The sequence below is a fragment of the Rhinatrema bivittatum genome, chromosome 3 (assembly GCF_901001135.1).
Source record: "Rhinatrema bivittatum chromosome 3, aRhiBiv1.1, whole genome shotgun sequence".
Taxonomy (NCBI): Eukaryota; Metazoa; Chordata; class Amphibia; order Gymnophiona; family Rhinatrematidae; genus Rhinatrema; species Rhinatrema bivittatum.
In genome coordinates, this window is record NC_042617.1 from 593,530,266 (window position 1) to 593,593,838 (window position 63,573).

General features: G+C 43.6%; 1 protein-coding gene across 2 annotated transcripts; it reads right to left on the reverse strand.

Moving 5' to 3' along the window:
- Window positions 1–23,447: 23,447 nt before the first annotated feature.
- On the reverse strand, window positions 23,448–53,019 carry TMEM242 (transmembrane protein 242). 2 transcript variants are annotated; one of them, XR_003855778.1, is made up of 5 exons: window positions 52,818–53,019; window positions 52,294–52,394; window positions 42,429–42,566; window positions 25,612–25,785; window positions 23,448–24,064 (listed from the first exon to the last, which is right to left on the reverse strand). XR_003855778.1 is itself a non-coding variant. In XM_029596718.1 (4 exons), exons 1-4 carry the CDS (start codon window positions 52,921–52,923, stop codon window positions 23,951–23,953), a joined length of 459 nt encoding a protein of 152 aa, XP_029452578.1. In that variant the 5' UTR covers window positions 52,924–53,002; the 3' UTR covers window positions 23,448–23,950. The 2 variants fall into 2 exon arrangements, 1 of the variants encoding a protein (XP_029452578.1); XM_029596718.1 differs by lacking the exon at window positions 25,612–25,785 and having other exon boundaries at window positions 52,818–53,002.
- Between the last annotated feature and the right edge of the window lie 10,554 nt (window positions 53,020–63,573).

Genomic DNA, 63,573 nt, shown 5'->3' on the forward strand with positions numbered 1-63,573 from the left:
CCTTGCTCTGCTGGTCATACAAGTCTGACAGCCAAACCTGCAAAGGTGACAACCAGCCACGAATACAACAGCAACAGCACCTATTAACTTATACGTAGAGTCAGAATATGTTGCCAGTTCTAGCAGCCTGCCTGTGGTGCAATATCACAGACCTCTTGTTCTTTACATCCGACTGCTAAGGATCCGTCCTCCTCCTCCCATGTTTTTGCCTCCACCACCAGCCATGGGAGGATATTTCATACCCCTTTCTGGACAGATATGTTTCTTATTTTACTCCTGAATCTACCTTCTTTGTCCTCCTAGCATGATCTCTTCTTCAGGAACTTGGTCACCAGTGTACACGGAGCCACATGTGACCAGTGCACAAAAGAAGGTGTTCCTGAAAGGAAAGAGATGACTGGCTCCATGATAGAGGGTTGAGTAATAATTCACTCAGAAACATAGAACAATTGAAAGAGTTCACAGGCAAATCCGGTGGAGAGCAGGAAGGTCCAGGAGAGAGGCAGAAGGCTGGAGCAGCAATGGAGCAAGACTAGAACTGAAGGAGCCAGGCATGGAGAAAGAATTAAGGAGGCAGGTGTGGCGTGGTCTTTTCTTAACTCTAAGGCTCCTTTGCAGCTTCCTAGCCTCTACCTTCTATGTCTCATTGAATCTGACACTTCCTTTCAACCTGAAGTTATATGTAGCAATCAATGACTCTGTCCCTATCAAATTAAAAACATCAAACAGGGCATATAGACTAGGCCAAGCCTCAATACAGTGTCTAAGAAGTCTAGTTTATTTAATGTTCAGCTATTACATGACTCATGAGTGCATATGTAGAGTCTTTTTGCCAAAGTCAGGGATGGTGATTGAGTCTATCACTGGAATCTGCGCCTCCTCGTGACTTGCTCCTGGCACCTGATCTCACGGGTTTTAGGAGACACTTCAACACTTGGTTCTTCTTGTGACTTTTAGTTGGGTGTATCTATATTTCCTGCTAATTCTAGTCTTTATAGTTTTCACTGCTTATACGTTGACCACATGTTAGGCTACAATTTTTGTACGTCGTATTTTACTGGATCTTTTTCTAATGATAATTAATAAGTGAAATTGCAGGAGACATTTATATTTGGTATCCCAGAGATTTTAGCTTGACATATAACCATCTGTTGCAGTGGTTCTTAAACCTAGCCAGTCAGGTTACCATGGAATCCACAATTGTATGCACGGTCTCCATAACATACACATTTTATCTATTGATCTATTCCACTCACTTTTTGTACCCAGGATTGTTGTAGGATTTTTATTGTATTTCTTTTTTAATATTTTGTTACCTTGATGATGTCTTATGAAACTGATTACTGTATTTTATATTTTGTAGCCATGATGTCTTATAGGTTTATCTTATTCGATGTTTGATTTATTTTAATGTTTGGTATTATTGTAATCTGCCCTGCGCTTTGGGAAGTTTAGAGTATAAATTGAATGAATGAATGAATGAATGGTACCTTCCAGTCACCCCCTTGAACTGATTGGATGTGAGCTGGCCCATGAAGGGGCTTCAGGGATTAGTGAAGAGTTTATGGTGGTTTCGATTAGAGAGTGAGGAGACTAAGAAGTTCTTTGCCCAGGTAGAGGGAAGAGAGAGAAGCAGTTGGCTTTTCTTTCATCAGAGGTTTTGATACTGATTTGTGGACAGAGCTCAACACAATTCTGAAATGATCTGTTAAGAGATCAGTGAGTAAGCTCCATATGGGAAACTATGTTCCTAACCAACTAAGGGCCAATTTCCAGAGGGTTTAGGGGCCTAAATCTGATTATTGCTGAGCGCCTATAATTTGGTTCCTAAAAAATGGGTGGCTATGGGGATGAAGTTAGGGTGAGGGAAAAGCTGCTCCAAGCAATGGCAGCTCTTCTTCAATTGGTGGGGCCTTGGGATCCCTATGAACCCCACTGTTTCCTCCTCCTCTTAGGCTGGTGGGACCTGGGGAACTCCACTAACACTGCTGCTCCAGCTGCACTTTTAATTTTTGCTGTGTCAGCCTCCCCATCTGGGACATTAGTGTCATAATGTCATAGCCAGCTGGACAGATGGACAAATTGAAAATATAAATGCTTTGTCTTCATAAAATGTGCTAAAAATAAATTATTAACCAAAATCTGTGTAGGTCATATTAGATATTAAAATAGATAGGTTTACTTATTTTATATATATATATATATATCAAAAACTGGTCCCAGTAATGTCTGTACTTATTGGGAGCCCATAGATACTGAGCCCCTGCTCCAAAAGAGGTTATTACAGGATGTGGCAGCCTGCATTCTCTCTGCGTGAGCTACACTGCTTACCAATTAAACGGAGAGCGCAATTTAAGCTGGTAGCTATAATGCAAAAATTGTTGTACGCTGAGAATGTAAGTTCTGTGAGGTCAAAACTGAAATTCTATTTACCAGGACGAATTTTGAGATCTGAGAGACCACACTTGTGATGTCTTCCAGATTTCAGACCACTCAATCTAGAGCTTTATCCAGTGCAGGGCCTGTTCTGTGGAGCAGCCTTCCTGAGGAGTTACATGGGGAAATGTTTAGGAAAAAGCTTAAAGTGTTTTATTTTAATAAGGCATTTGCTTGATTTCAGCAGATATTTGTACTATGTGTATTATATGTTTTGAATTGTGAATAGTTTATTCATGTGGGTCACTGAAAATTGACTCCCTATATGCTAGTTTCAAAGGGTTAGATTTAAGTTGCATAAATCCTCATTTGAAAGAATTCTTCAGTTTCTGGAAGTAAAAATATGTCAATTTACAATGAAAATAAGAACAATTTTTGGCAGACATTCATTTCATTTGAGAAGTAGAAAGACTGCCAAACTGATACTGAAGCCCTCTCTCCGTGTTTGGACTGGAGCAAAGCTAATTAGTAGATTAATTATATGTGAACAAGGACATGCCCTGAAGTAATTAAAAATGTTTCAGCAATTCTGCAAACATTTTTTCCATTTCATAACTTTTTTACAATATTCCTTAATACATATGAGGTCATGTACTCAAGCTACAGGTAAATGCTTTTTAAGCTAGGTCTGTGTAACAGGGCTAGAGAGGAGAAATTTTGTATAGTAAGAAAAAAATGTGCTGTGAAATTACATTACAAAAATAAAAGCATTGTATACGTGCATATATGTATATATCCATATGTACATATAAACTTATATGTGCATATATATACTGTAATCCACTCTGCACATTAACTATGGAAGAGGTGGAATATAAAATGTTTTAAATAAATATATACTGTGTATAAACAGTTGTGCTTATACATTTACCTACCCCCGGCAGAATTGTAAGATGTGTAGCATTTAAAAAAAACATGAGTGATCAGACAAAATACGTCTTTTTTTTAATTATTTTTATTATTTTTTTATTATTATTTTTAATGTGTTTCAAATTAAACTATTATGCATCACAGATAAGCACAATCATTAAACAAACCATAGCAATAAGGGAAATAATAAAATGGTCCTATTCAAAAGTTTGCATACCCTTGAATGTTTGGGCTGATAATATATATTCAAGTTGACACACACAGGTTGAGATGGCAATGTAAAGTATGTATCCACACCTGTGCCTTGTTTGATTGTAATTAGTGACTGTGATTAAATAATCAATGAGTTTCTGAGCTCTTGAGAAACCCTTGTGCATTTCATCCAGGGCTGCACTGACTTTGGTGGTTACTCAAAGTTGGGGAAAGAAAAAGAACTGTCAAAGGATCTGCGAGCAAAGGTAGCTCAACTTTATAAATCAGGAAAAGAATTTAAAAAGATATCCAAAGATTTGAAAATGTCAATGAAAACCATTCAAACTGATCAAGAAGTAGAAAATTCTGTTAATACCAAGATAGAAAAATTTCAGACACAACTGCCATGAAAATTTGCTGGGATGCAAAGAAAAACCAACAAGCAACTTCTACTGAAATACAGGCTTCTCTGAAAGAAAGTTGTGTGGGTGTTTCAGCATGCATAATAAGGAGGTACTTGAACAAAAATGAGCTGCAAGATAGAGTTGCCAGAAAAAAGCCATTGCTACACTAGCGCCTAAAACAGCCCACTTACAATATGTCAAACAGCACCTAGAGAAGCCTAAAACTTCTGGAAGAAAATAATTTGAAGTGATGAGACCAAAATTGAATTTTATGGTCACAACCATTAATGTTATAAAGAGAAGCACATCATCCCTAGCATGAAGCATGGAGGTGGATCTCTGATGTTTTGGGGTGTGTGAGCTGCAGTGACGCAGGGAAATTTGTTAAAATTGATGGCAGGATGAATGCAGCTCCATCTTAATGCTAATCAGATAGTCCATGTAATGAATTAAGAAAGTAAGAGGTAGATTTTAAAAGCGTTGCTCGCGCAAAAACAGCCCCAAACACGTGTATGTGGGCTGCGCGTGAGGAACGTGAATTTTAAGAAGCTAGGAAGTACGCGCATACATAGTTGTGCGTGCGTCAAGAACAAGGAGGCAGAAAAGGGGTGGGGCATGGGTGTTCTGGGGAGGGGCCTAGACTTACACGCATAACTCCTGAATTTTGCAAGGCTGACCTTGGCAACGCGTGCCATGTTACCTGTGTAACGTTACTGCTGGTCCTGATGAGGCACAAGTCTGGAGATTTTGGGCCAGAGGGATTCTCAACAGAGAGAGAGAGAGAGAGAGAGACTCTTTTAAAGAGACAATCTGACACTCAATATATCTCCCTCTGTAAGAAGAGCACTTTCAACTCAAGGTGGGTTTTGGGAGGGGGGCAGTGTTACATTGGTCTGCCTAGGGTGCAAGATTCTGTAGACCCTTGAACACTGCCCCCCAAAACCCACCCTGAGCTAAAAGTGCCCCTCTTGCAGTAGGAGATCTATAGAGTGTCAGATTGGGCCTCATTTTCCAAGCACTTTACCGCGGGCGATAAATTCGCAAATCGCGTTAACAGCTGTTAACGTGATTTGCGAATTAGTCATTTGGTATTCAGGGGGCGGAGTTGGGGCGGAGCATATGTAAAGCGGGAACCTGTGTATTGTGTGCGGCGAAACAGCCGCAGTGTTAGCGCGGCTGCTATCGCGGCTAATAACTACAACTTCGCGTTATGGACTGCGCTACGGGCCAGAAAAGGATTATCGCCATCCACAATAGTTCCGGACAGGCAGAGAGAGAGAGAGAGAGAGAGAGAGAGAGAGAGAGAGAGAGAGAGAGAGAGACTTACTATAGTGCCTATGCCCTACATAGGTATTTGAATCCCTATGGGAGGGCTACCTACTAACTCGGGGTGGGGATTAGGTATGAGCGTCGGGGGTTGGGGGCCACTTTCGCATTCCACATGAGACCTACGGACAGAACAGTGGTCTCTAGTGCAGATTTGCTGGCCGTCGGAGTGAGGACGCTCACTCCAAGAGGAGATTTGGGCAACATTCTCTCCACCTAGCATGTTGTTGCCCAGGTAGAGTGTCCATCAAGCTAGGTAGAGAGAACGTTGCCCAAACCACTTCTTGGAGTGAGCGTCCTCACTCCGACGGCCAGCAAATCTGCACTAGAGACCACTGTTCTGTCCGTAGGTCTCATGTGGAATGCGAAAGTGGCCCCCAACCCCCGACGCTCATACCTAATCCCCACCCCGAGTTAGTAGGTAGCCCTCCCATAGGGATTCAAATACCTATGTAGGGCATAGGCACTATAGTAAGTCTCTCTCTCTCTCTCCCTCCCTCCCTCCCCCGGAGCCGTCTTGTGGCCTGCGATGAGCACCGCGTGCGGCGCTAATGTTTTCGCGAAAACATCGCCGCACGCGATGTTTCCCCACTGCACGAAAGAAGCCTCATTTGCATTGGTAACGTCCCCTAATGCGTTACCAATGCGATATTGGAAAATAAGGCCCATTGTTTCTCTAAAAGAGTCTCTGATATAAAATTGAGCGTAATTTTGCTTGTGGGCCCAATACTCGTGTTTATGGGTGGACACGCGCTCCTTTTAAAATTTACTTGTAAGGACTCTGAAGTTGACATTATCATCAAGAGATAAGGTGTAGGGAAGAAGCATTATGGGCTATTCTAAAAAAAAGATGATGATACTTCCATTTAAATCAGGCTTCCAATTCAGACAGAGAGCTGATCGAAGACATCAAAAAGATGGGGAAGTAGGGAGAAGTGTTGCTCATTGGAGATTTTAATCTGCCGGATGTAGACTGGAGCATCCCTTCTGCAGAATCTATTAGAAGTAGAGAGATAGTGGATGCTTTCCAAGGAGCTCTGCTCAAACAAATGGTAATGGAACCCACAAGAGAGGATGTGCTCACAAATGGGGATAATGTCTCTAATATCTGGACAGGTGCCCACCTGAGTACAAGTGATCATCAGTTGATATGGTTTGATATCACAAATAAGATGCAAAAAGGTTACAAGACCTGAGTTTTGAGTTTCAAAAATACAGACTTTGACAAAAGGGGATATAGAGGAAGAACTAGAAGACCGGGAGAAAATGGGTGAGGTGGAACAACAGGGGGCTAAATTAGAAGGAGCGATTACAAAGGCAACAAATCTTTATGTTAGAAAAGTAAAGAAAAGTAAGAGGAAAAAGAAACAAATCTGGTTTTCAAAGGAGGTGGCTGAAAAAATAAAGGCAAAAAAACAGTGTTCAAAAATACAAAGGATCCCAAAAAGAGGGACAGGGAACACCTGGTGAAACTGAGGGAGACAAAGAAAGAAATCAGAAAAGCAAAAGGTCAAGCGGAAGAAAGGATCACCCATGAGATAAAGAGAGGGGACAAAACATTTTTCAGATTATAAGGCCCAGAGTGGCAAAGTGACACTGAAAGGTGACGAGGAGCAACCTGTCGAAAGTGCCACTGGGATCGGTATTGGGACCAGTTCTGTTCAATATCTTTGTGAGCCCCATTGTGGAAAGGAGAGAAGGTAAAGTTTGCCTTTTCACAGATGATACCAATATCTGCAACAGAGGGCACATGCCTGAAGGAGTCGAGAGAATGAAAAGTAATTTATGAAATCTTGAAGCATGATTGAGGATTTGGCAGCTGGGATTCAATGCCAAGAAGTACAGAGTCCTGCATCTGGGGTGCAGTAGTCCAAAAGAACTGTATGTGATGGGGGGAAAGGCTGATGTGCACAGACCAAGAGCTGGATCTTGGCATGATAGTGTCTGGCGATCTAAAGATGGCGAAGCAATGTGACAAGGCGATAGCTAAAGCCAGAAGAATGCTGGGCTGCATAGAGAGAGGAATATCGAGTAAGAAAAGGGAAGTGATTATTCCCTTGTACAGGTCCTTGGTGAGGCCTCACCTGGAGTATTGTGTTCACTTCTGGAGACCGTATCTCAAAAGGACAGAGACTGGATGGAGGCGGTCCAGAGAAGAGCGACCAAAATTGTGTGGGATCAGTATCAGAAAACCTATGAAGAGAGACTGAAGGATATGAATATGTATACCCTGGAAGAGAGGAGGCACAAGAGTGATAAGATACAGACATCCAGGTAACTAAAAGATTTTAATGATGTGCAAACATCAAACCTTTTCCATTGGAAGGAAATCAGTAGACCTAGGGGTAGAGAAATGACGAAATGCTGGCGTGGCGAGTACTCCCTTAACCATTAAGCCTGATACTTCTGATGCATCTCCATCATTGCTCTCTGCTTCAACGGCAGGGGGGAAAGGGGAATTGGATTTGTACAGCAATCAACAAAGTCCCTGAATTTTATGATCTGGGGAAACAAATAGGCATGGGGGTAACTTGCTGATGCGACGATTACTACCCTCAACCAATAAGGCTATAATTTGATTCAACATTGCTCACTGCTTCAATGGCAAGGTGTAACGGGGAATTGGATTCAAACAGCAACCAATGAGGGCTCTGACTTTATGGTCTGGGAAACTGATAAGCATGGGGTAAGCTACACAGTGCAGCAGATACTGCCATTTGCTGGGCAGACTGGATGGACCATTTGATCCTTTTCTGCCTTCATTTTATTTTTTTATGTTAAATATTGGAGGATAATTTGTATTTATCAGCCAGAAAACTGGCGTCCTGTCTACTCTGACTGTTTTTATACCTACCACGGGCACATCATCCCAGTCTTACCCAGATCAAGGCTACCTCCGGTGCATCTAATTTTGGGCGATTGATTTCTCTTCAGACTAACTGGCCTGTAGTTCCCGGCCTCCTCTTTAAGAACATAAGAAGTTGCCATGCTGGGTCAGACTGAGGGTCCATCAAGCCCAGCATCCTGTTTCCAACAGAGGCCAATCCAGGATACAAGTACCTGGCAAGTATTCAAACATTAAATAGATCCCATGCTAATAATGCCAATAATACCAGTGGCTATTCCCTAAGTCAACTTGGTTAATAGCAGTTAATGGACTTCTCCAATAATTTATCCAAATCTTTTTTAAATCCATCTACAATAAGTCCCCTAACCACATCCTTGGGCAACAAATTCCAGAGCTTAATTATGCATTGAGTGAAAAAGAATTTTCTCCAATTTGTTTTACATGTCCTACTTGCTGACTTCATGGAGTGCCCCTTAGTCCTTCTATTATCTGAGAGTATAAAAACCCAATTCACATGATTTTATAGACCTCTATCATATCCCCCCTCAGCCGTCTCTTCTCCAAGCTGAACAGCCCTAACCTCTTCAGCCTTTCCTCATAGGGGGAGCCATTCCATCCCCTTTATCATTTTGGTTGCCCTACAGTGTAACTATATCTTTTTTGAGATGCGGCTCTTCCACAGTGAACACTGAACAGAAACATTTGAGAAAACATTTTGCTTTTTCCTCATCAGTCTCTACATATTCCTCCCCTTCACCTTTTGAGTCACAATGCAACTTTTGCACTTCCTTCTATCACTAACATATCTAAAACAAAAGTCTTGTCCCCGGGGTTGTGAGGACAAGAGGGAATGAGCAGTCTGTGATGGGGCCAAGTATGCTGTACTGAGGCTCGGAGCGGGAGGTAAGGCTCTGCTGAGGATGGGGGAAGCAGGAGGCAATTCATAGGGGCCTCCGGGGAATTTCCACAGGTGTCAGCTACTTGTTTAATAATACCATTTTGGAAGCCCAGATAAAATGTATTTCATGCATTAAAAAAGACTGAAGGAAAACAAACATCTGCCAGCAGAGTTTAATGCTGAGGTAAAGGAGACAGTTAAAGCTAAAAGGGGCAGCATTCGGAAAATTAAAAGCAGACCCAAATGATGAAAATACACAAGAACATATGCACTGGCAAGTAGGATGCAAAATGGTAATTAGACAGTCCAAGAGAGACTGAGAAAAAGGTTGCCAGTTAGGCAAAAACTACTAATACAATTTTTTTCAAGTACATTTGAAGCAAAAAGCCTGTGAGGGAGTTAGTTGGGCTGCTAGGGGTTGTTAGGGAAGTCAAGAAAGTAGCAGGAAAACTGAATTAATTTTTCACCTTGGTCTTTAGAGAGGAGAATGTTGGAAATATACCCACACCTGAAACATTCTTTAATGGTGGAGATGCTGAGCAACTAAAACAAATATCTATGATAATGGATTAAGTAATAGTTCAGATTGACAAACTAATCACTAGGACCAGACGGCATCCATTCCAGAGTTCTAAAAGAAGTACAACATGAAATTGCCAACCTGTTATTAGTCATCTGTAACCTATCATTTAAAGCAGCTATGATTCCTGAAGATTAGAAGGTGGCCACTATGATGCCAATTTTGTTAAAGGACTTCAGGGGTGATCTGGAAAACTATAGACTGGTGAGCCTGAAGTCAGTGCCAGGGAAAGTGTCAACGTGGTTTTAGTCTTGTCTTAACAATCTTTTAGATTTTTTTTTTGAAGATGTAAATAAACATATAGGGGCGGATTTTAAAAGGCGCGCGAATAGCCTACTTTTGTTTGCGCTCCAGGCGCAAACAAAAGTACGCTGGATTTTAGTAGATACGCGCGGAGCCGCGTGTATCTACTAAAAAACCTGGATCGGCGCGCGCAAGGCTATGGATTTTGTATAGCCGGCGCGTGCCGAGCCGCGCAGCCTACCCCCGTTCCCTCCCAGGCCGCTCCGAAATCGGAGCGGCCTCGGAGGGAATCCTCTAACGCCCTCCCCTCACCTTCCCCTCCCTTCCTCTACCTAACCCACCCGCCCGGCCCTGTCTACACCCCCCCCTTACCTTTGTTGGGGGATTTACGCCTCCCGAAGGGAGGCGTAAATCCCCGCGCGCCAGCGGGCCTCCTGCGCGCCGGGCCGCGACCTGGGGGCGGGTACGGAGGGCGCGGCCACGCCCCCGGACCGCCCCGGGCCACAGCCACGCCCCCGTACCCGCCCCCAAAACGCTGCCAACACGCCCCAAAAACGCCGCGACGACCGGGACCGCCCCCCGACACGCCCCCTCCGAAAACCCCGGGACTTACGCGAGTCCCGGGGCTCTGCGCGCGCCGGTAGGCCTATGTAAAATAGGCTTCCCGGCGCGCAGGGCCCTGCTCGCGTAAATCCGCCCGGTTTTGGGCGGATTTACGAGAGCAGGGCTCTGAAAATCCGCCCCATAGATAATGGTGAGCTGGTTAGTAGAATGTATTTAGATTTTCAGATGGCATTTGACAACGTTGCCCATGAAATTACAAAGTCATGGGATAGGAGGTAGAGCTCTACAGAGGATTGGTAAGTGGTTAAAAGGCTGGACGCAGAGGGTAGGATTAAATGGTCAGTTTTCTAAATGGAGAAAGATCCTTGGTGGAGAACCACAAGGACCTGTGCTGCTTAACATATTCAGAAATGATCGGGGAAAGGGAACAATGAGTGAGCTGATCAAACTTGCTAAGGACACAAAATTATTCAAATTTGTTAGTACAGCATCGGATTGTGAGGACCAGCAGAAGGACTTTGTGAGACTAGATAACTAAATGATGGATAAAATGTTATACTAAAAAGTGCAACGTAATGCTCATAGGGAAAAATAATTAAACTACAGGTACTTGATATGCTCTATTCTGTGCTGGGAGTCATTTCCCAGGAAAAGGACCATGAAGTCCTTGTGGACAATATGTTGAAATATTTTTTTAAAAAAGCAAACAGAACTGTAGGAAGGATTAAAAAAGGAATGGAGAATAAAATGGAAAATACCACATTGTCTGGAGCCATGGAGCGAGTACTGTGTGAAATTCTGGTCACTCCATCTCCAGAACTAGAAAAGGTGCAGAGGAGGGAGACAAAATGATAAAGGGGATGGAGCGTTTCCCTCTGTGATGAGAGGCTGCACAGGGAAAGAGAGGGCTGAGAGGGGACAGGATAGAAGTTTATAAAATCATGAGTGGGGTGGAACGGGGAAATAAAGGATGGTTATTTACCCTTTCAAATGATACTAAAAAAAGGGGTACTTATGAAACTAACAAGCAACAGAGAATAAACAGATCATAGAAGGTCCTTTTCCACTTTGTGTGGAATCTAATGTCAGAGGACGTGATCAAGGCAACTAGCACAGAGGGGTTTTAAAGAGGTTTGGAGAAGTTCCTGGAGGAAAATCCCACGCCACATTATTAGCCAAGAAGACTAAAGAAAGCTATTGCTGTCTCTGGGAGGGAGTGAGAGGAATTAGATCTGCTTTATGAGATCTGCCAGGTACTTGTGAGGGGGGTGCTCAGCTTGATGGACCTTGGTTGGACCCAGCATGGCATTTACTTCTAATTCTACTCCTCCCACACTGGGACACTGCGTGTAAGTTTAGTCACATTGCAGGAAGGTAATTTTCAGTGGCCGATTTACAGATATAAAATGCGGTTTACTGCCGTGAATGCCTTTGAAGATTGTCCTCCCCATGACTAAAATGTATGCCTTAGAATTTTATGCATGGAAAATGACAACAGAAATGTTTTGTTTCTCTAAAACCAAGACTCAATAGTTGTTAATTCTCTCATTTAGGTGGGAGCCTCTCTTTTTTTTTTTGGTCAAGAAAAAGGACCGTTTTCTACCTCTCCGCCCTAAAATCTCTCACAGATGAAAGTGTGAGATCTCCTCAGCTTTTCTCCTACAGATCTGTCTGTTAAGGGCATTCAAAGTGATCCTAATAAAGGGCACTGAGAAATCAGTTTTGGTTTATTTTGTGAATCCTTTCTTTTTTACATTCTTAGAGTGCTCTCTGCTGGACGTTTAATATACTACAGTCAGGTTATTTAAAATGTTTTCTTGGTTGCAGCTTGCAGAGTCCGTCATGAGCCCAAGCCTGATGATCCTGCACAGTTCAATGACATTGTTTGCTTTTTTATTTTTCTATCATTCTATACAGTTTCATATAAGCATGCAACCAAAATGCAATAACATATTACTAATTACTAATACACTGACACTTTCAAATAGTGCATGAACTACCCACTGGGAAAACAAATTGGCATCAAATGAGGTTAAATACTTTTGCTATGTTTTCATAATCCAAAACAACCTATTTGTTTCTTCAGCTATTTTGCCATTTTGACATGTTTTGCAGTCTTGATAGTCACAGATAGCTCAATGAGCTATAAAGAGCAAATATTGGGTTATCCAAGAAGAAAATAAGATTATAAATGATTTATCTCCAAACATTTCCCAGTTTCTAATTCCTTTTCCTATATTTGTTGTAATCCATTAAAAGCTTGCAAAATCTTAAGACAATTTTTCAGGTGTCCATGACTCCACTCATTTTAGACTCTCTTTTGTTAGCTATCTGCAATTTATTTTTCCTGATACCATCTTTTAATTAAGCCACTTAAGAAAATTGTGATGAAAAAAGATTGTTTGGTGAGGAAGATCATAAATGGTAATATCTTATCATCGTCTAATACCTGACCCAGGGGCCATAAACTGTACCTGTAACACATTTTCCACAAGGGATAATTTATACCTGAGTTATTGATGTCTAATTAAAAAAGACAGGCATCGTGCTTAGCATATAAGTCACAATGAGCCCTAATTATAAAGTTACACTAATGCATTTGCACACAGTAAACAATGTTTACCCAATAAAATGCATTAATTTAGTAAATATGGAGCTAAAACGTGCAATGCAAGTTCTATGCATTATTACCTGGCGCAATGCATTACAAATGAACTACTATGCATGCAAGGCATTTTATTACCATGCAAATGTAATACATGTGAAAGGTATTTGCAGGCTGTGCTGTTCCTGAAAAGTTAGCTACACCTCAAGAGGTTTAGCTAATTTTCCCCAAGTGCATCAGCAGGCAAACAAGCTCACAGATACTCCTGGGACAGGGAATTTAAAAGCTACCTCAAAGATCCCCCAACCCCTCTATCTAAAAACCCTGGGAGCCTAATGCCCCCCTGCACCCATACTCACATCCTTCATTTAGTGAAAGGAAATCCCCTCTGATTAAAACCCACCCCCTTTAGGAAAGTTGTGCCCCTGGTAAACACCCCCCCCCCCCCCAAGCATGAAATTCCTGGCTGTGGGGAACGCACCAGAACTTACCATGGGATTCACTACACTGCGATACTCGGTGCCCTCCAAGCATGAAGTTCCTGGCTGTGGGGAACGCACCAGAACTTACCATGGGATTCACTACACTGCGATACTCGGTGCCCTCCAAGCATGAAGTTCCTGGCTGTGGGGAACGCACCAGAACTTACCGTGGGATTCACTACACTGCGATACTCGGTGCCCCCAAGCATGAAGTTCCTGGCTGTGAGGAACGCACCAGAACTTACCGTGGGATTCACTACACTGCGATACTCGGTGCCCCCCAAGCATGAAGTTCCTGACTGTGGGGAACGCACCAGAACTTACCATGGGATTCACTACACCGCGATACTCGGTGCCCCCCAAGCATGAAGTTCCTGGCTGTGAGGAACGCACCAGAACGTACCATGGGATTCACTACACCGCGATACTCGGTGCCCCCCAAGTATGAAGTTCCTGGCTGTGGGGAACGCACCAGAACTTACCGTGGGATTCACTACACCGCGATACTCGTTGCCCCCCAAGCATGAAGTTCCTGGCTGTGGGGAACGCACCAGAACTTACCATGGGATTCACTACACTGCGATACTCGGTGCCCCCCAAGCATGAAGTTCCTGGCTGTGGGGAACGCACCAGAACTTACCATGGGATTCACTACACTGCGATACTCGGTATCCCCCAAGCATGAAGTTCCTGGCTGTGGGGAATGCACCAGAACTTACCATGGGATTCACTACACTGCGATACTCGGTGCCCCCCAAGCATGAAGTTCCTGGCTGTGGGGAACGCACCAGAACTTACCGTGGGATTCACTACACTGCGATACTCGGTGCCCCCCAAGCATGAAGTTCCTGACTGTGGGGAACGCACCAGAACTTACCATGGGATTCACTACACCGCGATACTCGGTGCCCCCCAAGCATGAAGTTCCTGGCTGTGAGGAACGCACCAGAACGTACCATGGGATTCACTACACCGCGATACTCGGTGCCCCCCAAGTATGAAGTTCCTGGCTGTGGGGAACGCACCAGAACTTACCATGGGATTCACTACACCGCGATACTCGGTGCCCCCCAAGCATGAAGTTCCTGGCTGTGGGGAACGCACCAGAACTTCCGTGGGATTCACTACACTGCGATACTCGGTGCCCCCCAAGCATGAAGTTCCTGGCTGTGGGGAACGCACCAGAACTTACCATGGGATTCACTACACCGCGATACTCGGTGCCCCCCAAGCATGAAGTTCCTGGCTGTGAGGAACGCACCAGAACGTACCATGGGATTCACTACACCGCGATACTCGGTGCCCCCCAAGTATGAAGTTCCTGGCTGTGGGGAACGCACCAGAACTTACCATGGGATTCACTACACCGCGATACTAGTTGCCCCCCAAGCATGAAGTTCCTGGCTGTGGGGAACGCACCAGAACTTCCGTGGGATTCACTACACTGCGATACTCGGTGCCCCCCAAGCATGAAGTTCCTGGCTGTGGGGAACGCACCAGAACTTACCATGGGATTCACTACACTGCGATACTCGATATCCCCCAAGCATGAAGTTCCTGGCTGTGGGGAATGCACCAGAACTTACCATGGGATTCACTACACTGCGATACTCGGTGCTCCCCAAGAATGAGGTTCCTGGCTGTGGGGAACGCACCAGAACGTACCATGGGATTCACTACACTGCGATACTCGGTGCTCCCCAAGAATGAGGTTCCTGGCTGTGAGGAACGCACCAGAACTTACCATGGGATTCACTACACCGCGATACTCGGTGCCCCCCAAGTATGAAGTTCCTGGCTGTGGGGAACGCACCACAAAAAAGTAGCCAGAAGCTAGAAATAAGCTAGGAGCAGTATATACCAAAGTAAAAAAGTTGAATAGTTCAGCTCAGTTACTCACCTTGGAAAGGTGTTGAGGTAGTGTGATTAGGTTTGAATAGGGAACAACATTTGTTAATCAAGAGAGCAGTGAGTCACTCAGGCTGACTAACTAAAGTTAGACTGTTTGTATTTCCCAACCCTCCCACCCCTCGCCCACCCACCCCTAGCTCATCCCTTAATTTATAGGCAGGTGCCACTTGCACCAAAAAAAACCCATCAACAAAAACTTTATTGAGAATTCGATCAGACCCCAGTAGGCCACTACCAGACATATAGTGAATTCACTAATACATTTAAAGGAACTTAGACACATTCCTACTCCCATAGCAACCTAAAACTTAACTAGGAACTGATCAAAATTGAGATGAAGGCAGCAGTCCAGCAGCAAGAGGGGGGCTTCCCAGTCTTTTGCATCGAGTGTCACATGTATGATTTTTTACCCACCGGTGAGAAGTTGTACATGTGCATGCGATGCAAAGAGCTCCTGGCTCTCAGAGAACGAGTCCGATCTCTGGAGGCTAGAGTGGCAGACCTGGAGGAGCTGAGGGAGACAGAGAGGTATGTAGATGAGACCTTCAGGGACATAGTAGTCCAGTCCCAACTTCAGACTGGGAGCCCTGGTGCTGCCTTGGAGGAAGAAGGTCTCATAATGGGAGAGCACCAACCAGGTGCAGCAGGAAAGGATCCTGTAGCAAGGACCTGCTCTCTAGGTGATGCATTGTCCTTTCACACCGAGGATATCTCCCCAAGGCCTACTGCCCAGGAGGGAAGGGTTAGGTCGGCCGTCATAGTTGGTGATTCGATTATTAGGAATGTAGATAGCTGGGTGGCTGGTGGGCGTGAGGATCGCCTGGTAACATGCCTACCTGGTGCGAAGGTGGCGGACCTCACGCGTCACCTAGATAGGATTTTAGACAGTGCTGGGGAGGAGCCGGCTGTCGTGGTACATGTGGGCACCAACGACATAGGAAAATGTGGGAGGGAGGTTCTGGAAGCCAAATTTAGGCTCTTAGGTAGAAAGCTTAAATCCAGAACCTCCAGGGTAGCTTTCTCTGAAATGCTCCCTGTTCCATGCGCAGGTCACCAGAGGCAGGCAGAGCTCCGGAGTCTCAATGCGTGGATGAGACGATGGTGCAAGGAAGAGGGATTCAGTTTTGTTAGGAACTGGGGAACCTTTTGGGGAAGGGGGAGCCTCTTCCGAAGGGATGGGCTCCACCTTAACCAGGGTGGAACCAGACTGCTGGCGCTAACCTTTAAAAAGGAGATAGAGCAGCTTTTAAACTAGAACAAAGGGGAAAGCCGACAGTCGCTCAGCAGCGCATGGCTCGGAGAGAGGTATCTTTAAAGGATACTAATGATGCATTAGAATTAGGGCATCCCAACAGTGAGGTTCCAATAATTAGAAAAGTAGTCCAAGTGCCTGTAACTAAAAACTCACCTGAGCTAAAAAATTCTAACTTATCCCTATCAATTAAGCAGAATAAAAATACAAACAAAAAACAAACTTTGAAATGTTTGTATGCTAATGCCAGAAGTCTAAGAAGTAAGATGGGAGAATTAGAATGTATAGCAGTGAATGATGACATAGACTTAATTGGCATCTCAGAGACATGGTGGAAAGAGGATAACCAATGGGACAGTGCTATACCGGGGTACAAATTATATCGCAATGACAAAGAGGAGCACTCGGGAGGAGGTGTGGCACTTTATGTCCGGGATGGCATAGAGTCCAACAGGATAAACATCCTGCATGAGACTAAATACAAAATTGAATCTTTATGGGTAGAAATCCCTTGTGTATCAGGGAAGACTATAGTGATAGGGGTATACTAACGTCCACCTGGTCAAGATGGTGAGATGGACAGTGAAATGCTAAGAGAAATTAGGGAAGCTAACCAAATTGGTAGTGCAGTAATAATGGGAGACTTCAATTACCCACAAAACGCTGGTGCAGGATAAATGTTAAATCACCATTCAGTGATGCTCTTTAATAGATTCCAAGAAAGCTAAGTATGAGGGTTCATAACGGCAACTCCGTAGATTCAAAATCAACCATGTAATAAGAGGTCCCCCGACACGGACCCGTGTTTCGCCAGGCTGCGTCGGGGGGGACCAAGGGTACAGTCAAATCTAAAAGTGTAAACAAAAGTCTATATTAGAATGGTGAAAGAGTGGCTACATAGTACAACCGTAACAAACATGTACATACCTTTAAATAAGTACCCGGAGCGCGCAGGCTCGCTCAGGTGAATGTATCATCGGGTCACGCTAGAGAGATAACGTTCCTGGATGGAATAAATGATAGCTTTATGGAGCAATTGGTTCAGGAACCGACGAGAGAGGGAGCAATTTTAGATCTAATTCTCAGTGGAGCACAGGACTTGGTGAGAGAGGTAACGGTGGTGGGGCCGCTTGGCAATAGTGATCATAATATGATCAAATTTGATTTAATGACTGGAAAAGGAACAGTGTGCAAATCCAAGGCTCTCGTGCTAAACTTTCAAAAGGGAAACTTTGATAAAATGAGAAAAATTGTTAGAAAAAAACTGAAAGGAGCAGCTACAAAAGTAAAAAATGTCCAAGAGGCGTGGTCATTGTTAAAAAATACCATTCTAGAAGCACAGTCCAGATGTATTCCACACATTAAGAAAGGTGGAAAGAAGGCAAAACGATTACCGGCATGGTTAAAAGGGGAGGTGAAAGAAGCTATTTTAGCCAAAAGATCTTCATTCAAAAATTGGAAGAAGGATCCAACAGAAGAAAATAGGATAAAGCATAAACATTGGCAAGTTAAATGTAAGACATTGATAAGACAGGCTAAGAGAGAATTTGAAAAGAAGTTGGCTGTAGAGGCAAAAACTCACAGTAAAAACTTTTTTAAATATATCCGAAGCAGAAAGCCTGTGAGGGAGTCAGTTGGACCGTTAGATGATCGAGGGGTTAAAGGGGCACTTAGAGAAGATAAGGCCATCGCGGAAAGATTAAATGATTTCTTTGCTTCGGTGTTTACTGAAGAGGATGTTGGGGAGGTACCCGTAATGGAGAAGGTTTTCATGGGTAATGATTCAGATGGACTGAATCAAATCACGGTGAACCTAGAAGATGTGGTAGGCCTGATTGACAAACTGAAGAGTAGTAAATCACCTGGACCGGATGGTATACACCCCAGAGTTCTGAAGGAACTAAAAAATGAAATTTCAGACCTATTAGTAAAAATTTGTAACTTATCATTAAAATCATCCATTGTACCTGAAGACTGGAGGATAGCAAATGTAACCCCAATATTTAAAAAGGGCTCCAGGGGCGATCCGGGAAACTACAGACCGGTTAGCCTGACTTCAGTGCCAGGAAAAATAGTGGAAAGTGTTCTAAACATCAAAATCACAGAACATATAGAAAGACATGGTTTAATGGAACAAAGTCAACATGGCTTTACCCAGGGCAAGTCTTGCCTCACAAATCTGCTTCACTTTTTTGAAGGAGTTAATAAACATGTGGATAAAGGTGAACCGGTAGATGTAGTATACTTGGATTTTCAGAAGGCGTTTGACAAAGTTCCTCATGAGAGGCTTCTAGGAAAAGTAAAAAGTCATGAGATAGGTGGCGATGTCCTTTCGTGGATTGCAAACTGGCTAAAAGACAGGAAACAGAGTAGGATTAAATGGGCAATTTTCTCAGTGGAAGGGAGTGGACAGTGGAGTGCCTCAGGGATCTGTATTGGGACCCTTACTGTTCAATATATTTATAAATGATCTGGAAAGAAATACGACGAGTGAGATAATCAAATTTGCAGATGACACAAAATTGTTCAGAGTAGTTAAATCACAAGCAGACTGTGATAAATTGCAGGAAGACCTTGTGAGACTGGAAAATTGGGCATCCAAATGGCAGATGAAATTTAATGTGGATAAGTGCAAGGTGATGCATATAGGGAAAAATAACCCATGCTATAATTTCACAATGTTGGGTTCCATATTAGGTGCTACAACCCAAGAAAGAGATCTAGGTGTCATAGTGGATAACACATTGAAATCGTCGGTGCAGTGTGCTGCGGCAGTCAAAAAAGCAAACAGAATGTTGGGAATTATTAGAAAAGGAATGATGAATAAAACGGAAAATGTCATATGCCTCTGTATCGCTCCATGGTGAGACCGCACCTTGAATACTGTGTACAATTCTGGTCGCCGCATCTCAAAAAAGATATAATTGCGATGGAGAAGGTACAGAGAAGGGCTACCACAATGATAAGGGGAATGGAACAACTCCCCTATGAGGAAAGACTAAAGAGGTTAGGACTTTTCAGCTTGGAGAAGAGACGACTGAGGGGGGATATGATAGAGGTGTTTAAAATCATGAGAGGTCTAGAACGGGTAGATGTGAATCGGTTATTTACTCTTTCGGATAGTAGAAAGACTAGGGGACACTCCATGAAGTTAGCATGCGGCACATTTAAAACTAATCGGAGAAAGTTCTTTTTTACTCAACGCACAATTAAACTCTGGAATTTGTTGCCAGAGAATGTGGTTCGTGCAGTTAGTATAGCTGTGTTTAAAAAAGGATTGGATAAGTTCTTGGAGGAGAAGTCCATTACCTGCTATTAAGTTCACTTAGAGAATAGCCACTGCCATTAGCAATGGTTACATGGAATAGACTTAGTTTTTGGGTACTTGCCAGGTTCTTCTGGCCTGGATTGGCCACTGTTGGAAACCGGATGCTGGGCTTGATGGACCCTTGGTCTGACCCAGTATGGCATTTTCTTATGTTCTTATGTTCTTATACGAAGAATTTCATTTATTAAATCATTAAGTATGTAAGTGAGATAATCCGGGCTGAAGATTTAAAAGATGGGTTTTTAGATGGGATTTGAATAAGGCAAGAGAAGGAACATGATGCAACAGCTCAGGAAGACTAGTGCAAGCATACATACGGTGCAGCCAGATGGAAAGCACGAAGTCGGGAATTGGCAGTAGTGAAGAAGGGCATAGATACGCGTGACTTGCCTGATAAGCAGACTGCACAAGGAGAGGGGTAGGGAGAGAGATGGGGAGCAGCTGCAGAGAGAAGGCTCCTGTAGGTGAGTAAAAGGAGCTTGAACTGTATGTGGGAATGCATAGGGAGCCAATGTAGCGCCTTGAGAAGACGGATTAAATGGGTCATAAGAACATGCCATACTGGGTCAGACCAAGGGTCCATCAAGCCCAGCATCCTGTTTCCAACAGTGGCCAATCCAGGCCATAAGAACCTGGCAAGTACCCAAAAACTAAGTCTATTCCATGTTACCATTGCTAATGGCAGTGGCTATTCTCTAAGTGAACTTAATAGCAGGTAATGGACTTCTCCTCCAAGAACTTATCCAAAACTTATGCAAAAGACTGGAAAGTCCCCCTCTTGCTGCTGAACTGCTGCCTTAATCTTGATTTTATTGAGTTCCTAGTTAAGTTTAGGATACTAAGGGATTTGGAATTAGAGTACTTTAAATTTGCAGGTGTATTTACTAATTAATCATCTAGTGTCCTACAGGGGGATGATTAAACTTTCAATAATGGTTGGTACAATACTATGATTTAGATAAAAGCCTGATAGCTTTTTAATGAGAAAATGTCTCTTGCCTAAAAATCAAGGGTTGAGTGGGTGGGAAAGGCAGACACTAGAATTAACTCTCTCTGGCTTATTACCTCAGACACATACAAACTCTAAAGAATATATCCCACTATTTCACCTTTCAACTTTTATAAGTCCAAAGATTCCTAAAGCTACTTACCAATCCTCTGTAACTACCGTTAAATGATCTTCACTCAAAGAATTGAAGAGTTCGGTCCTCTTCTACTGCAAAGGGTGTGGGGCCTCTGGAAGCTGGGGCTGTGAAATTAAATCCCTGTATTACTTGCGGTGACCTCTGGTCTCCTCTCCCGGGGTATAGTAGGAGAAGCTGCAGATGAGCCTTCCGGTCCTCTTCTACTACAAAGGGTGCGGGGCCTCTGGAAGCTGGGGCTGTGGAATTCAATCCCTGGGTTGCTTGCAGTGACCTCTGGGACTCCTCTCCCGGGGGATGCTGGGAGCAGTATGCAGATGAACCTTCCGTTCCTCTTCTGGAATTCATTGCTGGAGGAATGGTCAAGGCAGTTAACATAGCTGGGTTTAAAAAAGTTTTGGACAAGTTCCCGGAAAAAAAACAGTCCATAAACTACTATTAACCAGGTAGACTTGTAGAAAACCGTTGCTTATCCCAGGGTGTAAGCAACATGGAATCTATGTACTATTTGGAATCCTGCCAGGTACTTATGATCTGGATTGGCCACTGTTGGAAACAGGATACTTGGCTTGGTGGACCCTTGCTCTAACCCAGTATGGCTATTCTCATGTTTTTTTGAGAAAGAAAGTTGGGGAGAGAAGATTAAATGGGAGAGAATGATACAGTGAGAAAATAAGTGCTCTCGGTGTCAGTGATAGACGACAGGCAAGGAAGACAAGACAAAGGAAGGAGGAGAAGGTATGGAGTAAGAAATAAGAACATAAGAAATTGCCATGCTGGGTCAGACCAAGGGTCCTTCAAGCCCAGCATCCTGTTTCCAACAGTGGCCAATCCAGGCCACAAGAACCTGGCAATGGAGGACTATTTAGGGAAGGTGAAAGGAGAAATGTGAATAAATGTGTTCGTTCAATATTTAATTGTCAACTGCCTATGGACTAGTTGGGATTAGGTGGTATATCAAGTTTAATAAATAAAGCAGGGAGAAATGACAGGAAACAGTAAAAGAAGGACAAAACAGAAGAGACAAAGGAAAAGCCAACAAAATAGAGAAAGAGGAGAATGAACAGAGATGGAGAGGAAAAATGTGAGCACCACTCAATAATGATCACTTCCTAAGCAAAATGCTTTTCCCCTTTTCCTCAGTTACTAGTTTACATATCAAAACTTTGTGCCAGGAATAATATGCAGGTACAACATAAGGTTTCCAGAAGGCACAAACAGAAATTGCCATTATAGGGTTGACTTTCAGTAGAATTTCTGCACACAAAACCCAGTTTATGCACATAAATCGGCTTTTGAAATTCAGCTAGAGGCGTGTGTAATTACGAGTATGCACATGATTACTCGTGCACTTTTACACTTATCTGCAAGAGGAGTTCTTGGGGGCAGGGAAAGGATTTATGTGCATACTGATTTTCAAAAATATGTGTACAGATTTACATGCACCAAGGTGCACCTGCTTGAAAGATGGTGTAACTTTGTGTTTGTATGTTAGTACACATCTCGATTTTCAAAGTGGACTTATTTGTGTGCCTTGAAAATTTGGGATCAAGTTTTTAACCCTATGTGAGCTTTTGAAAACTACCCTCCCTAATCTGATTTCTACCACTTTTTTTTTTTTTTTTTTTTGTACTCAAACCTGCCGCTGTCCGGAGTCCTGAGTCTCCTGCTTCTGTTGGGGGTGAGTGAACCGGGCTCCCCGGTGTCACCCCCTACGCTGCTGCCTGTGGTAGGCCGGGTCCTCGACCCTCAGCAGCGGCCTCAACCAGGGGGGGATGGTCCCCTCAGAACCTTCCCACCCCCCTGGGAGGCAGGACGGACAGCTTCCTCTTGTGTCTTCTCACCTTTAAATTTCCTTTTTCTTTCTTTTTTTTTTTTTTTTAAAATGAACAAAACCAATAAACCGAAACCATTAAAACCACAAAGACCCTGACTAACTATCAGTCCTCAGGCCACTCAGAGGCTGTGACTAGACCTACTGGAGACAGACCTACTGGACCTACTGGAGACAGACCTACTGGAGACAGAGTAAGACTGGGGGGCTGTGACTGGCACAGGGGCTTATATGGCTCCGCCCACAAGTTTTAGTCTGTCTCCATCTACTGGTGCGGAGTCACAACCCAGGTGTCCTGGACTGATCCTGGTACGTACAGGGAATCTGATTTCTACCACTGAATGACATGGTCCTTCCCCACTTACATTAGGAAAGATCACCAAGATCAAAGACTGGAATACCTTTACTTGTTAACGCACAAGAAAACCCTTCCCGTGGCTAAGAAACTGCATTGTCCTGTGCTAGATATGCAACTGATGTGTACCACTCATTCTTCATCACAAAAAATAAATTAATCCACAAAACTCAGGTCTACAAAAAAAAGTCACTGATTTATTAAAGTCAGGCCACTGGCTCATGCCAGCCTGGCATAAGCAATAACAATAAATATACATCAAACACGGATAGAAAAGAAAAATAATTTATTGAAAATGCATCTCTAATACCCTGTGTTTCAGTCTTACAGATGAAACCGACATAAAAATATGACACAGCTCCTCTATAGTCTATGGGATGTAGTGATTCCACTTCAGTTAGAAACTAGATACACACTCCCATTTTTAACTAAATGTTTTCCCATTTTTGTCATTTTTTTCATCCAGTCTTTTCAGTAATAGGATTAAAAAAGAAAAGAGGAAACCATGAGCAAAATATTTAACTTGAACCATTATGCACATTTTACTTTGAGCTTTGTTTTTTGCACAGTGAAGCAATTACCACTGATTCTTTCACTTCTATACATATTTACATATTTCCATCAAGAGACGGTTTCCAGGTCCTTGTAAGGCAGCATTGTGGAATTCTTTATATAGTCCCTCACTTGGATTTGAGTAGTTTCTCCCAGCTAAAGGTCTCAGAGTCTGCCGACTGCTCTGGTGGCCTTGGAATGGCTGGAAACAGTGACTGCATTTTCTCTCGAAAGTCTTTCAGCTGAAAGAGGTGAAAGGAAAGAAAACCAAATAAGACAGATTTATATGCAATATTCAGCCATACTAGTCCCACATATCTGAGGAGGTGACTGATGTCCTATCGCACAATTTGTAGTCTACCAGGACCCATTCCTCAAATCATGTTATATGTTTGTTTACATGCCGCTATCCTAGGTGGCTGACAAAGGAACATACATGACGATATAATGGACAAACAATGTCATCAGGCAATAATTAAAAAAAAAATAAAAGTCTGACCTTTGGCCTTCTTTGCCTCCTACCTTAGGAAGTACGCTCTTCTGTGAGTCAGGTTATAAAATACACCTCATTCTTTGCATATTTACTGGCATTAGCTCATACCATTGCCTAGATTTGATATATTTATCACAATCCACTTGAGATTTAACCACTCTGCCTAACTGTGTGTCATCCGCAAATCTGATCACCTCATGTGTCGTATCCTTTTCCAGATCATTTATAAATATATTAAAACGCACCGGTCCAAGTACAGTTTTTCAAAGGGCAAAAACTATGCATAATATTGCCTGTCCCAGTTTCCACGATTTTTTCCCGGCACTGAAGTCAGGCTCACTGGTGTATAGTTTCCCGGATCACCCCTGGAGCCCTTTTTAAATATCAGGGTCAGATTGGCCACCTTCCAGTCTTCGGTTACAATGGATGATTTTAATGATAGGTTACAAATTAATTGAAATAGGACTGAAATTTCATTTCTTAATTCTTTCAGAACCTTGGGGTACATACCAACCGGTCCAGGTGGTTTACTATTGTTCAATTTGTCAATCTGGCCTACCACATCTTCCACATTCACCGCAAGTATAGCTTTCTTACAAGTCACGGAGGCAAAACATAGGGGTCAGCTCATGACAGTTATCTTCATAGTACCTTCTGCTCTTTTAAACTATCTATGGAGCTGGTTTGGCACCGCTCTGTTCTCATACTCGCATGGGCACAGCACAGTGAAAGCAATGAACCACCTATAAACAGTCTCAGAAGAAAAAGTCAGCAAAAGCCCCAGAAAATCTTGATAGGATTTTGAGCATGGGAGAGAAAGTCATTTACAAACGTTACCAGCAGTCAGTGAAGTAAATAGCAGCTGAAATGGAAATTCTAGGGTTGCTCTCTAACTTGGCAGTAACATTAAATACCATGAAGGGTACGTATGAGCTTCTCTGTTAGGCGAAATGAACTCAAGATATGGTGATATACCTGACCCAGACCAACTGTGACAGGCTGAAGACGGGCATGTTTTGCCCTACAATATCTGTGGACTTATGATGCCAATTTTCTCTAACAAAAGCAGGACTAAAAGCCCATAGGAGCAAAACTAAGAATAAAATGGTCATTCAAGTTTGACGCATCTCAGGTAGCAACCGTATAGCGAGAATGATGAACTAGAGATCAAAAGACCTCCTTTCCCTGTACATTTCGGTTTAAATGTCTCTCTCAATATTTGACAGGTGTAACAGAAGCTAACCCATGCTCCATTACTTTTATATTTTAATTCCCTTGCCAGTAAAAAGCACTTACATAAGGTCCCAAAGGGAGGGAGGTTAAAGACACTAGAAGACTGAATTGCAGCAGAGGGATGTGATGTGGCTGGCTCAGATCTCATCTCGTCATCTTTTTCTCCATTTCATGTTGCAGAGGTCTGGAGGCTGCTGATCTTTTATTATCCACACTATAATTTCAATACCAAGAAATCTGGCAAACGTAAACACAGACATGACATTGCTTTTCACTAGGTTTTGAGGGGGCTCAAAATATCATGTCATGGTCTGAATGTTTCTCCAAAAACAAACTGCCCTGAGCAAGCTACTCACAAACTGACCGCTGACAGTCCATTTCCTTGTCAGAAATGAAGTGTGCTTGGAGGAGGACAGCTTTGAAAGCAACTAAACTATAGTTTCAATGTCACACTGATTCAGATTTGAAATTCTGCCTCCCAGGCCTTCTTTCAGCTTGTACTGCACTGGGAGACTAAAGAAGAAAAAAATAAAATAAACTAGTCTGGTAGCGTTTAAAATGTAGCTCTTACATCAAAGGTTTGAACACCATAATTATTGCTTCAATGCACAAAGGAAGCAAAAGCACAGACTGTCCAATTGCTTTACTAGCAAACAATGCACAGCAATTACATGAACCTGCTATCAGTGGGCTATCATTTTTTTAGATATCACATTATGTGAAATAAAAATTGCTTCAACACAGAAGTAAAATCTGAGAGCGATATCAAGGCAGAAATGTTTTCTGAATGTAAAGGGAGATAAGGAGGAAGAAAGCCAGTGAACAAGATGTGGTTATCCCAGCCAGGGGTGCCTGGCATCTTTACAAGTACTCATCTGATGCCTGCTCCAGAAATAGCACTTCTTGAGCTTTCTATTCAACGTTTAATGTGCAGGAGGTAAAATAAAAGGATTCTGACATTTAACCAAGCACATGAGGCCCAAGTTAAAAAGCTATTTCCTGCCCCACCAGTAGAGGCTCACAGTGCATGTCACGCAGCAGAGACCTGCAGGCAGCTTAGTGAGCCAGCCACCAGAAAGGTACACAAGAGTTTCTTGTTATGCTGAGCCTACAGATATTGTTAGTGCAAAACAAAGGAGAAAGGGCTACTTATCTGATAATTGCCTTTCCTCTAGTAAGGGCAGGTCAATCCAAATGCGTGGGTTATGCACCTCTGCCAGCAGATGGAGAAGGAGCAAAAGATATAGGTCCGCCCTGACATCAACCTGCCAGTATTCTCTGGAAAAGCCAAACTGTGGATAAAACTGATTATACTTGAACATTACTATTTCCAAACAACCATTCAGGCTTCCCAACAATAGGAACACTGAGCTTAGCCAAAAGAAGGAACATATCTAGTAAACTAAGGGCTAGATAAGCCACTTACCAGATTTCTTCAAAGCCCAGGAATCATACTCTGCATAGTTCGCCCGAAGAAAGGATAACCACAAATTTAAACATCGACAGCCTAGGGTGGGTCTGGGATTAACCTGCCCTTACTAAAGGAAAGGAAATTATCAGGTAAGTAGTAATTTCTCCTTCTTCAGTGTTCAGGCAGATCAGTCCCAATGAGTAGGATATACCAAAGCTAATCTCCACAAAGCTTCCAGCAGTCCAATCAATACCGCCTGCGCAAACGCGGCGTCCTCCCTAGCATGCAAGCGGCAATGCTTGGAGAAAATGTGCAAAGATGGCCATGTTGCCGCTCAGCAAATTTCTGCAGGTGACAACAAATGAAGTTTCGCCCATGATACCGCCTGACTCTTCATGGAGTGCGGTTTAATTTATTTCAGCAAGGCAACCTCAGCAGCCACATAGGCTGCAATAATGACCTCCTTAACTCAACGGGCTATTGTTGCACATGTCGCCGGAGCTCCCACTTTACCTCCACCTTGGAGCATAAACAGGTGCTCAGAATTCCGAACAGCTTTAGACAAAGGCCCTTCATTGACTCTCCCGCTATAACAAGCCAGGGCTGCACCTGAAACTTTCAAAGTATTAAGGGCAAAACACTTAAGCAAGCCGTCCTGTAAAAATTCTAAAATCAAAGGAATATCCATCTTGAGCGGTTGAATTCCTTGCTCAGAACACCAGGCCTCAAAGACCCTCCAAACTCTAGAGTAGAAAACTTCCGGGTCCAAAGTAGAATGGAAATTACAGCAGATGAATATCCCCACTTCAACAACCAAGATCTTTCAATGGCCAAACTGTTAAGATAGAATCGACCCGGATCCTCGTGCAGAATGGGCCCCTGAAGTAAAAGATCCATCTGAGGGTACTGTCCACCACAAGCCTCTGGAGATCAGCGTACCACAGCCTTCAAGCCCAATCTGGAGCCACTAAAAGGACAGCATTGGTTTGACTTGCAATCTTCTGGACCAGCCTGCCTATCAAAGGCCAGAGCAGAAACTCATACAGCAGGACCCGTGTGGCCACTCCTGAACAAAAGCTTCTATACCCATCGCATGAGTCCCGCCTGTGACTGAAAAAGCGTGGAACTTTCGAGATGTTGAAGGTCACCAACAGGTCTGGATCCGGTAACCCCAAATGGTCCACTAGAAGCTAAAAGGCCTTGCCTGCTAGCTCCCATTCTCCTGGATCTAAGTTTCTCTTGCTGAAGAAATCAGCTCTTATATTGTCCCTTTCCAGCAATGGGAGAGGCAGATATGCCTAGGAAATGTTGCTCCGCACACACCTTGAGCGCATCTACCTCCTCTGATACCTGTTGACTCTTGGTTCCACCCTGATGATTGATATAAGCCACCATCATCACCAGATAATGTAGTTCAGTACCAGAGCAAAGGAAATGAAGGTTCATTCAAAGGCAAGGGTCCGAAACTTCAGGAAAACTAACTTTGTTAAAATGGGGGAGTAACTCAAGGAATTGTTAGCTGGATAGGAAAATCTAGGCAAGTAGAAGAGCAATTGGAAAAACTAAAAGGGAATATTTATAAAAGGAAATAACCTTTTTATTAGGAAAAAATAAATGGAAAAGGCCACTGATTTTCCTAAAGAAGAAGCTGAAAAGGTAAGGGAGAAAAGGTTCACATTCATAAACTACAAGCGATCACAGAAAGAGGAAAACAAGTGACTATATCTGGAAAAGCTAAGAGAAGGTAGGAAAGTAGTCAGGAATACAACAATTCAAATGGAAGAAAATATAGCAAAAACTGTAAAACAGCGGGGGCAAGACTTTTTTAGATATGTTAGAAGGAAGTGCAAAAATTGCATTGTAACTCAGGTAAAAGGGAGGAACAAACTGAGGACAAAGCGAAATTGTTTAACAAATATTTCTGTTCAGTGTTCACTGTGGAAGGGTCAGGAGCAGGCCCATATAAAACTAATACAAATAAAACTGAAAGTGAAGTAAACTTCAATCGATTTTCAGAAAAGGTGTTCGTGAGGAGATAACTAAAAATAGATGAGGTTATGGGGCTGGATAGGATACATCCAAGGGTACTAGGAACAGAGAGGTTCTGGAGCTCTACTAGCTGACCTTTTCAAAGCTTCTTTAGAGTCGGGAGTAGTTCTGAAGGCTTAAAATTGGCAAATTTGGTTCATATTAATATAAATGGAAGTAAGGAAAAAGCTGGGAACTATAGGCTAATTGGTCTGGTATCTGTGGCGAGCAAATTAATGGAATCACTGCTAAAACAGAGGATAGTGCAGTTTCTGGAATCCAATGGACTGCAAGATCTGAGGCAGAATGGTTTTATCAGAGGTAGATCTTGTCAGATAAATCTGATCAATATTTTTGATTAGGTGACTAGCGAATTGGATCAAGGGAGAGCACTAGATGTAGTATACTTAGATATCAGTAAGGCCTTTGACACAGTTCTACATAGGCAACTTATAAATAAAATTGAGCACTCGATATATACCCTAGAGTGATTGGCTAAGTTAGAAACTGGTTGAGTAGAGGCAAATGGAAAAATTACTTACCTGATAATTTCGTTTTCCTTAGTGTAGACAGATGGACTCATGACCAGTGGGTTATGTGCTCTTCTGCTAGCAGATGGGAGACGGAGTCAGATTTCAAAGCTGACGTCACCCTAGATATACCCCTGCAGTGACCTCAGCTCTTCAGTATTCTCTTCAAAAAGCCATTGTGGATATATATTTGCTTAACAAACTTGATTAGAACTGATTAACTTGATTGAACTGATTCAAAAACTGGAGACCGCCAGCACACTCAACCAATTAAGGCAGACACCGGACAACTGCGGGTGTCTTGAACTAGGCGTAGGCAACGGCTTACCCGTATTTGTTTAATCTCGAGGTTCACTTCCCGAGGTTCTCCTTATCTGGGGCAGCCGTGGGCGGGATGCTGAGTCCATCTGTCTACACTAAGTAAAATGAAATTATCAGGTAAGTAATTTCTCCATTTCCTAGTGTGTAGCCAGATGGACTCAGAACCAGTGGGATGTACAAAAGCTACTCCCGGACAGGGCAAGAGTACTGCCCTTGAGAAGGCTGCGTCTTCTCGGGCTTGAACATCCAGGCGGTAGAACCTGGAGAAGGTGTGTAGGGAGGACCATGCTGCTGCCCGACAGATCTCGGCGACAGCAGTTTGGTTTCTGGTCAAGATACTGCCTGGGTCCTAGTAGAATGAGCCTTAACCTGCATGGGTAAGGGCTTTCCTGCCTCTATGTAGGCCGCTTTGATTACTTCCTTGATCCAGCAAGCTATGGTCGCCCACGAGGCCACTTCTCCTTGATTCTTCCCGCTGTGGAGAACGAACAAGCGATCCGTTTTGCGCACCGGTTCCGATCTTTCTAGGTATTGTACCAGGAGTCTGCCAATATTTAGATGGCGAAGAAGGCGTGAGTTTTCAGAGTCCTTATGTTCATCCAGAGATGGTAGGGAGGTGGCTTGGTTCAAATGAAACTCGGAAACCACTTTCGGTAGGAAAGGGGATGGTGTGCAGCTGTATGGTTCCAGGAGTGAACCTAAGGAAAAGTTCCAAACAGGATAGTGCCTGTAGTTCGGAGATGTGACGAGCTGAACATATTGCCACCAGGAATACCTTCTTCAATGTTAAGAGGCGTAGGACAGACCACGCGTTGATCTAAAGGAAGCCTCCACTAGGAAGTCTAATACCAGATTGAGGTTCCATAGGGGCACCAGCCACTTTAGGGGTGGCAAAGTTGCTTAACCCCTTTTAGGAAACGGGTCAAATCCAGATGAGCTGATAGATTGATTCCGTTCACTTCAGCTCTAAAGCAGGAGAGGGCTGCTACTTGCACCTTGAGGGAGTTGAGTGACAACCCTTCTTCATACCATCACATAGGAACTCCAGAATCATGGAGATCTTGGCTGTCCGTGGGAGCATACCGCGGTCCTCACACCAGGCTTCGAATATTCTCCAGATCCATATGTATGTCAGAGATGTTGAGAACTTGCATGCGCAGATCAGGTTGTTGAAATCACGGCTTCTGAGTAACCACGCTTCTTCAGGCGAGATCTCTCAAGGGCCAGACCCATAAGAGAGAATCAAGATGGATCTTCGTGAAGAATCGGGTCCTGCTGGAGAAGGTCCCTGTGTGGCGGTAGACACAGAGGGCTCCTCGCAAGGAGTCTTTGCATGTCTGCGTACCATGGGCGTCTTGGCCAATCCGGGGCCACTAGTAGAACTAGTCCCCTGTGTTGTTCTATCTTGCAGATGATCTTGCCCAGTAGTGGCCATGGGGGGAAGGCGTACAGTAAGTCTTCTTCTGGCCAGGTCTGGACGAGAGCGTCAATCCCTTGGGAGTGTGGCTCTCATCTGTGTTTGAAGAACCTGGGGACTTGGGCACTGAGAGAGGTGGCCAGTAGGTCCATGGTTGGGAGGCCCCAGCACTTTACTATTAATTGGAAGGCTGTGGTCAACAGCACCCATTCCCCCGGGTCCGGCTCTCTCTGCTGAGGAAGCTGCTGAGACGACGTCTTTTCCTGCGATATGGGAGGCAGAGATCTCTTGTAGGTTTTCCTCCACCCATGCCATGAGAGGGTCTATCTCCAGAGACACTTTATGGCTTCTGGTTCCTTCCTGGTGGTTGGAAGGGGAGTAGGAGAGCTGCTGGAGGGGGTAAGTAAAGGTGGCTTTTTAAGTTTATTTTTCTTGATTGACTGCCATTTTAATTATTTAATATTATGTGATGTCTGCTTTTTTGAAATATTTTATTGGTGTTTGGAGAATGTTTAATAGTATTTATGAGTTTTTAATTGTTGGATGTTATTCTGTTCATAGCTGTTTTGAAACATTTATTCTGCTTATTAGTATAGTTTTACAATTATTTCTGTGTGGGGATCTATAGCTGCTTGCTAGTTCTGTTTTCCCATGCTTGTTCTCTCCACATGCACAGGCTTCTCATTCCCACAATCACTTTCTCTCTCTCTCACACACATACAAACACACACCAGTCACCTGATCTCTCTCATGCATACACACACACAGGCTTCAAACTCCCACGGGAAGAAGAAAAGGCCAGCCGCAGGTGCCACAGCTTCTTATAGCACCGCTGACGTTCCCACTGGGTTTGAACGTACTGATAGCCCGGTGGCAACGGCAGCAGGGAAGGAAGAGCAGCAGGAGAGATCAGGAGCACGCGACACACCTGCCGGTGCTTGGCGACACACTGGTGTGTTGTGACACACCGGTTGAGAAGCGCTGTTCTAAAGCATATAGGGACAGACAAAGATCTAAACATGTACACCTTAGAGGAAAGGCAAGATAGGGGAGATATGAGAATAGATTTAAATACCTTCAAAGTTTCCATACAAAGGGGGCGAGCCTCTTTCAAAGGATAGGAGGCTCTAGGAGTTATTGGATGAGGGTGAAAGGGGGTAGACTCAGGATTAATCTTAAGAAATATTTCTTTACAGAGCAGGTAATGGATGCCCGGAACAGCCTCAGGGGCAAAAAACAAAACAGTATCTGAATTTAAGAAGGTATGTGATAAACACAGGGGATCTCTGAGGGAGGGAAAAGATTTATAAAGTGAAATTAGTTGAGTGGATAGGCAGGGTATGTGAGCCATACAGTCTTTTGCTGCCCTCATGTTTCTAAGAGCCTCTCTAGAAATAAAATACAGTTCATAACTATGTCTTTTGGTTGCATCTGTTTTAATGTTCCATGGTTATCATCTGCTCAGCCTCCACCCCTCCCCCCCTTACTTCTATAACTGAATACACAAAATAAACATCTGAAAATGTTTTTTCTGCTGCTAACTACTGTATTCATTCCCAGGTGTTAATTTTCAGCACATCTGTGATGTTCTTGTCTGCTATATTGAGATACTGCTTTAAAATATGAGAAAAATAAATGTAAAAATACTTTTATGTGAGATTGAAAACAATATCCTAAGGATGAATGCAACATTCAGACTAAGCTGAAACAAACTGCACCAAGTTACAGTATAGTACAAGACTGGGTTATCTTTTCACCAAGTAGAAGTGACAAAGTCAACCATTTATTGATGTATTCACTGCACTTTGGGGATAATTTCCAAAAGGATCTGCAGGTGTAAACGTAACATACGTTTGTAGCAATTTTCAAAAGCCATTTACCCGTCTAAAGTAGACTTATGCGCTTAAATCCTATGGACAATTCAATGGCATATACCGTAGCAATTTTCAAAAGCCCACTTACATAGGTAAAGTGCATTTACATGTGTAAAAGTCTCTTTTAAGCGTGTAAATGCTTTTTAAAATTAGGCCCTCTGAGTTTATTTTGCACAGATCTTACTTAAGCACTGAAAGGATAAAACTGTTCAGGTAATTCTCATTTCCTCTTCATGGAAGGTAGGGATAATGTACAGCACACGCTAAGGAAGTGCTGCAGGATTACAAGGGCAAGTGTGGTTTAACGATTAACATTCCCAGAAGAACCACGGGTTGCTTAACAACGCATTCAACTAAAATTGCATTAAGTATGAATAGGGTCTAGCACGGATTTATGCCCATCTTTCAATCTAGCATGCATTACCATAAAACATGGAAGGTTTCAGTAGTGGAAAGGCAGATGGAAAATACTGGAAAGACTACATTTTACATTTCATACTATCTCAGTGGCAATCACTTAAAATTTGGAGTCATGTGACACTTCTGGTTTTCCAAATTATGGCTTCTATAGATATCGGAAAGCTAAGTAGCCAGCAGCCATTGGAGAAACTTTGTCAGCAACCATGCATTACTTTAATAACTGTACATGCCAATTCTACGCACTGCTATTACAAAAGAAAAGCAAGTTTGCTTACCATAAATGGTGTTCTTACAGCAGGACAAATTAACCATGACACATGAGTGACATCATTCTATTGTGCCAAATGGACTCTTCTCTTAGCTCATAGATCTTTTGCTCTACCGAGAATGTGCTGGAGTTCCCATGTGGGTATTGCCTCATGAGTCCCTCAGTCGATTTTAGAGCTAAGTTAGCAAGTAGCACATTTAAAAGTAATCAGAGAAAATTCTTTTTCACTCAAAGCACAAATAAGCTCTGGAATTTGTTGCCAGAGGATGTGGTTAGTGCATAGTGTAACTGGGTTTAAAAAAGGAATGGATAAGTTCTTGGAGGAGAAGTCCATTAATTGCTATTAATCAAGTTTACTTAGGGAATTAGCCACTGCTATTAATTGCATCAGTAGCATGGGATCTTCTTAGTGTTTGGGTACTTGCCAGGTTCTTGTGGCCTGGTTTGGCCTCTGTTGGAAACAGGACGCTGGGCTTGATGGACCCTTGGTCTGACCCAGTATGGCATGTTCTTATATTGCTTCTTGATTTGAGCAACTGTTTCTCTGAGATTGTCTCCGATAAGATGATGATCTCCTAGGCAGGGAACATCCACTAGTTTATCACAGAAATCATTGCACAAACTGCTGACTCTTAAGTTAGCCATTGGAATGCTCCAATAGAGATAGACTATTGTATCAAAAGCTTTGAATAATATGGTTTAAAGGAGGGTTGTCCTCAACTGCAACATACAGAACTGTTGCATGGAAATGAAAGTGTTAAGCATGAACTCTGGAACACTTTTTTCCCCTCAAAGTTTTCCAGCTGTGTGGGATCTTTCCCTCGTGCAGTGTTGGAGAAGAGCAAGTTTGCTTACCTTAAACGGTGTTTTCCGTAGATAGATGAATTAGCCATGCTGTATGGGTACGTCCTCCATGCCACTAGGTGGCGGAGCTCTCAAAGTCTATCAAACACTTTTAGCTAGGTACTCCCTCCCTCCCTCCTGTATCCTGACAGGATTACCTCAGGCTCCTCAGTCAATATCAAAGCAAGGTAGGTGTGCTAGAACTGTCCGGGAAGGTGGGCGGGTCAGCATGGATAATTCATCTATCTATGGAAAACACTGTTTACGGTAAGAAAACTTGATCTTTTCACGTAAATAAGCAGCTGAATTAGCCATGCTGTATGGGAGTCCCCAACTGACGTATTGAGCAACAATATGTGTCAATTAATTTTTTTTTTTTCAATACGAAAATAGAGGCGGACAGTTCCTATGAAGGCTGTATCTGTTTAGAATTTTGCGCTTCTGTAAGATAGTCTGTTGCAAAGGCTTATCCACTGGCTGTTTGGAAAACACTGGTGGGATGTGAAATGTGTAGCGGTGATTGTGTCGCCTCTTCATAGATGTCTATAAGAAGTACTTTATAGACAGAGAGGCAATCCAGGTTGTTATCACATGTATCTGCTGTGTCTTTAGGATTGCATAAAGCGTTTGCGATTGTCCATTATCGCTAAATGGATATAAATGGAGATCGCCTTGGATGAAGTTGTCATCGTCACTGAACGCTCTTGTGTGTTGTGAAGTCGATTGGGTGACAGAGTGCACATATAGTATGGTAGTACACGATTACAATCAAGGCGTGACAACCTCTCCTTATTGTTAATTGTAAGAGGTGTGGATGGAACATGGAGTAGGTGATGGCTAGGGTAATGCAGAAAAACGGGACATTACCGATAGTATAACTCCGGGTAAGTGTGCAGGATTACATTGCTGTGGTGAAATGGAAGAGAAAGGGGTTTTAAATCACGTGATCTTCTTGTAGGATTGAAAGCGAATAGGAAAGAAACACCTGTTAAGCGAGAAGCGAAGGTGACAAGTGTGTAGAGGTGCAAGGAAGAACAGCATTAGTTGTTTGAGATTCATGTTAATATGCCACGGCACCGGTGGTTTTGTAAAGTGGACGTAGGCTTAATAGGCCCTACATGAAGAGGTATACCAATGAGTAACATGAAAGTGGTAGTTCCTTTATATAAAGGTAATAAGATGTAATGGTGCTTACGAGAACTCATAGTGAGGATTTGCATTGCCCTTGCTGCAGCGAGATGGAGGTAGAAACAAAAGACAGTCAGGTGGGCCAGTGAAGGGCTATACCTGTTGATGCACCCTCAGAAGCACAGCGGTACAATCTTCCTGATAATTGAAAGTGATGGAGATTTGTTCCGAGGAAAGGAGAAAAAAACATAGATAAACGAGTTCATCAATGTCCACGCCCTAAGGTGTAGGAAGGCATGGAAAGAATGTTTCCTCGGTCAAGTGAAGAAACTAGGAGCTGCGTCCCGGAGTATTAGGTCGCGGATTGAAAGGAGTCATAGGTAACCGTACTATGGATGTTTTTGTTTATGTTGGTTCGATAAGGCATAGATACGCTTGGTTGCATGCCTATGTGCGATATGGCAGAATCATCCTGTCTTTTTTGCATCTCTGGAGTGATCAAGAGATGAGTTGAAGTAGTCAAAGAAATGCATAAATATGCGTAGTGACCAATTGATGAGAAAGGTGCCTGGAGTTTGAGTGAGCTCAGAGAAATCAAAAAAAGCTCTCCGTTATCTGTGTACAGGACTGCACGAGACCCTTATTAGTGAGAAATCTTAGTGAGAGTATGTTTGGAGTTACCTCTGTTCGATCCCCGTTTGCAGGAGTGAAAATGTTGTTGAGTTTGTCTGGCCTGAAATCGACCATATCGAGCAGATAATTTATGGAAGTGAGATGGATATTCGTTGAGCGTGATCCAGTCTCTGAATTGTCACTTCGTAGAGGTTCCAGGAACCAGATACTCTGCTCTGTGTATTTATTTAATTTTTTATTTTTTTTTTACACAATGCAAGACGGATTAATGTGAATCCTGACTCTCATACCCTTGTAGGGAATCTTGAGGCATATGTTTGTACGAAGTCGATAGAAATTGTGTCTAGAATTCGTACAGATGTTGAGGTGAGGCTGCCTGGTGTCAGAGGGTAGTCAAGGATGAGCTTGCTCAAGATGTCAACGGAAGAAGCTACCATTATGAGTCCATTCCTGGTTTTTGGGGGGTTTTTTGCAGACCAAGAAATGTGAGGACAAGAAATGTAGAAATGGATTCCAATGGTGCCTGAGGCTGCATCGCAGGCTTTAGATATGTAGGCACGTAGGGGGAACTGTGAGGGTGGGTACCCTACATGTCCCAGAACAGTTATGTCTGTAAAATTGGCACTATAGTACTGTGAAGTAGAGTTGTAGAACAGGTTGAGAGAGTTAAAGCTCTCGGGTGAGGTAGAAAGCCTTGTCGTGAACCTTGTGATGCAGGGTTCGATGAATTGCAATGTGAATAAACTGCAAGGTGAACCTTCCGGTCCTGCTTCCTTTTTTTTTTTTTTTTTTAGTGGATTGGAGTCCTAGATTGATTAGGCAAGAATCGTTTGTAAAGGTTGCCGTTTGGAAGCCTTAGGATGGATGACATTAGGAAACTATTGTTTAAATAGGGAAAAAAACGTAGTCCCTCTGACAAATGGTGCAGCACTATGTTTATCCAGTCACTGGTGAACCCAGTGGTAAGAAGTAGGCCGCATGGAAAATCCTGTTTCGCAGAATGGTTTCCCAACTGGAGAAAAACCTAGGTAACACTAGGTATTGGGGTGCCTTGATATGTAAGAATGTGCCTGTTTGAAAGGCAGTGCGAGCCCCGCGATGAAGGATGGGTTTTGAGAAGGCATTCCGTAGGTAGTAGTATTAATATAACTGATAAAGCTGATTGATTCAGTGCAATGAGACTAGAGATGGGGAATAAGTAGGCAACTGTATCCCCGAGGTAATGAGGGCAGGCTTATGTTTACTGAAAAAAACCCGACTGGAGTTTGGAGGTTGAGGATTCTTAGGATGCCTCGGCTGACTAGGCGTCCCAGCAATCTGAAGTGGTTTGTGTTGCTGATCAGCTTGTTGCCTCGCTGGTTGAAAAAACGGTGCTTATAAGCGGAGTAAGTTCTGAAGGTTATTTGCCCCTTATAAAAAAATTATTATTTTTTTTTAAACTTGGTAGAGGGCCGAAGATGAATGTGGACGTCGTGATAAGATGCTGGGAGTAGGTACGAAGGGATTATGTCTAATCCCGAGGTTTTGTGCCGTATTGGTGAACTGATTTCCGAGAAAATCATCTGGATGGGATGGTAATGTGCCCAGTTGTTGTTACACTCCATGTTATATGACACTAGAATTGAACCATGGAAGGTGGTTGGCTGTCAAGGTGTTCGCTGAAGTCATAAAGAGACTTCCAAGCTACGGAGAAACCAACGGAGTTCAGGAAGTGCTTCCACTGAGCGCGAGCTGTAGGTAATGAGACAAGGCGTCTTAGAAATTATGGTTCTTAGAGCCTGTCAAGTGGTAATATACGATGCAAATTGTGGTGGATAGCATAGGTCTGAGAACCTTTCCAAAGAAAGACGTTACCTCGTGTTATTTATAGTTATTGTTTTTGGGGGTATTTTTATCGTCCAGTAAGCTATACTTAGTTGGCGGTGCAGTGGAACAGATTATGGAGCATGAGAGGTGTGCCTTGTCAACGCCACTACCCCAGAATGAGGGGGAAGATGAACATCAGTATGGAAAAACAGGAAACTTTAGTTGCACTTCCAGTCGAAGTAGTAAAAGAAGGTTCGAGGATCCAACAAGGGAGTCAGTCTTTCCGTAATGTCGTCCATTGGGAGTTATGGTAGGTTATTGGACCAGCAAGAACCTCCAAATGTCTTAGATGTCTAGTAACCACGTACGTGGAAGTATATATTATTAATTATTTTATTTATTTATTTATGGTTTGGTTTTTTTTTACCAACGCCTTAGTGTTAGTAGGTGTTTGATAGGCGTAAGTCACGCTGGGCATACGCACCCAATTCTGGCTCGTCTGTTGCCCGCATTCATAGCCTGTAGTGCCCGGTGAGCCTTGCGCCCACCATCAGGTCGTGTGTTGGGCCACTTTTTTTTTTTTTTTTTTATTTTTACACTGATGCCTTGGCAAGTCTGTTTAAGGTTCGATGTTTGGAGCCCGCATCGACTTGGCGGCGGGTGGGCAGCCTTGTTTTTGTTTGGGTTTTTTTGCATTGGTGCTCCAGCTGGTGGCGTGCCGGGTGCTATGCTGAAGGGTCGGCGCGTCGGCAGTTTGCACCGATAGCAGTGGTTTTGCTCCCAGTAAGGTGCTCTGGCAGCGGCGGCGGCCATGGTGATGACCATGTGTCGGCGGTCGCATCGATGTGCCGTTGCCTCAGCGATTGCGTCGGTCCACAGGCGGCACTTGATGTGTTGGCGCCTACGTGTTGTCACTCCGGCGCTTGCATTTGCTTTCCTGCATCTGTGTCGATGCCTCAGCGTGCCGGCGTCACGTCGACTCATCAGCACGCCGGGGTTGATGTGTCGGCGGCCGCTTGGACGCCTCGGCACGCCGGCGCTCATCTAGATGCACAGGCGACCGTTCCGAAAAGTTGGCGCTCTGGTGGGGTTTTTGGGAGCCTGAATCCTGGGTCCGCACCCCCGTGTCGGCGCTTCAGAAGCCGAAGGTTGGCTGGGTCCTTATCAGTCGCCCGGTAGGCAGCCCAGAATTGGTGTACTTGTGCCCCTCATCTACCCGGCATCTACTCGGTGCTCGCCCAGGAACCAGGGATTAACAGAGGAGGCAGTCGAGTCTGTGAACGTCCAAAAGGGGGAAGGGGTGCCCAGAGATGTTTGTACTATCTCGTGAGGGCAGGCTGCTGAGAAAAAACCTCTTTTCCTTTCTTTTTCTCTTTATATATTATTATTTTATTTTGTTTAACTTTATGTTCTTTGTTTCCTTTTCCCTATAGATGTTATAATTTTAAATAAGAGAGGAGAAGGAGAGAGAGCTCCGCGCACACCGTTGCTTGGAAAAAAATCAGACTGAGAAGCCTGAGGTAATCCTGTCAGGATACAGGAGGGTGGGAGTACTTAGCTAAAAATCTTTGATGGACTTTGAGAGCTCCGCCACCTAGAGGCAAGGAGGACGTACCCATACAGCATGTCTAATTCAGCTGCTTATCTACATGAAAATATTCTTATTTTCTTTACTCACTTTAGTACAGACTTCATCATGACTGATTGGTGAGGTAGCTATAGCACTCCAAAACCCAGAGTTTTCTAAATTCTATACTTTAGGTCTAATTTTCTGACTACTGGATTGGAGGAAATAGAATTCTCCCACATTTGGTTTACAGGACTGAATGGATTGGAATGGCTGCCAGCTCCGCCGGAATGACTAGAATCTGGAGAAGGCCAAAGACTTCCGTGCAAGGGTTCTTATCCATTATCCAATGTACTAAGAAATCTAGAATAGGAAAGGTCCTGTGGAGTACCAAAGGCTCAGGTAGGAGTTCAGAGGGGGATTCCTGTAAATACTTCCTCTAATCCGAGAGGTGAAGGGGCACTGTCTCAAGGCTCCAGTGATGATGTAAGCGACTGAGGTGATGTCCTTGGTTGCTTCGGGGGAAGATTTCCGACTGGCTGGACTCTGCTGCAAGAGAGTGGCAAGGACTCAGCCTCCTCATGCAAGTTCCGATGGGGTATCCCAGGGGTCAGGGGCAAGAGGGAAGCTCTTCTTGAGGGAGTAAATTTGATAATCTGGAAAAGAGAGGTTGGAGAGTGCCATCCTTGTCCTTAGCTACCAGGGAGATAAAGAAAATCTTCAAGAACTCCATCTCTTGGTCCAAGGGCTGCCATACCCTTTGCAATAATTGTCCTGAAGGAGGGGGGCAGTTAGAAATTAATGGCACCACTGAGCAGATGGGATATGGTGTCTCTCGACAAAGGCCTTACTCAAGCAGCCTCAATGGTGAAGTCGTCCTTGAAACAGGAGGAGATAAGAATATCTCCCTCTGCACCTGCCATCCTCCCTGAGTGGGTCGAAGGGACTGATGATTTAAGGAATAGCTGCATCGGCAGCACTAAGGCCCAGTGTGTCCGCACTCTGAGGCATCAAGGGAGGTTGCATTGTTGGTGCTGAGGCTCGATGCATCGATTGCCTGGAGCTCGATGCGCCAGTGAATGATTCATCAATGGTGCCAGTGCTTCATGCGCTCACTGCGCTGCCAGTGCAAAAGCATGGTACTTTTTCTTTTTATTGGCCCCAAGCCAAACCTATCCTGAGGACCCCACAGCCAGCTGGGTTTTCAGGATATCCACAATGAAAATGCCCGACATAAATCTGGATATACTGAGTCTCCATGGTATGCAAATTTATCTCCAGCATATTCACTGTGGATATCCTGAAAACCCGACTGGCTGCGTGGTTCTCAGGACAGGTTTGGGAAGCCCTCCCATAGTACATGTGAAGAATGGCGCTTTTGCTACTTACTTGACCCCGATAAAATGGAGGGGCCCCAAATCTGCTTCAACAATGGGGAAGTCTCCTTGAGGAGCTCCTGGTCAACTCGGCATCTGGGGAGCTAGAAGAGACTCTGCTCCAGGAAGAGGAATGGCTAAGGCTCTTCAGAGACTTGCACAGGACTTCCGAACACAGAGACATCCAGCTACAGTAGTAGCAGGTGGATTGGTCATGGTCAGGTCCTAGGCACAGATAACAAGTGTCCTGTCCATCAGTGATGGACATCACCTTACCAAACACTACATCCTTGAAGCCACTGATGGAGGGCTTCTTAGCACCCATCACTTTCTGTGAAGAACTTGTTTCTGGTTTTGTTTTTTTTAAAAGCACTGAAGCGCTATTTGGGGGCTGCTGAGCCAGATAGGCAATGTGGTAATTGAAAAAAAAGTTAGAAAACTGACGATACCAAGAGATATCGCTTAAAAAACAAACAAACAAAAAAGAGTGAGGGTACTCGTCCCTGCTGATGCTCGGACGAAAAAAACAAACTGAGAGGCTCGTGAGGCAATGCCTGTGCGAGAATTTCTGCACGTGCAGTAGTGCAAATGATCTGAGAGCCAAGAGAGAAGGGTCCATTCATCAGATGACGCCATCAATGTGTCATGGCTAATTAGCCTTGCTTGTCAACGAAGAAATAACACAGCTCCATCCCAGGTGGTAGTAGTAGTAGTGGGAGGGTGGGGGTTAACGGCAGATTAGACAAATATTTATCTGGGAGAGTGGACGAAGAGGCCAATTTTCAAAATGATTTACACTGGTAAAGTGCGTTGTATCTGTGTAAATCGGCTGAGAATTGCTCACCCTCAACATGGTGGAAAGCGAGTAGAGTGCATGACTTTTAGCTGCACGGGGTGAGTTTAGGTTTGGGTGGGAGCAGAGAAGACGTACACATGTAGTTAACATTTTCGTGTATACTTTTCCAACAAAATTCTACCTGCACAAAAAACAGGTGCAAGAGACCATGTGTAATTTCTACCGCTGTCAGTTTTCAAAGCGAACGTATGTTTGGAATTTTGCTTTGAAAATTGATTCCAAGCCCGTAGATAAGGATCACATGCAATCTTTGTCCCAATGTGAACAGTTTGAAAATTGCCTCCAAGCCCGTAGATAAGGATCACATGCAATCTTTGTCCCAATGTGAACAGTTTGAAAATTGCCTCCATAACCAATGTCTCAGTTGAGCTCACGTCCCCTTCCACTCCTATGGATACTCACGCTGTGAACTCCCAGAGCTTTCCAGGCTGCCAGGCTGAGGAGTCCAACTCCACCCCACGCGTAGAATGAGCCCCAGCCCAAGGCACGCAAGGCAAGGGATGACCCGCTCTCTGGTAACGCAGCTGTGGCAGTGACACCCTGAGATAAAAGGTTAAAAACGGCGTTGAAAAGCAAGCCCGAGGTGAAGACGTTAACCCATACCAATGCAGCGCCAGTTCTACCCATCCGGAGGACAAACAGGAATTTTCAGCAACATTCAGGCCTGGCTTAGGAAACTGATATAAGGCAATTTTTAGGACTTTCTACAACACATTTAACTGATATGGATGACTGTGTGTGTGATTTAGCAGAGAATACGACTAATTAGAATTCAGAGATATGTAAACAATTATGCGCAGGAATAAATCTTTGCAGGAATACATCTCTGCAGTATTGTTAAATATTCTCAGAGCTACTTGATTTTTCTTTTTTACAGCATGAGAAAAAAAAATACCCCAGGCAGAATATTTAAAGGTACTTAACTCTTTACACAGCTCAAGAATTGTTCTGAACACAAGCCTATCTGGTGTGACTAATATGCAGTGAAATGTAAAGAAAGAGAGAAAGGAGCAAGTAGGCTTAAATAGATAGGGATGGGGGATATCCTAGTAAAATCAGCTTTCATCTCTAGTGCTACTTCTTGGTCTGAAGTCACAAGAGTGCAAATTCAGATTTTTCACTCAGTTTTATTATACTTTTATCATCATCATTAGCATTTTTGCTGAAATATTTATTAAACCAATTTCAGCAATACAGCCAATTCTTCCATAAAATTAGCAATGCACAATTAAAGTGCAAACCAAATGTGTAGATTATTTACCACCCCTCCCATCAAATATACCCTACAGGAACGAGGGAGAGAGCCAGAAAATACAAAAATGCACTTTTATTCCTTATGCATAATTAAGAGCCTGCAGCACTCCATAGCTTGAATAGCTTCCTAATTGCTTGAAATGTAGCAAGAGTCTCATTTTTAATCACTGCTAAATGACACAAGAAACAAACTTTTCCTACCTGATACTGTAGAAGATGCCACCCCTGAAGGCATAGCCAGTGTACAGCTATTTCACATCTAGTCACTAGAATTATTTACAAACAGCCATTTTTTCGTAGTGATATCCAAATTAGAATCAATATTGCCTAAGAAGAACAATTTAGGATCCTTGTGTATTGTGCTCCCTGTTATTTCAATAATTAGCAAAATCACTTTATCCTAATGAATCTGTATCTATGGACATTGCCACCCTATATGAAAAAAGAGAGTCTCTGCTCCCACACCGTCTCCAGCATACATCCTCCACTCCAGGACAGTTCCCGAGCTACTGCTCTGGTGTCAGCTGCCCATTCTCAAACAGATCTCTTCTTAATGTCCATAAAGCAGAGCACCCAGCCCTCCTCCTGAATTTCCCCCAAGCCAGATTATGCATGGGTTAAACAGACAGCTCTTTAAGCAAAATAGAATAAAGCTTAAGAATAGGACCCTTACAAGTCTGAAGAGCAGAACACAAACCCTCAAAAAAGGATTTCCCTTTCATAAGGTCAATCAAACCCTTTTACCCGAGAAATAACACTGTTCCTTAAGATGATAAAATCTCTCTTTAGCCATAAGAGAAAATATATTCATTAAACCTGTAAAGGCGACAAACCATCCCTGTGACCAGATGTGCCCAAATGGCATAGGCCTAGTTGCTCCCTTTTCTGAAGAACTCAAACCCTGTGGAAAAGATTTCTTATAAGCAATCCATGTCAATGGAGAAATCCTTCTCAACAATTATTTATTTATTTATTTAGAGATTCTTATATACCGCGGTACGTATAGATATACATCACCTCGGTTTACAGTAAACAATAAATTAGCAACAGGCTTTACATACAACAGATTATACAGGAAGTAAACAAATAACAGCAACAGGGTTTACATAAATAACGGGTTTCAGGAGTACATACTATAACTCCTTTAACTATAAAACCAATGCATATTCTATTTCAACAACGAAGCAGGGGAGAAAAAAAAATGCCATTAACCTGTTAAAGGCCTGATCCAGTGTCAAGTTAATGTCAAGTCACAGGTATTGCACATAGGGAGAGAAGGAGAAAATGGAGAACAGAGCAATTAGTAGATTGAAACAACCATGGGGAGTGAAGTTGAACAGGGAGCTGGTGAAAAATTAAACAGGAAAACTACATTTCAGATTAGTCAATGATCATTGAGTGAAAGCCTGTTCAAACAACCAGGTTTTGAGGTTTTGTTTGAAAGTTTTATGGCAGGATTCGAGACGCAAGTCCAAGGGCATATTGTTCCAGATGTTGATACCAGCTATGGAGAAAGAACGGTCTCTTGTGGACACGTGTTTGATGTGTTTGAGTGGATGAGAGGCTACTTTAGCTTGGTGGATATTTCTTATTGGTCTGTTAGATGTGCAGAAAATAAACTGATCAGAAAACCATTGCATCTCTTGGTTGGGTATTGATTTATGGATGAGTGAGAGTACTTAATAAGGATTTCCACCAATCTCAAACTTTCAAGGACAAGAAAGATAAAGGACTGGCTGATCCAAATGGAGCATGAGCTTGTGTAGGTAACTACAATAATATTTGTAAAGGAACAGACCCCCACCAACGTTTTCTCACTGAAACCATTAATCCATAAATGCATCAAACAGCTAAGTGCATGGGAGAGAAAAGCATTTGTGGCAGGAGGTGGCGTTTAGAGTGGTGCTCTCCTGCCCGTGGGATTGGGCTGGATCAGGCCGTAGGGGAAGGGGAGGAAGATGGACGACAAGAGAGGGGAGGATGGAAGCTGATGGAAAGAGACACCTTGGGCAGGCAGGAGTTTTCAAGCTCCAAGGGACGGGGACATAAATAGGTATATCCTGGAGCAAGGAGGAGTAAAACTAGGGGGGCGGGCTCCCCAGGAGGGGCCCACTGGCTGCCCAATCAGGGAAGACAAATATGGTTAGGCTGTTGCGTCTTGGTGCGATGGCGGCACTGCAAGCTCAGAAGAGAGCGAGCTGCAGGAATGCCCAGGTGGGGAGCTGCTCACCCTCAGGACCCAGCCCAGGAGGAGATCCTGCTGCAGCCAGGTCCTTGCCCAGGGAGAAAGATCACAGCGCTTGCCTGCTGGGGGGAAATAAGAACTGAGGTTGGGGAGGCAAACAGACAGAACTGTAGGGGTGAGAGGAAAGAGATGGGGGAAGGGAGGATAACGGCAAAATGCAAAAACGTTAAATAAGCAAATCAAAACACGAGAAAACTAAGAAAAAATACAAAATACAGAGAAAAATTGGAAAAATTTGGAAAAACAGTAAAAATACCAAAACAAAAAATTGGGCAGGGTGGGATGGAGTTTCTCAGCTCCTAAAATGTTTTGCTTGGCACCTAAGTTTCTTGAAATGTTTCCAGCCAATACCATTGTGGTTTAAGGCCTGTCTGATCAATGTTGTACGCTTACCTTGACAATGCTTATGGATAGAGGATAGAGCTTGTCCATGGCTCTCCCGATGCGAAGCCTCGCTTCCAGAGCCTCCCATTCCCGAAGGCGCAGCAACTTGTGCATAGGATGGAAGGGAAAAGCGCAGGCTGGAGCCCAGAGTCCCGCCAGGACCAGGGCCAAATGCACAGGCAGAGTGGCCGTAAGAGAATTTGCTGGGGGCCCCTCGATCCCTAACTCTTGAAGATGAAGGGAATGAGGGGCTCCAGATACTCCCGGTGAAAAAGCTGTAGCACCCAGGGGTCATCCCCCTCCAGAAGGGGGGGGGAGCGCGTCTCCGTCAGCTCCGCATCCTGAACCGGAGCTACCAGAGGGGCCTGAAGTAAAACATGGCCTGGACCTGCTGGAGGGGAGGGGGCACCGCCAAAATTGAATCCTCACCCCTGCACCCCCGAATCGGGGGTTGCCGAAACTCCCAAGATGGCCGCAGTTCCCACGGTTTGCCGACCCGGGAACGGCCTAGCCGTGCGGTGTGAGGAGCGTCCGCGGGCTTGATTTTTTGCCGCAGCCGGGGAGGGACCTTCTCCACCCGGCAGACACCTAGAGCAAAGTCCCTCGCGTGATGAAGGCTCCCCACACGCGAGGCAGCATTGCTATCGCGGCATCCTCTGAGGAGAGAAGCCACGAGCAGGAAGAAAATCAGCTGAGCTGGGCTGTGCTGCCGGGAGGAGTGGAGGCAGCGGATCAAACCCTGCACGCTCCTCCAGATAAAAAACCTCGGCTGCTGGCAGAAGGTAGAAAAGAATGCCCAATGCACAAGTACACCACTTTTTTTTTTTTTGTAGTACTTTAAATAGGGGAATGGCACATCCTTAGGGGCACAGCTGGGGAAGAGACGTCCCGGAGCACGGCAGCCAGGTAAAGGGGGGGAGTGACTGGACCACCAGTTTCACCCCACCTGCGGATCACCGGGAAAGGGGCCTAGGCTACGGAACGCAAGGGGCAAGCCCCCCTAGGCCCCGCAAGAGCGAGGAGACAGCGCTGTCTCCTGTGACAAATCTTTTTTTTTTTTTTTTGTAAATAAAAGACAATGAAACAAACATAGAAATGACAGCAGAAGAAGACCAAACAGCCCATCCAGTCTGCCCAGCAAGCTATGCACTTTTTTTTTTCCTCTTACTTGTTATGCTTGGCTCTTAGTACCTTCCACCCCCACCATTAATGTAGAGAGCAGTGTTGGAACTGCATCTAATTGATTTTATTATTGAGTTTGTAACCGTACTTAGTTGGCACCTGTTAGAATGTACGATAACCTACCTATACATACATTATTTTGTGCCTGATTGTAAACCGTTGCGATGGTACCTAACTTAGCGGCGGTATAGAAAAGTGTTTAAATAAATAAATAAAATAAAAATAATTGAATATGTAGCTTAGTTAGGGATAGTAACCGCCTCAATAAGCAAGCTACACCCATGCTTTTGTTTACTCAACTATGTAATTCAGCCCTTGTTGGTTGTTTATATATAGATCCTCTTTTCTACATTGCCCCTGCCGTTGAAGCAGAGAGCTATGCTGGATATGCGTGAAGTATCAGTCTTTCTCCCCTGCTGTTGAAGCAGGGAGCTATGCTTTGAAAGTGAAGTATCAGACTTTCTCCCCTGCCGTTGAAGCAGAGAGCTATGCTGGATATGCGTTGAAAGTGAAGTATCAGACTTTCTCCCCTGCCGTTGAAGCAGAGAGCTATGCTGGATGTGCGTTGGAAGTGAAGTATCAGACTTTCTCCCCTGCCGTTGAAGCAGAGAGCTATGCTGGATATGCATTGAAAGTGAAGTATCAGGCACATTTGGTTTGGGGTAGTAACCGCTGTAACAAGCAAGCTACACCCCGCTTTTTTGTGAATGCAAATCCTTTTTTTTTTCCATATTTCCTCTTACTGTTGAAGCTTAGAGCAACGTTGGAGTCGCATTAACCGTGTGTATGTATATTGAATAAGGGTATTATCTCCAGGCAGTAGCCTTCATTCCTGCGAGCCACCCCTTCTTCATTCACGTGCTCTAGACTTGATGGATCCACAGTGTTGATGGATCCACAATGAAGTACTTGCTTGATCTGGAAAAAGAAATGAAGGAGAAAACCCGCCGAGAGAGGGCTACTAAGAAAGATCAGGAAACCGCAGGGTGAGCTGTCGCATCTGCTGGAGACAGCAAATACTGAAGGGCTGCAGGGTAGGCTCTGTCCTGATATAGGATACCCCTTTCAGTTTTGGTCTGTCTCCATCTGCTGGACAGGAGGCTCAACCCATGGTCTGGACTAATCCGGGTACGTACAGGGAATCTGCATTTGATGTTCATCACTTAGATCAGTTATATTGGGAAAGCAGTATAAAAATGATTTTAAATAAATAATTGTTAATGTGACCAGTAAAGTACCTTCTCTTCTAGCTTTTTTGCAGCGTCGCATAAGAACATAAGATATGACATGCTGGATCAGACCAAGCTCCATCAGCCCAGCATCTTGTTTCCAACAGTGGCCAGGTCATGTCACAAGTATCCGGTAGATGTATTTCTTGTTGCTCACTCCCAGGGACAAGCAATGGCTTTCCCACATCTAACTGGCTAATAACGGTTTATGGATTTTTCCTTCCAGGAACTTGTGCAAACCTCTTTTAAACATCAAGATGTCTTAACTGTTTCTTCTGGCAACAATTTACAAAAAAAAAAAAAACCCACTGAAGAAAACTGACCCCAACATCGATCTCTATAGCATCCCATTGGCCATCTTCTAATAATGAACTTACAGCGAAGACCTGATTAAAAAGAACTTACACGCGCACGGATGTAAGAAAATAATAGCATGAGAAATGTCATATTGGGTTAGACCGAAAGTCCATCAAGCACCGCATCCTGGCTCCGACAGTGGCCAATCCAGGTCACAGATAGCTGTCAGGATCCCAAAGAATAGAGTCAACCCTTTATAACCAGGCATAAGCAGTGGCTTTCCCCAAGTCTACATGGCTAATGGACCTTTCCTCCAGTAAATTTGTCCAAACCCTTTTTGAACCCTGCTACACTAACTACTTTCACCACATCCACTGGCAATTAATGATGCAGAGTGAAAAAATATCTTTTATGGTTTGTTTTAAATGTGCTACCAGCTTCATGGAGTGTCCCCTAGTCCTAATGGAAAAGGTAAATTTTGTTCACCATGTACCTATTCCACCCCACTCAATTTTGTAAATCTCCGTTAACCGAAATCCATGGCTCCAGTGTTTCTTTATGAATTCCTGTTGAGATGAGATGTCTGACTAAAAATAGAACCTCCAATTACAAGATAAATATTTTTGTGATTTCAAATTTTGAATGGTCTTCGATTTAATGTTATCTACTATCTTTCAGTTAACAGTCAAAGTGGATTTATAAATGTAATATGCCCCTGAGGAAGCTCTATGGTGAAGCACCGGCTATGTCGGATTTATGATCTATTAACACGGGACTGTTTCTTACTTTTAATTGCTTCAAAAAAGACTTAAAATTTTTTTATTTTTTTTTTTACTGACAGTTAAAAAGGTGGATGATTGATAGGTCTGGGCAGTCTTAGCACTGTGGTGCATATCACGTTGTCAGGCTGACACCTTTTTCAGAGCTGGTTATCTGAGTTTGAAAAATCTTCTATATAAATAAAAATGTTAAATAGTTTGGAAAAAATCGCTAATCTCAGAAACCACTGAACCGATTGCTTTCAAATTTGCACACAACCTTCATTTCGCATACAGGAAGGTTCTTCTGTCCTTACATTACAGATATGTCACACCTGTGACAGGTAAAATAGGTTTAAAGATTTTTTCCAGAAAACAGCGACATCTGCTGGACGTAAGCGCCATCTGTTACACCTTACACTAACACACGCTACACTAATCATTTCGCCAGTCCAGGTCCACGTTTCACTTCCATTTTAACACATTCACGCACTTTTTTCGCCGGAAGATAACTATTTCCTTTACAGATAAAATACACCCACCACCCTCCTCACACATGCCAAATTTATTTACTTCCCACAGCCTCCCAACACACACAAAACCACCCTCCTCACACCCCCCACACACGTGCCAAATTTATTTACTTCCCACAGCCTCCCAACACACACAAAACCACCCTCCTCACACCCCCCACACACATGCCAAAATGTATTTACTTCCCACAGCCTCCCAACACACACAAAACCACCCTCCTCACACCCCCCACACACATGCCAAATTTATTTACTTCCCAGGCTCTCACAACACACACAAAACCTGACAGAAGTCCGGGAGGCTCCAGCGGGGGCCAGGACTGGTCCAGGACACATCTCCTGCACTACAGCCGTCGGCTGCCAGCAATCAACATGGCACTGATGGCCCTTTCCCTTACTATGCCACTCGGGGACACCAATGGCGGCAGTAGCCCATGTGACATAGTAAGGGCAAGGGCCCCTTGGTGCCATTTTCAGGTCTGGCAGCTGGTGGACCTTTGTCCTTACTATGTCAGAGGATCTACCGCTGCCATTGCTCCTCCCCACTGACATAGTAAGGGCAAAGGGCCGTCGGAACCCGTTTCAGTGCTCGCAGCCGACGGACCAACGCCAATACATCGCTCCCGGACCGCTCCTCAACGCCCACTCCACCGACTGACATTTTTATCAGGTCTCGGGGGGTCTGGAGGGTGGTAATGAATATATTGCGAACATCTTGGGGAGGGGTCACGAGGGGGGGGCAGGTTTCATTCATTCAGCAACTCGGGGGGGGGCAGGAGAGTGTGGGGTGCTTAGTTTAAGAGAACTTTTCTCATAGGGTTGTTTTTTGGGGGAAGGGGGAGGTTCACACACAAATACATACACTAAACTTGCACGATCTCGGGAACGCACCAAAATAGCCCTCCCCAGACCACAAAACAAATTTGGGAGTGCAACTTTGGTTAGGCGCTCCCTTATTTGGCTACATAAGGCGCACAGACGCCCAGGGACAGACCACATGTAGCACCAACAATTTTAATTTCCCAGGTCTTGGGAGGGGGCAGGAGGGTGGGGGGTTATTATTTGATTTAAAGGGTTGGGATTGGGGGGGTTCCCACAGAAATAGAAAGACAAGTTTTCTGATCTGAAGGGTAGGCAGTAGACAGGGGAAGGTGACAGTGAGGGGAGGGAGAATGAGGGGAGAGGTGAGTGTGAGGAGAGAGAGTTGGAGTAGGGGAGGGGAGGGAAGGGGGGTGAGTGACCAAGGGGGAGGAGGATGAGTGACTGAGGTAAATGAGCAAGGGGAGGGAGGGAAAAGAACCTGACTCTGCCACTGCAACGCGTGGCGGGGTACCGCTAGTTGAAAATATTTTTGGTATTTGATCCCATACTGTGGATGTTTTGGTTTCTTACCTAAGATTGGAGTTGTTTTGCACTCTCTTCAATTTTGGTAATTAAAGTCTCCCATTATTATTGTGTAGTCTAATTTGTTACTTTTTGTTGCCTGTACATAGAAACATAACATACATAGAAATGACCGCAGAAGAAGACCAGTCTGCCCAGCAAGTTTCGCACTTTTTTTTTCATACTTTTCTGTTACTCTTGTCCCTTTAAATAATTTTTTGGTTCTATTTCCCTTCCACCCCCACCACAGTAGTTAGCAGTGCTGGAGCTGCATCTGAGCGAAGTATCCAGCTAATTGGTTTGGGGTAGTAACCACCGTAATAAGCAAGCTACTCCCACGCTTGTTTACCCAGCCTGTGCAATTCAGTCCTTGTTGGTTGTTTGAATATAAATCCTATTTTCTTCATTCCCCCTGCTGTTGAAGCAATGAGCTGCGCTGGATATGTATGGATTCTAAGTGAAGTGTCAGGCTTAATTTGGGGTAGTAACCGCCGTAACAAGCAAGCTACACCCATGCTTATTTGTTTTACCCAGACTATGTAATTCAGTCCATGAGGTAGATGTCTGACTATAAAACATCTTTTCTTCATTCCCCCTGCCGTTGAAGCAGAGAGCTATGCTGGATATGCATTGAAAGTGAAGTATCAGGCATTTTTTGTTTTACATCTTAGGAACTCCAGAAGGAAGCTCTCTTTGGCACAATGCAAATACTGAGGCAAGCACCCTGGTTATGAGAGCAGTTGATGCCTAACATGGTGTGTACCACACAAACTCATTTGGGGAACCTACCCCGAGATGAACTTGGTTATACATTTACCAGTTTCTAATCCAACATAACATAGCAAGGTCCAGACCCAGTCTGTTCAAGAATCTCAGGTGTGGAGCACTTACCGATGTCAGGCACAATAACAAATCAAAAAACGAACCTAATGCATTTGAGGATCACCATTTATAAGACAAGAAAAAAAAACTGATTAGAATATATCTTAAACTTAATCAAACCTTATTAAACCAGTTGGGGTTTTTCTTCTTTACCATGGACAGAGTTGTAAGGAAACCAGCTAGCATTCCTGCAGTGGCAACACTACCAAGAAAAATGCCACCTGCGAGAAAATAAACAAAGAACCTCATTCAGTCGGAAACAAAAAGGATGATTACATACATATTATAAATGAAGCACAGACAGCAGCACAATGATAGCAAATATTCTATTCTTTTTTTTATTTAGACTCTAACCTGAACGTAACTATTCTAAACTGCAAGAGAACTTTCCGAAACATAGCAAGGGTAAGGAGAATCCCTCGTAGAAAAGCCGTGAACAGCTCTTCTTCCTTGGTGCTTGAGGTTTTCACAAATGTAAATTGCTTTGCTGCTAAGGGAAAGAGCAGCTGCGTACGAGTAGGGTTTACTTATTATTATTATTCTTATACAGGGAAAGGGGGGGGGGGGGGCTAAGGGCAAAATTCCCCAAGGCCAGGACGGGAAGAAGCCGCAGTGCCCTCCCCCCTTCTCTGCCTTTCGGGCACCTTTCACGAGCCGCAAGGGGCTCTCCGGGCTTTCGGGGTGGGTGCATGTGGGGAGAGGCGGAGGCGACTTTCTGCCCTCGGTCACGGTGTCTCTGTGAGCCGCCATGCTGCGCCCCGCTGACCCGGAAACAGAAAAGCAAGGGCGGGAGGAAAGAGAGGGAACGCCAGGCTGCGAACCGCTGACCCGGAAACAGAAAAGCAAGGGCGGGAGGAAAGAGAGGGAACGCCAGGCTGCGCCCCGCTGACCCGGAAACAGAAAAGCAAGGGCGGGAGGAAAGAGAGGGAACGCCAGGCTGCCCCGGCGGAGGAGAACGTCGCCACCATGCTGCGCCCCGCTGACCCGGAAATAGAAAAGTAAGGGCGGAAGGAAAGCGAGGGAAGGCCATGCTGGACCCCGCTGACCCGGAAACAGAAAAGGGAGGGGGCGAAGGGAAGACCAGGCCGCTCCGGCGGAGGAGGTCGTCGCCGCTGCCCCTTCCCTTCTCTCTCCTGGAAGTTGTGCTGAAGGAGAAACTTATTCTCCCCCCCCACGACGCCCGGCAGAGGGAAGAGAAGAAAGGGACGCTGTGCATTAAATGCCGGTTCTTGTTATAGGCTAATGGGTTATTTATGTGTTTAGCGATGGGGTTAAGGTGCTTTTGAGTGTGTATTTGCTGCTTTTCGTATTGTTTTTATTTCGTCATGTTTGCATTTCTGTTACCTTGCCTGGAGCTTTTTACTTCGGTGGGTAACATACCTAGAGGTCAGCAACTATTACTCTTCTACCCTTGCCTCCTCCAGGAGAACATTAACCTTGCTTTCTGAGGGCCTGGGATGAGTGCAGAACCCAAAGTTTCCAGCGCAGGGTCCTGTCAGCAGCCTAAACCCAAAGCTAGTTAAACAGCTTGAAAAACATCACAAAATTAAACAGAGCTATGGTGAAAATCGGTGCTTTAAGTGGCTGTTTATTTGCACACAAAATTGATGTGAAGCACTTGCGGCTGGCAGGACCTGCACGGTGGAGCTCTTGGCACTCAACACCTCCTTCCTACTTATCCATAATTTTCGGTAGAGCCCTGGTCTGCTGTTGTGGGTTAGCAGCAAGCCTAAAATGAAAGCAAATTTAGAAAAAATAAAAGACCAATGCCACCTAATAATATAAATGGACCTGGCAACACTGCTCTTCACCGCTGGGATAGGAAAGGGAGCAAAGACATTTCAAGTCTCCTTCATTTGGGGGGAGACTTCTTCCCCTCATCCTGTAGCACAGGCAGTCTCACCAGCTTCTTGGCCTTTTCACCAAGATCAGGGTATTATCAAAGTGGTTTTCAGCTTTTTGTTGAGAAAGTAAATAATAGTAAGAGGGAAAGAGGCAATTTTGGTTGTCTAAAGAAGTGGCTGAAAAGGTAAGGGAAAAAAAGGTTAACAGGAGAGAAAGATAGGCAACATTATCTGCAAAAGCAAATAAAGGCTGGGAAAGTAGTCGGGACAGCAAAAGCACACATGCAAGATAAAATAACTATTACCAGCAAAAGAGGGGTGGAAGACTTTTTTATTGCAACAGTACATTAGTGACAGGAGGAAGTGCAAAAACGGGATTGTAAGACTCAAATATATGTGTGAAGGGGAGGGAGAGAAATATGTAGAGACTGATAAACAGAAAGTGTTCACTGAGGAAGGGTTTGGAATAGGACCATAGAAAATAGACACAAATAGGAATGGAACTGAGAAGCATAAGAACATGCCATACTGGGTCAGACCAAGGGTCCATCAAGCCCAGCATCCTGTTTCCAACAGTGGCCAACCCAGGCCATAAGAACCTGGCAAGTACCCAAACAATAAGCCAGTAGTGGCTATTTTCTAAGTCAACTTAATTAATAGCAGGTAATGGACTTCTCCAAGAACTTATCCAATCCTTTTTTAAACACAGCTATACTAACTGCACAAACCACATCCTCTGGCAACAAATTCCAGAGTTTAATTGTGCGTTGAATAAAAAATAACTTTCTCCGATTAGTTTTAAATGTGCCACATGCTAACTTCATGGAGTGCCCCCTAGTCTTTCTATTATCTGAAAGAGTAAATAACCAATTCACATCTACTCGTTCTAGACCTCTCATGATTTTAAACACCTCTATCATATCCCCCCCCAGCCGTCTCTTCTCCAAGCTGAAAAGTCCTAACCTCTTTAGTCTTTCCTCATAGGGAAGCTGTTCCATTCCCTTTATCATTTTGGTTGCCCTTCTCTGTACCTTCTCCATCACAATTATATCTTTTTTGAGATGCGACGACCACAATTGTACACAGTATTCAAGGCGTGGTCTCACCATGGAGCAATACAGAGGCATTATGACATTTTCCGTTTTATTCACCATTCCCTTCCTAATAATTCCCAACATTGTTTGCTTTTTTGACTGCCGCAGCACACTGAACCGATGATTCCAATGTGTTATCCACTATGACGCCTAGATCTCTTTCTTGGGCGGTAGCACATAATATGGAACCTAACATTGTGTAACTATAGCATGGGTTATTTTTCCCTATATGCATCACCTTACCCTTATCCACATTAAATTCCATCTGCCATTTCGATGCCCAATTTTCCAGTCTTACAAGGTCTTCCTGCAATTTATCACAATCTGCTTGTGATTTAACTACACTGAACAATTTTGTATCATCTGCAAATCTGATTACCTGACTTGTCATATTTCTTTCCAGCTCATTTATAAATATATTGAAAAGTATGGGTCCCAATACAGATCCCTGAGGCACTCCACTGTCCACTCCCTTCCACTGAGAAAATTGTCTTTTTAATCCTACTCTCTGTTTCCTGTCTTTTAGCCAGTTTGCAATCCACGAAAGGACATCACCTCCTATCCCATGACTTTTTACTTTTCCTAGAAGCCTCTCATGAGGAACTTTGTCAAATGCCTTCCGAAAATCCAAGTATACTACATCTACCGGTTCATCTTTATCCACATGTTTATTAACTCCTTCAAAAAAGTGAAGCAGATTTGTGAGGCAAGACTTGCCCTGGGTAAAGCCATGCTGATTTTGTTCCATTAAAACATGTCTTTCTATATGTTCTGTGATTTTGATGTTTAGAACACTTTCCACTATTTTTCCTGGCACTGAAGTCAGGCTAACCGGTCTGTAATTTCCCGGATCTCCCCTGGAGCCCTTTTTAAATATTGGGGTTACATTAGCTATCATCCAGTCTTCAGGTACAATGGATTATTTTAATGATAGGTTACAAATTTTTACTAATAGGTCTGAAATTTCATTTTTTAGTTCCTTCAGAACTCTGGGTGTATACCATCCGGTCCAGGTGATTTACTACTCTTCAGTTTGTTAATCAGGCCTACCACATCTTCTAGGTTCACCGTGATTTGGTTCAGTCCATCTGAATCATTACTCATGAAAACCTTCTCCAGTACTTGTACCTCTCCAACATCCTCTTCAGTAAACACCAAAGAAAAGAAATCATTTAATCTTTCCGCGATGGCCTTATCTTCTCTAAGTGCCCCTTTAAACCCTCGATCATCTAATGGTCCAACTGACTCCCTCACAGGCTTACTGCTTCGGATATATTTAAAAAAGTTTTTACTGTGAGTTTTTGCCTCTACGGCCAACTTCTTTTCAAATTCTTTCTTAACCTGTCTTATCAGCACACGTGGGAGCACACGGGAGATAAGTTCTTGTGACTTAACAATATTCAATTGGCATTTGTGAGCATATAAGAAATACGTTTTTGTGACTTGTAATATTCAATTGGCGTCTGTGGAAAATATTTTATTCTGTCAAATTCATGTGATATTAGACCCTCATATACATCAAATTCTTCAAGTGACAGTAAAAGTTCATTTAAGAATCACACAAGATTTAAGTCTTCAAATTAAGTGAACATTCAATTGTTTCTTAAGAAACAAAGTTTCAATGAATAAAGAAGCATTTAGGTTAAATAATGTAACCATAGATAAAGAAAAAACATCATTGGAAAAGAACATAACCAATATAGAATCGGAATAAGAGCAAAGATCATTTTAGTTTGACTTTTACAAAAAAGTAAGGATTAACAACTAAACAAAATACTTTTCAAATATGGATGGACACATTTTTTGGTGGACTTGGGGATATGGTTAAGAGGACATCATATTTTTAAAAATTAAAAAAAAGTTGATTTAAGAAAAAGCGAGTGGGAGGGTGGTAAGTTGATGATTATAACATAACAATTGAAGCAAGGCCGAGGAGGCATGCGTCAAAATATATGAAATTTACCCCATTCCGCAATAAATTATTTTTATTAAATTATTCTTTAATAAATTGTTGTTCTATAAAACATATAATAGGGTGAGATTAATTTTGGGTGTAAGACAGAAAATCTAATTTGGTGGCATGAATTCACCAAATATCTATCAACTGGAGCTCCTTTTAGAGAAAAAAAAAACCTTTATGTGGTTTATGAGCCAGTTTGGATCTTATAGGCTTAACATCCAAATCAATACAAACAGGTAAGTTAAATTGATTGTTGAGGGCAACTTTAGTTACTGAATTAGGCCAATTTCTGCAACATAAAGTTGAGAAAAATGCTTGTGTAAATTATGTTGAGGGCATAAATGTTACCCTAGAACCAATTTAGAATGTGCTATAGAACCACTCAAAGAAGATCACTATATTATGTTATCAATTATTTTTTTCTCCAAAACAAAAGGACATCGATTATGAATGAGGATCACCACTCCACGTTGCCTACTGGAGTAGGAAGCATAGTGACCATTGTCCCACCCAATACTGCTTCAACTTCCCATGTTTAGCATCATTAAGATGAGTTTCCTGAAGATAAGACGTATATTGCATATCTTTTTTAAGAAGAGATAAAATTTGTTTCCTTTTAAGGGAGAATGAACATTGTCTACATTGAGAGACACCATCTTTAGATTATCCATATTTGATCCACCATGAGGAATACATGCAGGTAGGATGCATCATCAAAACTTAATTTGAGATATTGCCTAGCCTCGACATCCCAAGATCATCAGTACTAAGAGGAAACACCAATTTAAATACACAAAACACCATTGAGTTCCAAATATGAAACGGCACTCCTCTCATACAACCAGTCATACAAACCACATCCATCTCCCCCCATCAACCACATACCGCAAATTCAGCCCACACCCACTAACAGTCACATTCACAGCATACCCCAACCACGCAATATCCCATCATCAAGAAAAAAAACCCATGTAGCTCTTAGGGACCATATCTTCATTTACTTGCCATGGGTCTTCTGAAGATAAGCCCGCTGGGTCCATGACACATTACCGAAGATTAATGGGAAGCACCTAGTGCAGTTAATAGAAATCTGTACGAGAGAGGGCGACATTAATACTCTCTGTTTCACAATTAGTATAACAGTATATGAAGAACCCCCAAGCATTACTGATAACAAAATGTCATACAGAAATATAAAAAAGAAAATGAAAACAAAAGCAGTCAGTCAGATATAATGCTGTTATCTAGTTTACACCTATTTTATTTCACTATGTGTAGTCTGGTAATAAAAAGCATTTTAAGAAAAAGGTCATGATATTCCCATCTACTCAAGGGAAAAGGCAACTCAAAATTAAGCTATACCAGAGGCTGTACTAAGTGTGTCAAAAAACAAGGCTTGCCATTTCTTAGCTGCACGAATGTGAAGGCCAGCAGCTGACTGTATCACACAGGGTGAACAATGAGTTAACTGATTGCTTGCTGAACAACTCATTCAGTTCTGCATAAGCAGGAAATGGGGAAAAACATGTCCTTCTGAGAAGTCATAAGATCCAAAACTTCAAGGTACACAAGAAAAAAAGACAAAAAACAAAGACTGCTTTGTTGCCAAGAGCAAAGGGATAAAAACATATCTCAGCAAATCAACTATATAAAAAAAACAAAAACCAACCAACTTAATGGTCTCCTTTATGGTCAATTATACAGCTCTCTGATCAGTCATATGAAATAAGTAGAAAAGTTGCTGGCCTGTATTTTCAACCCTATCATACTGTAATCTGGTAAAAAAAAAAAACTGTAATATTGTTACGCCTGGTCATTCAAGACAAAAAGCAATATTTGAAAACAGCCATAAAATCCCTTCACCAGCTTAATGAAAAGGCAACTCAACATTGAGTTACTACTGGGGCTTTAGTATGTGGATCAAGCAGCAGAGACATGCCACTTGGTAGCTAAACAGTGCTAGACAGATATTCCACATACATCTTGGTGCGTCACTCTTGCCAAGGTATAAGTACATCCATACTTTTGGATGCCTGCTCGACCTTCAGTGCTGTGAATGTCTTACCATTGTGGAAGATTTTGAGTGTCGCTGCATAATACAATGCAAATTTAACTCCCTTATGAAAAAGCTCCAAGCAAATCCAAGAGAACGCCCTTCTCCTCTCTGACACTTTGGCTGAGTAATTATTGAAGAGTAACAGCCATGCGCCTCACTAGTGGTCTCAGCTTAGCATTGATTTGTCCTGATCACCCTACTCTGTGAAAACACTCAAACACTATCTGTTTTGTTTCCAAGGATAGGCCAAAGGCTTCTGGAAGTCAAACTTGGTCAAAGATCTGGGCTTAATGCATCTGGTCCAACTCTGGAACACCAATTAGGTAAAGATTGTTATGCCGATTTCTATTCTTCTGGTCTTCCAACCAATCCAGGAGAAGTGTTTTTCTTTTTTTAGCCGTTATTTCAGTTTCTAAGCAATCTGTCACCATTTCCTGAGACAATACTCTGTATTCCAAGCCATCCACCCGATTAGAATATGCTTCTATCCTGTTGCGCTCGGGGGTGGACCCTTGTCCTGTGGCAGTGGAGATCCACCTCCTGGTAGGGACCAGGAGGCAACTACCCCCAGGGGGCGGAGCACGGACGGAGACAGAGGCTAGGAAGAGCTTCTCCACTGGAAGCCTGAGGTCCCCTCTGGGAGAAGCCCGTAGGGACCCGGGCCACTTGGACTTAGGTGGGCCTCGCAGGATCTCCTAGGAGAGTGGAAGTCCGGTGTGCCCACAGACAGGAGGGGAGTGCGGTCAGGTTCGAGTCTGGAGGTCAGGTGGAACAAGGGGAACCAGAATAGCGTAGGTGATAACAAGGCTAGGAACAGAGCCAGAATCTAGAGACGAGGTCAAACAGGCAAAGGTCAAAGTCCAGGAGTCAGTCCGAAGAATAGTCAACAAAGCAGAGGTCAGGTACCGGAGGTCAGAAGAGGTCACAGGCAGGCTGAGGTCAAGAGGCAGGCAGCAGGCAGGCGAGTCAAGCAGCAGGTGGACATCGGCACTTTAAAGTGGATTACATTCAGGTACTGTAGGTATTTTCCTGTCCTCAGAGGCTTTACAATCTAAAGGAGGATAAATAAAGTGACTTGTCCAAGGTCACTAGGAGTAGTAGTGGAATTGGTTGTAGCCTGCTGCTCTGGCCAGCAGTGAGTTTATGCACATTTACCCAAATTCCCACATGGAACTCAACCCCTCCTGTGCCATTTAGGGTTGTAATTGCTGCTCAGTGAAGGTTGCCCTTCATTACCATTCTCTTGCCACTTGTTCCAAGTCAATAGATTCCAAATTTATTGACTCCCAGCAAACCAGGATATTTTCATTTGCTTCCCTCTACAACTTACATCCTCCACACAAAGAGCCTTACTTGTAAGATATTTATTGCATTCTCTATCTTTAGGAAAAATTTTGCTTCATCAGGCCCCAGAAAAAGTTAGAAAATAAAAGGGATGTAAGGAAACCAAGAGGTGGCAGCATGAGCAACAGAAGGAAGGCATTACAGAGGCAGGAACGGGAGGCAGGAGCATGCAAGCTCTGCCTGTGCTCCCAGCAGGTTTTGTCACCGACTATTCACACTGAAGTGGCTGCCAGCGCACATCCCGAGCCACTTTTGTACAGGAATGCTGTGCAAAATCCTTACAATTAAATCCTGGTAGATTCACTTGCTGGTGGGCCTCGATTTGACAGCCTAATTAGTTAGGAGGAGGCCAGTGGAGGGCACTGATGAAAATACTGAGTCCTTTGGCACAACCACCCTTGAGTACTTTGCTTGGTCCTCGGTAGTAGAAAAGCGACTGCTGCTGCTCCCAGTAACTTCAGGGCTGTTGAGCCGCCGAGAAGACTGAATGCAGATACCTGAAGCTGTAATTGGGGTTGACAGGTTCACGTGTGCTCGTTTTCTGAAGACACAGCTGCCATTTTGTAATGTAAGGATCAGCAGCTGTGGAGCAGGAGGAGCTGGCGATCGCCTTGCCCCGTTTAAACCTGCAGAGGGGTATGAGATGGGATGGGGAAGGCTGGAAGCGAGCCCCGAGGGGGCTTCTTACAAAAACGGGAAGCGCTGGGGCCCGGAACTGACACTTTCTTTTCCTTTTGTTTTCCCTGGGGGTTTTTTTTTTCATTTGTTGTTTTTTTTATTTTGTTTCAATGAAAAACAACAATGTTCAGCACCCATCCCTAGCACTTAGAAAGCTCATACCCAAATCGTACATTTCTCACCCGTGGCTTAAATTTCCCACAAGGGAAAAATGTGCACAACAATTGTGCAAAGAAGAAGTTATACTGGAAAGTGCTGCCCCCCCTAACGCTCTCAAAAACCTCAGCTCATTGTGCAGCAGTGGTCAAAGCAAATAAAGGTGAAGCCACATCTCAAAGGCTGACCCAGAGAAGGTGAAGGATGTGGCGGAGGTTAACGGTATAGCTGACGTGGAGAAGCTTCTGGAAGGCATGGGGATCACCACTGAGCTCTCTCTAAGGCTGGTCAGTCTTACTGATTGCCTAGGACCATATAATGTCGATGCCAGCAACACTATTACATATTCAGTGATTTCCAGCCTCCAGTCTGGCACTTAGATATGCTTACAGTGGGTACATTGACTCCAACTGCCAGGAAGAGACCTATTTACTAAATGGCATTAACACACCATAAACATGCTATGCACTAACAGGCGGATTTTAAAAAGAGTTACACGTGTGAATGTATCACACTATTGTTGCAATTTTAAAAAGCCATTTACACATGTAAAGTGCACTTACACTTGAATATTGTTTTCACTATCCTTCCCACTGCCTTTCTGTTCTACCCCCGCCCAGTTACATTCTCCTTGTTGAAATGTATTTTCCAATCTTTCAGTTATTATGTGAACCGGTATGATGTCCCCACTAATATCGGTATATAAAAGTTTCTAAATAAATAAATAAATATCTATGGACAATTCAATGGCATATATTGTAGCAATTTTCAAAAGCTCACTTGCATGGTTAAATTGCATTTACACATGTAAAACCCAATTTTAAGTATGTAAATGCTTTTTAAAATCAGAGCCTACGAATGTAAATCCTTTTGAAAATTACTCACTAATTGTTTTACACCCTTTAGAGAATAGTGCCCTGCAATAATGCAATAATTTATACCCACAGAGGCACAGATTTTTGTGGTAATGCAATCAATCTTAAATTTAAATGAGCTGATTAGCATAATTCTGTAAGTAACCCCTTGTGGTACCAAGTGGTCAGAGGGTAGCCAGAGAACAGACTTCAAGATGGACTGGCTAAAAGTCTTATAAATCTCTTTATTTGTATCAAGTGACAGTCAAAGAAACTTTGCTGTTCTATGCAGGTCAACAAACAAGGGGACCAATGCAATGTTCTGCTGCTGAAAGCAGGCGCTGAACACTCAGTGCCCACTTTCCTAACGCGCCCCCAGGCACCCCTCCTGCGGGTGCCATGCAATATTTAAATTAGGGGTTGCGATGTGGCGCCTCCTTGACAACAGGAGGATGTAGAGAAAAGCAGTCTTTTCTGCTTTTCTGTACAACCTTTGCGAGCGCTCAGCAATTAACACCTGCTCCGGGCAGGCATTAATTTCTGAGCACAAAAATGTGCATCTTAGATGCACAGGTTTTTTTAGCATTCGGAGTGAATAACTAATAGCCTCATTCACATGCATTTGCATGTGATGAGCGCTATTAGTTTCACCCGTGTTGGATGTGCATTGTGGAGGCACTAATTCCTTTATTGTATAAGGGAATTAGGTAGCACCTATACAACCCGTGTCCAACTGTGGGTTAAACAGTGCGCTCGACTGAGCGCACTGTATTGCATCAGCCCCAAAATGTGATGAAGCCACTTATAGTTCAATGCAATTCTCTTTCTTAAGGATTTCTTCTTCCTCCAGGGGCCCAACTAATCCCTCTGGGCCCTGCTCTCTTATCCCTGGCTGAAGGGAGCCTCCCTGACCTAGAATCCCTTGTTGGATGGCAGATACCTGTGGCCAATTCTTTAAGGGAGCTTCTTATGCACTCCCTCACATACCCTCCCCTCAGTTTGGGCTTGTTAGGTCGAGCATTGCGCCATGCCCGGACTAACTGCCAGCATCTTCCCTGTGGCCCATATAACTCAACCCATGCCAAGCTCTTCTCAAGGATGCCCTGTCTCCAGATGTGCTGCCCTACTATCCATGAGTTGGCCCCACAGGGTGGCAAACTGAGGACAATCATAACTCAGAAATGGGTACAAGATCATCCAAGATGGACGTCTAAGCCCTACTCTCCTCCCTCCTCACATTACTTTAACGCAATCTAATCTATTGTTCCATACAAAAACTTACTAAAAGCACAGTGCCAGGTGCCGCTAAGGTCCAGGAGTATGACCGGGAAGAAAAAAAGCAGTGGATCCTGGCGAAATTCTCTTTTGATGCAGGTGGATCCCGATTCATGGCGCTTTCAGAGGACTCTGAAGC

Excerpts from the sequence above, each read along its gene's own strand:
- TMEM242 (XM_029596718.1), bottom strand. The coding sequence starts at position 52,923 with ATGGCGGCTCACAGAGACACCGTGACCGAGGGCAGAAAGTCGCCTCCG. Across the intron at positions 52,395-52,817 it reads CCCCTTGCGGCTCGTGAAAG|GTGGCATTTTTCTTGGTAGT; the intron begins GTGCCCGAAAGG and ends ATTTTCTCGCAG. Across the intron at positions 42,567-52,293 it reads ACCCCAACTGGTTTAATAAG|GGTGTCACTGCCACAGCTGC; the intron begins GTTTGATTAAGT and ends CTTTTATCTCAG.